Source organism: Rhinolophus ferrumequinum, chromosome 4, assembly GCF_004115265.2.
Source record: "Rhinolophus ferrumequinum isolate MPI-CBG mRhiFer1 chromosome 4, mRhiFer1_v1.p, whole genome shotgun sequence".
In the NCBI taxonomy this organism is placed as follows: Eukaryota; Metazoa; Chordata; class Mammalia; order Chiroptera; family Rhinolophidae; genus Rhinolophus; species Rhinolophus ferrumequinum.
In genome coordinates this window covers 69364433-69436521 of record NC_046287.1, presented here as the reverse complement: position 1 = coordinate 69436521, position 72089 = coordinate 69364433, and the positions used below count along the sequence as shown (strand labels likewise).

At 40.6% G+C, this 72089-nt stretch overlaps 1 protein-coding gene across 10 annotated transcripts; it reads right to left on the bottom strand.

Moving 5' to 3' along the window:
• Nucleotides 1–16382: 16382 nt before the first annotated feature.
• Nucleotides 16383–68845, bottom strand: TRMT9B (tRNA methyltransferase 9B (putative)). 10 transcript variants are annotated; one of them, XM_033104250.1, is made up of 6 exons: nt 68725–68845; nt 67657–67805; nt 38052–38263; nt 32022–32208; nt 31170–31324; nt 16383–23606 (listed from the first exon to the last, which is right to left on the bottom strand). In XM_033104250.1, exons 4-6 carry the CDS (start codon nt 32054–32056, stop codon nt 22579–22581), a joined length of 1218 nt encoding a protein of 405 aa, XP_032960141.1. In that variant the 5' UTR covers nt 32057–32208; nt 38052–38263; nt 67657–67805; nt 68725–68845; the 3' UTR covers nt 16383–22578. The 10 variants fall into 10 exon arrangements, with proteins under 10 accessions (XP_032960141.1, XP_032960139.1, XP_032960149.1 ...); XM_033104248.1 differs by lacking the exon at nt 68725–68845 and adding an exon at nt 68518–68659; XM_033104258.1 differs by lacking the exon at nt 68725–68845 and adding an exon at nt 27043–27216 and having other exon boundaries at nt 67657–68461.
• Nucleotides 68846–72089: the final 3244 nt, after the last annotated feature.

Sequence of the window (72089 nt, the reverse complement as noted above, 5' to 3'; positions counted from 1 at the left end):
TTTTTTATTTAGATCACTTCCCATTCTTCACTTTATAACCAACACTCTGAAGAGTATCTTTGCACATAATAATTTCAGGTCCATTCTAGACTACTTGTGTATTATTTGTTTCATGTCCTTTATCCATTTTATATCTTTGAGAGTCCTAGTGTTTTTCTTACTAATTTATATAATAAGGATATAAAACCTTTAAGATAAAAAAAAATTAGGGACAGATAGGGATAAAGTGACCAGCTAAAATGTACTCTGTTCTTCCTAGCTTCACTTTACAGTGAACGAATTTACTACATTACATGGAAAATTCCAGAAATAAGCAATTCATATGTTTTAAATTGTGCACTGTTCTGAATAGCCGATGAAATCTCGAATCATCCTACTTTATCCTGCCCAGGACATGACATCCCTTTGCCCGGCGTCTCCATGCTCCCAGCTGTTAATCACTTAGTAGCCATCTCATTTATCAGATCGGCTGTCTTGATATCACAGTGCTTGTATTTTACTTAATAAAGGCCCCAAATTGCAAGAGTAGTGATGCTGGCAACTCAGATATGTCAAAGAGAAGCCATAGAGTGCTTCCTTTCAGGTGAGAAGTTGAGTACAATATAATAAGATATTTTGAGAGAGAGAGAGAAAGAGATCACATTCACCTAACTTTTATTACAGTGGATTGTTATAGTAGTTGTTCTATTATTAGTTATTGTTAATCTCTCACTGTGCCTAATTTATAAATTAAATTTTATTGTAGATATGTACGTATAGGAAAACACATAGTATGTACAGGGTTCTGTACTGTTTCAGGCATCCACTGGGGGTCTTGGAACACATCCCTGTGGATACAGGGGACTACTGTGTAAGGCTTACAGAAGAATGGACAAAGGAAAACTGGACCTCTCTTCTTCAGCTTTCTTTATCTTCTCTATGATTTTATGCTAGTTTTCCCCACCCATGGCTACTGCTCACCCCTAAACTAATCCAGTCAATAGGCAGGCCAGGCTAATTACTCATGCATTACTTACAGGGCATGCTGGTTGTGTAGAACTGGTTTAGGCAGCTGTAAAAACCTACCAGCTCCCTTGTGACTCTGAATTGCCTTTTCTTTACTAAGATGTGTTCTTCCCCTGCAATGTTCCCCAAAGCCCCAAGTGAAAGCGTGCCATGATTCATGCAGTTTTCAAATGTGAGAAATGTCCCTATGATAGAAAGGCAGGACCAACTTGTTCAAGTTTATAAGGGGGTCTATTTTCAGGAGACAACATGTAGCCAAAACACATGTCCAAGTTCAAAAAGAAGACAGAACAACAATCATGAAGACGTGATAGTCGGGACAAACAGACAGGGAAGCTGGGAAGCATAAGATGAAGCCTTTCATGTGCCTAATTCGTAAGATGCATGTGATGAGCTCCTGGAGAACTGCTAAATGTGTCATACAAATTTGGCTTAAAATATTTTGGAACCAACCCAAAAGGGGACAACATAATAAGTTCTGTGATTAGGAAGGGGTGGTTACGTAAGTAATGTTGTTCTTGGAAGAGGGATGAGAGAAAAACTACCCTCCCACTACCCGTATCACCAACACCCCCACCCTGATTGCCTCTGGGAACATCATACAGAAGATGTGGAGCAGAATGAACCCCATTTTCTGGCATCCTTACAAAAAAGCATCAACAGTCTACAAGGGCTGTAATAAACAATAGTCCATGTCCTCCATAATTTCATGATTTAATAAGAGGGGATAGTTTATGATTTAATGAATAGAGGAGATTGAGTGTATGGCTTTGGATGAGCAGGGAGATTTTTCACGTTTTAAATTGAATATTTGCAATCCGTATAAGGTGCATTGTTCTGCATAGAGACCTGCAGCCACTCCAGTATGTCCCTTATGAAAAAGCATGAAGTGGTTAAGAGACAGATGACCCAGGAGAGAGATTAAAAATACCTTTGTTGGGGTTATAATAAATCATACTTATGGCAAAAGTGTGAAACCCATTAGACAAAATGGTTGCTCTTCAGTGAAGCATGGAAGAAGGAACATTAACTCAAAGGAAACAGATCCCAGGCGGAGAAGAAGTGAAAGGCTCCACCCACGGTGAGAATAGACCACTCTCAGGACTAAGGAGAGCATCTCCGGAAGAAAGCACCGGAAACTTGTCTGGGAGATGCTTCCCTCACTACAGAGGACACATTTCTTCAGTATGAACAATAGCAACATCTTGCTAAGGTAAAGAGGGGAGGAAAACAAGGCAAGAATTAATTCTACAGAAACTTTCCCAAGTGAGTGGCATAATATTTCCTCCATGTCAAAGTGCTTTTCCCAATAGATCCTCCCAGCCATTCTCTCTCTCTCTCTCTCTCTCTCTCTCTCTCTCTCTCTCTCTCTCTCTCTCTCTCTTTTTGCCCTAGAGGCCTGGTTCAGGTGAATACTGGTATCGGTGAAAATGTTAGTGTGTTCTAGAAGTGTCTCTATAATACTCTGAAGCAGAAGCGACAGCGAGCTTCTGGATGTCAATGTAAGTTAGGTATTGCAACCAGGGTAATGGAAATGTCTTCTTACAAATAACCCCAGTTCCATGCTCACCCCCTTCTCCCAACAACCTCTGGGCAGAACAAGTGGCAACTACTAATATCAGCACTCCCAACTGGCCCTCATGGGGCAAGATGGCTTCTTATCCTCGCCCCAGCTGCTCTTCTTAAGTCAGTTCCCTCAGTGCCTGGCTATTCCCCCTGGAAGATCGGTGAGGTACCATTTTCCCCGGAAGGGATAAGGCAGCACTCCTTTCAAATACAAAGGACCATGCCTTCTTCCCTCTTCTCTTCCCAGCTTCCCAGGGTATTGCAATTCTACCCTAGCCAGATTCTCACGGGAAATTTCACCCATCCCCATGTCTACCCATGAATTACTATTACGAATTACTATTATTCACATTGGGTACACAAACTTAATACCCCTCATTTTGGTGCCATCTCACTACTGGCTCACCTTGTCATTCTCAGTCATATCACTTTATTTTTTTATGGATATTATAGGACCTAAAATTATTTGAAATTATCTCATACATTAATTTATTCACAAATTTATTTTCCATTCGTCAACCTCTAGAATATAAGAGCAAGGAATATGAGAGCAAGCATTTTGCTTGTGTTTTTAACTACAGTATTTTCAATTCTTAGAACAAAGTGTGGCATATAACAGGTTATATGTATTATATATAAAATGTATATATATATATATATATATATATATATATATATATATATATATATAATTATTGCTGAAAATAGAGAAAGAGTATAGTCAATTGTAAATCAGGGGAAATAGGACAGTCTACTGAGTGCTGCAATAGGGGAACTTAGAGTAGCCAGAGGTCATTAGGGGGCTGGAGAGATGAATAAAGAGAAGTATTAGGGTGTAGAAAGGGGTCTTGAACATTGATTCCTTCTAGCACATTCTTCATTTCAGTTATTGTATTCTTCACTTCTGACTGGTTCTTTCTTATGGTCCCTATGTCCTTTTTTTATGCTTGCTGTCTCTTTGTTGAAGTTTTCACTGAGTTCCTTGAGCATCCTTATAACCATTGTCTTGAATTCTGTCTCTGGTAGGTTGCTTGCCTCCATTTTATTTAGTACTTTTTCTGGACTTTTCCCCTGTTCTTTCATTTGGGATATATTTCTTTGTTTCCTTATTTTTTCTGCCTCCCTGTGTCTGTTTCTATGTATTAGGCAGATCTGCTATGTCTCCCAGTCTTGGTCAGTGACTTTATGAAGTAAGTGCCCTGTGGGGCCCTGGCACATTCTCCCTGGTCACCTGCTCTGGGTGCTCCAGGAGTATTCCTCGTGTGGGTTGTGTGTGTGCCCCCCTCTTATAGTTGAGCCTTGATTGCTATTGGCACATCAGTAAGTGGGATTGACCCTCAGGCTGATTGGCTGTGGGGTTTAGCCACGTTCACAGCTTACAGGCTGCTGTGCAGGGGTCTTACCCCACTGAGTGGGATTTGCCCCAATGAGCTCTGGTGTCTGTTGAGATCACCCTTTGGAAATGCTGCTTGTGGGACTAATTGGGTGATGCTTTGCTGTGGTCTGAAGCCAACCTCCATGTATGTTGATTATGGGGCCTCTTGGGAGGGGCTCTGGTGCAGGCCCAGGTTAACCACCGCCTGTGACCAGCCAGGCACTACCTGGTAGGAGCTACAAAGCAATCTATGGTTGTTTGCTGCCTGTGCTAAACCTGGAGGTGCATAAGAGAAGACACACTGTGAACTGAAGACATCCGCCACCAGTACTGGGCCTGGTATAGCTCCACAAAAAGCCAGGACACCCCGAGGCCTTTTACCACCTGCCGGGTCCTGTAAGGCTCAGCCACTGATAAAGCTTTGTGCCCTATGCAAGTTGGGTGAGGCAATGTCTCAGGGAGTCACTAAAGTGGGAAGAATTGTGTTCACCATGTTAATGTAGATTCTGGTTTAGTGCCAGTGCTGAGCCTGGAGCTACTCAGCAAAAGTCTCAGAGCACACTGAGGCCAGTTGCCACCCACCTGGGGCCCATGGACTCTGATAGTTTTCCAAGAAATAATGCAATACAGGTGGGGCTGTCTGCTTGCTGAGAAAGTGCTTCCAACGTTTGGTGAGTTTGGTAGGCAGAATCCCAGGGAGTCAGCAGGGTGGAGTGAGCAGAGCTCACCAGGCCAATCAGATTTAGATTTGGCTCTGTGGGGGGCAGGCTCAACACAGGAAAGATGGCGCCTGCCTGCTGGCTGCACAGGAGAAGGCCCCCCCACAGGGAAAATGGGGACTGTCTTTTAACCCTTGCTGTAAAGCCACACACCTCAGTCTGTCGCCTATATGCCTCTGATGCCCCCAAGTCACCATCCCTCCGTTGGAGCCCTGCAAGTGAGTGAGTCTGTGTGCGGGCCCCTTAAGAGGATGTCTGGGTTTCCCACAGCCTTCCATCTCACCCAGATGGTTGGAATCCCCACTGTTTTTCACAGCCAGATGTGGGTGCTCCTCTTCCTGGCACCAGAACTTCGGGCTGAGGAGTCTGGCGTGGGGCTGGGGTCCTATACTCCTCGGGAGGGAGGAAACTCTGCAGCCGAGGTATCCCTCCTGATTCTCATCCACCACAGACAGGTATGGGGCCTGTTCCACATCTCTGCCCCTACTACCAGCCTCGATGTGGCTTCTTATTTCTATGCTTTGTTATAAAACTTCTGTTCAGGCAGACTTCAGATGGTTCTCCAGGTTGACTGGTGTATAAGTTGGTTGTAATTTTACCACATTCATGGAAGGAAGCAGGCACGGTGTTTATCTACTCTTCCATCTTGGATCTCTCGGAATTAACTTTTAAGAAACTAGTACTTATTGAGTCTGGGTGTAGTATCAGAGAATATGTGCAATTATTTTTAAAAACTATAAAATACTCCTCCCACACACAGAGGCTGAATTTTCTTTATAAACTGCAATCAAAACAAGGTAATATAACAGATTGAATGTAGAAGCAGAGCAGTTATGAGAATCAAGCTATTTTCTGTTAAGCCAGACATTAAAGAGATTTGTAAAATGTAAATGATATCTCTCTTGTCACTAAACTTCTTTGGTTTTGGAAAATAATTATTTGTCATAATTCATGTTAACATGTAATACATTATTATTACTTTTAAATAAATAAATATTTTTAAAGTTTCTCAGTATTAACTTCTAATGTGGTAAATATTGGTAACCGACATTTTATGCAAGCTATTTAGAATCCTCAGTTTTTAAGAGTGTGAGTGGGTTTTGAGACCAAAATATTTGGAGAACCTCTATTTAGATTAGGCTTAAGAGAATCCAGTAGTGGCTCCAAAAAAAATGAAGCATTTTCTTTTCATTTTTTTTCTTTACATGAGGCCCAGTCCACATCTATGTAGTGATTTAGAAAATTAAACTGAAGGAAGGAGGCCACTATTTACAGATACGGCTTCTTTGTGCCGTAAGACATCTACTCTCACATTTTCCTCAGAACTATCCTGTGAGGTAACAGTTATTCAATCCCATTTTGACAGAAGAAGAAAGATGCTAGGAAGAGTTATGTACCTTGCCCAACATTACACAGCCTATAAGTGGGTGGCAGAACCACACGTCTGCCTAGCACTTCCCATCAGACCAGAATACAACTGATAATTATCAGAAATGTTTAGGTCCAAAATAATTTCACCTAAACTATAAGCACGATTGAGGTAAAATATGGCTGTGATATATTTGAATTATCCCAGTGACTGCCTTGGTATGTCACAGCACCACTTCCCTGGGCTGGTGAAGACAATGCCGTCACAGAATAGTTACCAAATTTCCTGCAAAACTTTATAAACCAGCTGGGCCTCTCTTTAAACTTCTTGGAATCATTCTTCCTAAGGAAAAAGGGTTCCCCCCCCTTCTGTTTTTGTTCTGGCATTCTTTTGTGAGTATGGAACTGATTACTAAATAGGGTCAAACAGCTTGAGTTGGGCTTCCTGTGTGAATGTGAACAGGGTTGATTTCCAGCCTTTCGTTTGATATGTTATCTGTGGCGGCAGTGCCCGACGTTGAAGTTTCAGATGGCTTCCTTCAATTTCCTGTATTGTTAGAATGGTGGACGTGTGTGCACATGTGTGCATGGAGAGAGAAAGGAGGAGGCTTCTATGTGGATTTCCTTGGACTTTTGTGAAAGGTTTTCAGTTAGACATTAAGAGGGCCACATGTTTTCATGGAAAGAGTACTAGTTAGCACAAATGTGGGCTTACTGTTTGTCTGCCACTAATTATCTGTGTAGTTTCCAGCAAATTATTTAGTTCTCAGGCCCAATTCTGCATACTTACAAGGCTCCTTCCAGCTCTGAAATTGTGTAACTCTGAGTTACTCAAAGGCTCGCTTTCCAACTCCCCATAGTGTTGTTCTGAAACATTTGTTTTTCCTCTTTCTGACTCTACTTTGTCCTCCTCCATTTCCCTTTATTTTTGTTACATTATAGCCTCTTATATTTAAGTTCTTCTAGAAATGGTTGTCCTCCACCAGCTCTTATTATTCAGTTCCCATTGTCTCTCAAATAATATCGCAAATAGTCAACTTTATCTTAGAAGGAAGATCCAGAATGTGTTCACTCCCTATTCTGTTAAAGGGGTGTCTAGCAACCGGAGGTTGGATTTTGTCAGGATCCACCCTCAGACCCATGATGTAGCCCAGAGAGGCTGGGCTAGCAGCCACTTCTCCAGTTCTAATATATTTTCATTAAATTCAGTTAGATTTTAAGTATACAGGACAGTGGCAAACTTAATTCATCTGCTTTCATGTCCGAGTATGAACATTTAAAATGGGACCAGGACGTTAAACTTCTCTTGTTTTCCACAAGTTTTGGCTGTGCCACAGTTGGCTGGCTTCCCTAGATCCTTCAAGAGTGGGTTTAGCGCCACCTAGTGATGCGATAGGCTGATGTTTTGCTGCCTTGTTCCTGCAAAGCTTGAGGAAGAAAACCGGTTGATTGTGAAATATAGTCAAATGAGGATTTAACCAAAATGCTAGAAACATTTGCAACAGATCACTTAGTATATTGAAAGTTCAGCTTTGTTATTAATCATGCAAATGTGTGTAAGTTACAGAATCCCTGGGACCATAAAAGTGAAGATTTATGGGTGTGTTCGCTTTAGATGAGTCATGTTCAGTTTTTAACTTCCAGGTGAGTGTTTTGAGGATCCATGGGTTAGGTGTTGGTAATTTATGCTCCTGTGGAAAATACTGACAACTCGTTTAATATTTCTCAGCCTCAATTTCTCTTTATGTCATCTGTAAAAGATAATTTGTAAGAACTCTCCAAACCCTTTACAAAATTTCCACCAACACTACAATTCTATGATTAACTCTAGTGATAGTACATACTTCGAAACCATGATTATTTCCAACCTCTAGGAATTTAATGTTACAAGAGAAGTAGAAATAGTATCAATAGTTGTCATTTATTGGGTACTGCTACCTCGCTGGTATTGTTTTAGGAACTTAACACACATTACTTTTTTAAAGCTTATTGGGGTGACAATAGTTAGTAAAGTTACGTAGATTTCAGGTGTTCAAGTCTGTAATACCTCATCTATAAATCACATTGTGTGTTCACCCCCCAGAGTCAGTTCTCCTTCCATCACCACATATTCGATCCCCTTTACCCTCTTCCACCACCCCTCTCCCCCCTTAACACACATTTTTTTAAAATTTAATCTTTTAAAAATTTTGGGTGACAGAACTCTGCAACATAAATATTATTATGTTCATTTTACAGACAAGGACTATAAGACTACCAACATCCTGCTCTCCATGTTTACAAACTAATAAAGAAGATAAAAGAGAAACAAATGAGAAAAATGCTATTGTCATTATAATTCATCATAACACACAGTGTAGTCCACAGTGTAATTTCACGTGTTCCAGCAACACCAAATACAAAGTATTGATTTTTTTCGTGTGTAAATTTTCAAAAACACCCTAGTGGTATCCCCCTGTTTAGGTGGGACAGCACCTTTATTTTGATGAAGGTTGAAAAATGCTCTCTAGCTGTCACCTGGCAACCCTGGTCTGCACTCCCACAGACCAAACAGAAACCCAGTAGCTGCTGCCCCCTGGAGGTGGGGTTTCACTCTCCGGGTTGCACATCCCTCCCAGCACCCAGTTCTTCCCTTACCCACTTAGGAGGTATTGGGGTTGTTACCAATGGTTTTTAGTAATGATCAACCCCACACTGACCAGTTATAGTTTCCTATAGGATACAAATTAATCATACATTAGTTTAAGGTATACATTGTATGATTAAGAAACCTGTTAAGAATTCTTAGGCTGCTAGACATTTTTGGGAAATCCCAGATCCTGACCCTCGGAATCTTAGCATTTTAGTAATAACATCTCTCTTATGCACCAGGTACTTTACATATACTAATTTACTAATCCTCCCAACAACCTTAGAAAGGTAAGTGCACGTAACATGTATGATTTGTAGAAGATTACTCTTCTAATTGAGCTGTCTGGATTGGAAACTGGCTCTTCTACCCTATTCAGTTCAGTTGTCCTGAGCCCCTCCAGGGAGGAGGGCATGAGTAGGAATCCAGGAGGGCTTGATCACAGGGTTGGTTCTTTCCTGACTGATGGGAAACGTCTTCTTTGGCCCTTTCCTCTTCTTAACCACTCCCCGGCCCTTCCTTCCTTTCACTCTCATTTCTCTCTCTTGCCTCCAGCTCAGGTTTTCAGTCATTTAGTTCTGTTGTTTTGGTGCTGTATGTTAGAGTGTGTGTGTGTGTGGGGGGGGGGGTAGGGGGAGAGAGGGAGGGGGATGGGGCCATGTTGAACCCTGCAGGAGGAAGGCAGTATGAAAAGAGGCTTCTTCTTGGTTTGGCCTTAGGGTGGGATTGGTACAAGACAATTGGATTTTTCTTCCTGCGAATATTTATTGCTCCTTTGTAATACTAGGCTACAAAGATATCTCTTTCTTCATTTAGATTGCCTTCCAATCTGCTCTCTTTTGTTATCCTTCCTTTAGTTTAGGCAAAGCCTCCAAAAGTATGTGCAGGGTGTGTGTGTGTGTGTGTGTGTGTGTGTGTGTGTACCCAGGAAGGCAGTAGCATACAGTAGTGAGGACATATCTGCCACACAAATAAATAATTGCAATATTGCAAAAAAAATATTTTATATAAAAAAAAAATATTGCAGTGATGGGTGGATTGCCTATCTAACAGGCAACCAGAAAGACTTATTGATTCAACAAAGCTAAGTTTCTTGTATCTACAATGATGCAATGAGGGAGAACATCAGCTTGATAATTTTAGTGGAGTCTCAAAAAAGGAAACTAGGGCAGGATATTTATATGGTTTCAGGGCCGGAGCTGGGTGGTTTTAAAGTGTGGAACGAGGATCAGGCAGAGATTTGCCCTCATAGCTTCCTATGGATTGGTGGGGACAGTGAAGTAAGTGGCTGAGGCCACTCATGATATATAAGCTGTGAGTCTTGATTAGTAAGCTGTTTAGCTGGTTCACAATCTTTTTCTTTTCTTCTAGGCACATGTATTTCCTGAAGCAAGCAGCGAGGTTATCTTTGTTTGGTCCTAATATTATTAAATACAGGCACAGAGAATTATGTTGGTTTCAGTTCTTTGCATACGACAAAAGTGGTAGCATAAATGGGGGGAGGAATTAATTGCTTCAAGGAGAGGGCTAGGAGGGAAGAAGGTGAGGTTGGAAAAGGCCTCACAGAAGAGGAGATACTTGATTAAAATGTGAATGTGAGTTCTCCAGAGATGCAAACTGGGAAAGAACCCTAATGTTTTTTTTCTTTTTACGACTAAAAAAAAAAAAAAAAGAGAGAAGAGAGAAAAAAGTCATAGCTTCATCACTCTCCAGTTATTCTTGTTGTCTTTTTTTTTTTCCTCCTTCTTTCACCTTCCCCCACGCCCTCACTCCAGTACGAGCTGTTGTTTCTCAGTCTAGTTGTGTAGGACACAGCTCCCTGGCTCATGCTGGTGTTAGCCCAGCGGCAGCAGCTCACAGCAGAACCAGCGACCTCGGCATTAGGAACACGGTGCTCCAACCACCTGAGCCACCGGGCCGGCCCATTCTTGTTGTCTTGTTTGTCCTTTTAACAGGATATCTGTGCCAAACATTTGGACCGGATATTACATTTGATACTGTGCTAGCAGCCCTCCTTGACAGCTATTTCCTTTCCTGATGCTTTGAAACTCAAACATAGCTTATATCTTATTTGATTCACCCAAGATTGTTAACATTAACCTGATTTTACAGGTGAAGAAATTGTACAGATGAGAAAATTGGTGCTCAGGAAGGGCCAAGCAATTTGGTTAAGCTAGTCAGTCTTAGCAGCAGCAAGAGACAGAACCTAGAAACGAGGGAGATAACACTCTAAGAGAGGAAGTAATACCAGACTTATTGTGGTGATCACATCATAAGGAATATAAATGTTTAGTCACCATGTTGTATACCTGAAAATAATATAATATTGATATCAATTATACTTTAATAATTGAAACAAAAACAAAGGAAGCCGTTTGCTTTCTCGAACTCCTCCTGGTCCAAGCTCACCATGCTCTTTCTACTTTTTCACTTGGGCTCTGAGGACTTTCTCCTCCGGCAGATACCCAGGGGAAGTCACCCTCAGCTGTTGTGAAAGGGGTCCCTTCAAAGCCTAAAACCCAAGGCAGCCAGTTCTTGGTTTTCCTATTCTAACAGTCCTATCTAGGTGACAGGCAAAGTGTCTCTCTCTCTCTCTCTCTCTCTCTCTCTCTCTCTCTCTCTCTCTCTCTCACCTCGCACTGGATTCCCCAGGGTGGGCAAGCAGAAAGCAGGAGAGGTCAGGTAGAGGTTATTAAAGGCTACAGAGATCCACCCTCCCCCCATCCTTCCCCCTGGCTCACCATCCTCTAGCCCAGTCAACTCAAAGCCGACCATGTAAGTTTCCATGTGAGTGAACACTGAACACTGGACATCGCCAACTCAAAAACCAATTATAACCCATCAGACATTTATTGAGTGATTGCCTTTGCCAAGCACTGTTCTTGGTGTGAGAGTGGTGGACAAACAAACCTAAATGATAAAATCTCCTTTTGGAGCCCTACATCTTGAGGGTGGGGGGAAATCAATAACATATACAAGTAATGTAATGTTCAAAGATGATGAGGCTATGGAGAAAAATGAAACATGGAAGGGGAATAGGGAGTGTGTGTGTGTGTGTGTGTGTGTGTGTAGGAGTGTGGCATGCGATTTTAAATGGTCGATTGGGGAAAACCACTTTGAGAACATATCTGAGAAAAGGCTGAAAGGAAGTGAAGGGAACATTGCTTATACTTCAGGGAAAAGTATTCCCAGTAGAGGGAACGGCAAGTGCAAAGCAGAGCTGAAGGAGCTAGAGCAGCCAAGTAAGACATGAGATTAGAAGGTAATGAGGCCAGTGCTGTAGGCCCTGGAAGGCCACTGTCCATTTTCTTCTCAGGACTCTTAGGTGAGCACAGCCCTGCTCTTCATTGTCCTGAGACTACTGTTTGACTCTCTTCCTGTGGATAGACCCTTGCGATGGCCAAGGACACATATATATCACAGGAATGGATGTGGAAATTAGGGGGTTGGGTGGGGAGGTGGACACCTAGCTGGGTGGTGGGGGTGTACTTAACGAAGAACACCCTGGGGTCCACCCACTGAGTCAGTTCCCCCCAATTCAGTTTAGTTTTCGTTTCCTACAGTTATCTTTGCCAAATTGCCCATGTAATATTTTGAAGTTGTTTCAGCCCTCCACATTTCAACAGTTGATAGCACTAAGTATTTTAATGTAGCACTGGCAGCTAATGATCACACTTTCAGTCCTTTATCACCTCCGAACTTATGTAATATTTCCAAAAGATCTGCATTCATTTTCCTATAGTCTTATCTCCTTTTATTCTAGTTCATTTTCGTGAACATTAAACTACTTCTAAGTCCGAAATAGAATGCTTTAGAAGGTATCACAACCTGCTTTAATGGCCTCTTGTTGTCTCTGCACAACCAGGTTAGTCTGAATTGCTACCTGGTTACCAACTTGTTAGTTACCGGCTGTTTGAAGGACCAATGAGTATCGACTCAGCATCAAGGGGCTCTGTAAAGACATTTAAACGGAACTAGGGCAATGCTCGGCATCACAGCTCAGCAGTGGCTTTTCTTTTCCAGAAGAGGGCGACCTAGTCCCACGTAACGGCGGAGACCTCCCAGGCACAGCTCCCCCGCGGGGCTCGCCGTGTTTGTAATGGGCTTCACAACCTCCCAGGCGGCCAGTGGGAACATAGGAGCCATTTTTTTTTTTTTCCTTTTCCTCTCCCTGGCTCTCTGATCAGATTCTAGTTCACGCTATCTTAGCTCTACATGTATCTTATTTTCATTTCTAAACCTACTGTCCCCACCCCTCACTGTGCCTGCTCTACCAGGAGACTCCGTCCTCCTCCCCTCCCACACCTTCCTTCCGCTCCAGAGTAATCTGTCTGAAACATCTGCTCAGAAATCTTCAAAGGCTCTCTAGCATTTTCAGTGAAAGTCTAAATCCCTGAGCGTGACATTCAAAGCCCTTGAGAATCAAACTGCAACGTGCATCTCCAGTTTTCTCTGCCTTTTACTTCCTCTCCCCCAAGTCGCCTTCCCATGGAGTGGGTAGCACAAGGAGCTTTACACAGACAAGTCTAAGTGCCACGCTGAGCTCCTTCGCTTTCCAGCAGTGTGACTTTGGCAAGTAGCCTGACCTCCTTAGGCCCCAGTTCCCACATCTGCAAGTGGCGTTCAATAATAGGTTGGTGCAAAAATAATTGCGGTTTAGAAGGTTAAAAATAAATGCAAACATCTCAGTTACATTTGCACCAACCTAATACCTTCCCCTAGGGTAGTAGGACAAATAAATGAAACTGTAAATGTGAAAGTTCTTGGCATGTAATGCACACATGATAAATGGTACCATCGTTATCCTCGTCTTCATCAATTTACTCTTAGCTCTTTCCTCTTTGCCAGTGTCCAAATTCCCTGCCCTCCTCACGTGTCAACGTTCCATCCTTTAAGGTCCAGCCTTACGTCACATTCTTTATGATAACCCTCCTCTCCCCCTGGGGCCCCACGGTCTCTGTAACTTCTTCTGAGCGCCCCTCACGCCCCTCAAGCCCTGAGCCAGGCAACAGTAAACTGTTTTCCTGCGCACTCCTGACTGGGCCAGCACTGTGCTAAGCACTGCAGCTCTGCAGGGCGAGGGGCAGAACCCTACCCATATCTGCCCTCCTAACAGGTATGCTCTGGCAGAGCAGGGATACGCTGAGGACCAGGGGCTGTATCTTATTCCCAGAAAATTCCCACAGTGCCTAGAAAGCCCTTTACCCAGAGGAATTGTTCAAAAGCTGTTCAACACAAAATACAAAGAAATATGGAGTTCTAAAATTGCCATCTTTAAAATGACGGGGAAACAAGCCCCTTCTGCTCTCATGTTTTCGGTACCTTTCTTGGGGTAGTTGCTCTACACATTTTGGATGAATTACCAACATATTAAGGTAGTGGGGGAAAAAAGACAAGTTCTCCCGAGATCACCACCCCTGGAGGGCTGCGTTTCTTCAGGATGGCTGTGCATTACGCACTAGGGCAAAAGAGCTCCACCTGTGGGGGGATGTACACGTCACTTCAACTCGAATATTGAAGTTCCCCCTTAATAAAATGGAGGCGCGTGGGATTAGATTAGGACAATCTAGCAATCTTCTTGTTTCATGGAACTTGGGGGTCCAACTGCATATTTCTTCATGAGCATCTCTCATTGCCTCTGAGGAGGATGACTCGGGCAGCACACCACTTTCTGTGCCTCCTATGTGGGGAGTGATCTCCCACATGGCACAGGAGCAAGGCCTGAGGAAGTGACCCCATTGTGCCATTCAAAGGTGGCAGCTCCACTCACATCGTGCCAAGTCTGAAGCCTGGGCACAGGAATGTTTGCCAAGGTTCCCAAACGTGGGGCCAGTACTCAGACTCAGGGTACTTGTTGGGCTATCCTGATTTGGCTTCGTTTGCCTGGGGCAGTGTGGGGGAGGGGCAGCTCGCTGCACCATCTGGCTCCCTGCCGGACTTCCTCTCAATAGAGCATTTCCAGTGATAAGTTCTCTGGGGACCCTGGCCTCTCAAAGGCTTGGGTGGCGTTAACTTCATGGTGGTCCTTAGTTCTCTGGAGCAGGAGAGCTCTGAACACAGAGGCCTGGCTGCCGTGATTTTTCAGGGGTAGCATGTGGGAAGGTATGGATTTCTCTTTGTATCTCAAACTATCACACCCTTCTTTTTATAAATTAGCCAAATACTGTGGCTTCTTTCTTCTCAAGAGAAAGAAAAAGCTAGTAACGGGTGGTTAAATATTGACCACTGGTTGTTTTCATTTTGACCTTTAATCAGATAACTCCAAGGACCAAGCACGCATCATCAGTTTCATCAGTACTCTCAGAAAAATCTCACGAAAAAAACGAACACTTATTCTTCATAGAGGATGATAGGGGCCTTAGACCTATGGGCTCTAAGAGGAGAGGTTATCTTGGTGGGAGACTCAAAGTGCAGGAAATCAGTGGCGCTGAGCCACCGCCCTTCATAGCCAGCTGCTCCCAGGAACTGAATTCCATCAGCCAGAGCTGGACTCTTCCTCCCCAAAATGCTGAGGGCAGGCTGGAAATCAGTGGTGGGTGGGAGGGCTCCTGTATCTCCCCTTACAGTACCCCCTTTAAAATGGCAAGTGCAAGTTTGTTCCTGGAGCTCAGAGCAGGGGGTGACAGCGAGAAAGATACTAGGTGGCAAAAGGACTGGAGTTGGAAATGTTTTAGTCAACTCTCCTTTTTCTTCTTTTTATATTGGAGAGAATAAGGAGGACAAAATCATGGAAGATGTAGGGACGGTTGTAACTGCTAATACTGTGAGTGGTGCTATGAAGGACCCTAAATGCAAAGAGCTACAGGATGGTGAAGAAAAATGGCATCATGGGGCAGTAGGACCGCGGTGATCTTTCTGACGATGGGTCCTGAGCTGGGGCTGCAGGGACAAAATCTGGATGGATGCAAAGGGCAGCAACTTCCGAAAGGAATACAATGTGGTTGGTGGGGAAAATGCAGGTCTTCTCCTTGGCTTGGGCAAGTCCCTCCTCCTCGGAGTTAGAGACAACTGAGATCTCTGGCTGCTCAGGCATCTGGCAGTTTTCCACCTGGTGAGGCTGCTCAGGGATGGGTGCCCCTTCGTGGGGACTGGGTGGGGAGTGACATGTACAGGAAAAAGCAGGCACTGGAGTTGATGGTTTCCTTCTGGTTTCCACCATCAAGAAAACCGTAAAAACTGCTAAAAAATATCTGTTAAGCAGATAGCTTTTAAGTAGAATCTATGCTGAGATATTTCAAAACTGGAAGACGAGCACAGAGATGGAAGACTAAAGAAAATAGCTAGTGATGTTTTTAAACTGAGACTTCTACCAACAAGTACACAGCACATGATTGAGGTTTCACTGACGCCTTCCAAAAGACTGGCACAGAGTGTATTTCATTTGCGATCAGTACTTTTCATTTTTGTTCTCCAAGCAGCCACCATGAGGGGCAAACTGGCACTCGATGACATGTAGCGTCTTCCATCCCAGGGAACAGGGTGAGAAGTGGTCAAGGTTGCATCCTGCCAGGGCACCATCTGCTGCTAGCACGCAGCCCCGCTGAGCTGTGTTAGAGCCATGGCAGAGCCAGGCACAACACCCCCTTGCTTCATACCCCAGCTCTGATAATGTGCTGACAACCTGCAGATGGAAAAGAAGACAACAGGCATGCTTGCATCCCAACAACATAAAAATGACGTTCTTTCAATATTAGTGCCATATTTTCACACACAGACACAATTTCAGATAGTCTACTGCATCTTTATTCATTTTAAAAGATTTTTTTAGTCAATAATGTCCTTTTGTTAACTCATTAAGAGACCATCTATTGTTTAACGGTTAGCTTGATTTTCTTTAGACAAAGATAACAGAATTCCAACACTAATTTGCCCAGTTCTGTTGAAGTATAAGGAGAGGCTTAATTGATAGAGGATAATGACAAAGCTGTCACACTCGGAGTGGAGAGGAAAGGCAAAACTTTGTTCACCTAGTAACATTTTTGAAAAGTACACTTATACGTAACTTACATAAATTATCTAATACATTTCATAAGCATACAAATTACACTATTTTTAATACTACTTATTACAAAAAGATCCTAACATCATTGATAAATACAAATAACATTATCTTCAAATTATTACAACATTCAAGATATTTTATATCAATTTGTGCTTTTAAAACTATTGCTAGCTTCTTCTGGATATAGCTAAAGTAACTGTGCACTGTACAAGAAAAAAAAAGGTTTTGTACTTTTGATACAAATACACATGTCAACACCAGAAGAGGCACAACAACATTTAATGATTATCTTTCAATTTCCCTGAAACAAACAAAACAAAATCTATTCAATGAAATGCATGTCTATGGTAATTGCTAATCTAATGTTTTGACAAGTGCATAAAAGGGCTGGTCAGTAGTGACAGCCAACACTAGACATCTAGGAATATATAGATATATTTACATCATACATATTTAAGAGAACATCTGAAGATAATGGGACAGTTTTCACTTACATATTCAAAGTGTCTCAGAAATTCCACTGAGATGCTCATTAGTGAGCCTGAAGTAGTAGCAGGGTTCTGTGTAAATAGAGTAGAAAAGCAGTCCTTTCCTAATGCAGTCCCTCTCCATACGTAAATAGAAAACCTCATGGAAGTGGTATGATTAGCTCACTAGAGAAACGCCTGTCAGTCAACCAAATTCCCTGCTGGGCGAGCATAAATATTAACATAACTTTTTCAGGGAGCTCAACATTCAACACTGGCTGCAGACAAACTGCAGTGACCCACTGTCTTTTCTATATGGAGGTAACATCTAGAGAAAAATAAATCTTCCATGTAGAGAAAATATATTGCTTCACGTGAATTAATACTTGATTGGGTTGGGGGAAATTTTTTTTTTCCCAGCTCTAGTTGAAAAAGAGACATAATACATATTTCTTTAACAAATGAAGGATCCAATTTGACAATAGACTTTGATAAGTGGTCCATCCACTGGTCATGTAGATTATATTATAGTTCGAATCCCACCCACATGAAGTTATTACTTGTGTACAATCAATCAGAAGACCCAAATTTAGAGGGGAAGAGTCTGTGTTATAACTGAAGTGATGCATATTCCTACTACCGCGTCACATACTGGGACTCATGGGGAACCAAAAAATAGGGCAATTCACAGTTAGTATTTTCTCTTTGATTAGCTTTCTTAGGTTTCTATGTTTGTGTTCTCCATGCCATGCCTCGTGCTTTCTATTTGCCTTGTAATTTCAATCCTTGGTTGGTGAGAGTTCTTTTTAAAATATTCTCACTCCAATTTTGTAGATAATTGAGGTCGCAAATATGAAAACTATAATATCAAACCAGTAATCATAATTTTGAGTTAAGATTGGGATGAGAGGAGTTGAACATTCTGATTTGGGGTCTGCTAATGCTTCTGTAATTTCCTTCCACTCCCACGGTTTTCCTCTCTGTTGGATGGGTATATGATAACACTTAACTTACACACCCTTTGATTTAAAAGAACAAAGCCCGTTTCCTGCATTTTTTCTTTGGCGAAGGATGGCAATTATAGCCTTTGAAATCTAAGTTTGTATCTCAGGGATGTGATAATTCCTTGTCATTATGTGATTTCTAATGAAAGCATTGTTTAAAACTGCAGGTTGCAGAACAGAAAAAATGGGGTGCAAGTGCAGGAGTTGAGGCTGAAAGTAATTTAGTGTCAGTTTATGAATGCCCTCTTAAGGAGTGTGCATTTTATTCTATCAGATGCATTATTTAATGAAATGTGTTGCACAGAATGCTTGTGCTAGAGGATGTTAATATGTCTCAAGTAAGCGCAGTTAAATTAAGTCCACTTTACTTGGGTAAGCCTTCTATATGTTAATATGCATTGTGATTCCCTAAGAGGGAGTTTTGTATATCACTTTCCTCAAACTAAACAATATAACTTGGTAGTAGGGATACAACAAATAGGAAAACTGTTCCAGCTTGTGCTCAGGTTAGTTAATTCTAATATTCTGTGTACACTCAACACACCTGATATTCACTGCCTTATAATCTACGTATCTGGGAACTAGCAGGGTTCAGTAAACTAATGGAATGAATGAAATATCTGAATAGCCTTCAATTTTCTCACCTATAAAATGGGAAAACAGTTCTACCATTTTTGAAGGATTGAAGAGTTGGAGAAAAGTAATCACAGAACATTTTGTGACCAAGACTATTTTTTTAATTAAAATCAAATAGACACAGACTTACAAATGAAAAATTAAATATAAAAGATGGGGAAAATACGTAAGGGATTGCTATCCAATTATTGTCTAGTTGTGTAGTCTTTGCTTAACCTTGCTAAAGCTCATTTGTAAAGGGGATAATCGCACTTACCTCAAAAGGCTCTTAGAGTCTGCCTAGTACTATGACTGGGGGTACATGTTGTGGTGGTTGAGCATAGGCTGGGAGCCACACTGCCTGGGTTGAATCTTGGCCCTGCCTCTCACTAGATATGTGATACTACGTGTGTGACTGCGACATTAAACAATTTAATGGCTTTCTGCCTTAGTTTTCCTCATCTGCAAAATGGGCACAATAATTATGCTTATCTCAGAGGGCTGTGGTGAGAATTACAGATAAAACAAATGTCAGATATGAAGTAAAGTTAGCTGTTCTTATCATTATATTTCAAATTTTCTACACAATAGAAACGCTCTGGCTTACCATAATTAGTTCTTCCTAGACTGTAGCTGCTTGGCTAATGATTACACCCACCTCCCCTTCCTCCCAAAGTAGGTGTCACAGCTCATTTTTAAACTCCCCAACCAAGTTCAAAACTACTGGGCATAGACCCTCTGTCCTCCTCCAAACAATTTATTTATTTTTTTCTTTTTTAAGGATCCAGCAGGCTTGTTCTTTTTGTGGTCATTCATATAGAAAAGTACATTAATGTTCCTAGCTGACTTATAGTTGGATTATTTTTCTCTCTGGATTACCTCCAACTTTTACCAATTCAATTGGTGCACAGTTAATATACAGAGGAATTTTTTATCTAGAATTTGGAAGGATATAGAAAGGGAAACTAGAAACAAGAATTACATACCATCTTGCATAGAGATGAGTGATGAGAAAGGAAGACCAAACCAGTATGATACGCCAAGATATTTGTTAGATGATTTGTTAGTTACTATGACATGCTGGTGACATTTCACCACTATAGAGACAATTCAAAAAAATAATAATTTAAATAGGTCACTTATATGGTTCCCACAATAACATTATTTTGAGAGCATCCTTTGTCCATGCTCATACACTTTCCCCCAAATCATATGACTCAAGTAGGCCAGTGAGGCACCAATAAACCAGCAAAGGTTTTTAAGGACCTTCTAATAATCACCCAAACGCTTCCTTCTACTTCAGGTCATGGGACTCTTCAGTGATGCCAGCAAGTAAAGGGGAAGGAAGAGTAAAGACCTTGTTTGACCCAGTATTAATAATGGAGTCTAAGTTTTCAGATCACTTCATGTTGATCAGCAAAATCTATAACTGAGCAAGTTAAGGAAGACTGAACACTCACAAATAACCTGAGTATGTTTAAACTCACTGTGATTTGTATTTCCTTTTGAGGACAGTTTTATAGATGAGCAAGATTTTTAAATGATCGAGATATTTAAGACATCAAGATATTAGGCTCTTCAATATCTGTGTGTGTGTGTGTGTGTGTGTGTGTGTATAGGAGATATATAATATATATGGATATATCTATCCAAAGGCAGATGAAGAGTGAACAACTGCTATCCTTAATGGTTTTACATTTACTGCTCTGTGTAAATTATGTGAAAATATTTCTCTCTCAAGAACTGTCCTAGAGAAGAATCATTTTATACAAAGTGTGTGTGTGTGTGTGTAGGAGGTTGCTCATACAGGTTAGCTCAAAGCTTTTCTGGCGCAGTCTAATAAACTGAGTTCTTTGTAAGTGGTAGTCTACCACCAGAAAGAGATGACTTCCAGCAGAATTCTAGCAGCAAGTTTGGGATGAAAGACACGTGACAACAGGCTTCAAAGAGAGGGAAAATCCACTCATAATAAAAAGGCCACTCAGCCTTAATTGTAAGAACTTCTCTGACTCTGAGAATCTTTTCTTTCCACCAAGAAAACCACTTATACTCAAGGTTTAATTTAAGAAATGGAAGATACTAAATTAATTTTTAATTTCTATTCCACTTCTATGCCTGTTTTCATTGTCTCTCTACTGCACACTGCGCTGAACAATATAAATCATATTCCTCATTTCCACCAATCTCCTCATCAACCAAAAAGGTGATAATACAGTCTTATTTTACAGCCAAAAGAGTTATGAACATCAATAATTGTCAGCTAAACATTAAAAATAACCTTTTAAGTTTCTTTGAAAGGAGCATCATTTAAGGTAGAGCATAATCACTGAAGGAAAAAAGAAAACAAAAACCAGTGAAGTCTTTCACTATTTCAGTTAATTTTAGTGGAAAATAAAACTGGAATTGGATTTTCATCCAGGATTACAATGGTCCATAAAGTAAAGGGCTTTTGTTAAATGTCGAATCTCTTCTCACTAAGCAAGTATCTGAGGCCGAATTCTGGGTCAACTCATTTCTGCTTCTCTTAGAGCTCCAGTACTGTCCTAATTATATCTGTTTCATGATCCATGACATGGATTTAAACAGTCCCATGGTTAAATCTAATGCAGTGACCATATAACGCCCAATTGACTTATTGTCTGTAAAGAGGCAGAAATTCAACCCTTGATTTACAGGACTTGAGTCTGCCTAAATCTCTAATATAACTAACAAAATGTGGTCACTTTCAATAGGATAAATGCCCGGATATTATTTTTAAAAATTCAACAACTGCAATAAACATAGGAGTATATAAATTTTTTCGAATTAGTGTTTTGGATTTCTCTGCATAGATCCCTAAGAGAGGAGGGTATAAATGTCTAACTATTACATTGTTTTGTACACCTGAAACTAATAAAAAAAAATTCCACAACTGATGTTCCACCAACGCCAAATATCTTACATCTTAACAATCTATATTGAGAGTGGAAACAGAGCTTCAACCAGGTTCTCATTTCCTAAATATCCCTTCAGTCCATGAGAAAAGCATCATTCTAAATAAAAACTCCCCATTAGTCAATCTTGGTCTTATCCTAACTGGATATTCCTCCCTCTAATAAGGTTGGAAAAATGCCACTTGGGTATTTGAAACAACTTCTAATACCCTCATAGTCCACTCTCTACATGCTAACAGTCCCTTTAAAAAACCTTCTGAGTGACATTGATAACATTTATTTACTTATTTACTTATCTTGAAGCAAGTTTGCTAATCGTTTTAGAAAAGTCCTTGTAACACTTCTTGTCTCTCTATCTGCTCTCACCTTTCTAAAGACTTTAAGTAGAAGCAAGGCCTTGGCAACAAAATAATTTATCACATGGTTCAATTTACATCTGTGCAATGGAACAGGTTTACCTGTTTCTTATCTGGCACACAAATCTAAGTTATAACCTGAGAAACAGAAATTACTCCCTAACTACATAAAAATGCTATTTATAGAAGACATACTTAAAAACAGAATAATTTAAAATCAGTGTATAATAATGAAAAACAATATACATGTGTTCTTATAATAATTTCATCTTTCAGGGGGAAAAAATCCAAACTGTATTGCTTCTTCAGATCTCTTTTATCAACATTTCACCACAAATACCCTTTGACAAAGGCTTTAAATGTCAGGTTCTGTGCTTACCCAAAGATTAAAAAGAGGATCTGTTGAGAGTCTCCACAGACCGAAGCATAACTACATTAAAAAATAACAACACTTGGATGCAAATTCAGGTAACCATACCAAACCCAGTGCAAAGAACGTAGTTCATCTATGGAGGAATTGTCTAAAATGATCCAATCAATCAGTTTTCCTTTTTCTCTGCAATGATGCACCAGTTGCCATGATCATTCCCGGAGCTCAGAATATGGAGCTCTGACACATTCTCCTTCAGCAGGCCACAGAGCTCACCTTCTCGAAACACGTGGTAGTAGCGCATAAAGGCTCTAGAATCCAAAATGTCTGGCTGTTGTTCTTCAACAGGAATTGTATCATCTGGAATGGAATCCATGGAATCGACTGCAGAAACCTTTCTCAGTATTTTACTAGCAGAAGCCTTCCCCTTTTCTAAGTTCCCTCTATCCACACAACTCTCATTAGTATTGGTGCTATCCAGAAAATTCCCATCGCCATGTCTTCTAATTTCCCCTTGATGGTCTCCATTTAGATGTTTCCTTGTGGCTCGTGCTTTTAGCCACTCCAAATGTTTTTGAGGAGTTTCCACAAACACTTCCTCATCTAAATGTTGCTCTCTTGTGGAAAAGGGCTCTTGGTGATCTAAGTCTAAACTAGAATGTCTGGCAGGCTGGATTGATATAGTGCTATTGGCCCAGCCTTCAGTGTTTTTCAGGGGTCTCACTCTTTCAATTTGCTTCCTCAGAGTTGATTCATCCAAAGATCGGGAGAAAAACCAGGAACGGAAAGATTTTCCTAATGTATTATAGAATCCATTCTCTTCCTCACTTTCCTTACGAATACTTGCACAGCAGGCACCGGCCATAACAGGTTCATAGCCCACGCTGTGGGACTGTGTGGAATCACATCGCCCCTTAAAACAAACAGAACAGCTACACACAGAGCAAGGGGGATGGTAGGGATGGCTTCTTTCTGGATGTCCACACGGCATCTTTCTCCCAGGTTGGCTGGATTCTGAGAGGAGCCGGGAACATAAGGCCCTGTTCCATGGAACAAGCACATCTTGTTTCTCAAAGTGCCGGTTCTTTTGTTCCATAGCCCAAACATAAATCATCAGCTGGCCTCCAGGAACTAAGACTCTGGCCATTTCTTTTATTGCTCTGATTCTTCTTTGTTTTGTGGAAAAATGATGTATAACTGAAAAAGTAGAAACTAGATCTCAATGTGTATGCATATACATAACTCTACACATTTATATGCTAATATTTTCCATTTACAAGTGATGCAATTTGACATGTAGTAAAACCTCCTTATTTCCTACAGGGCAGGACTTATGGTAGAAAAAGCACAGGTCTGGCTTTAGGAGAGACATAATTTTCAGCTTTGACTCCTGTAATTATTAGACAACTGATCTGGGAAATTATTGAACATATATGGATTTTAAGTTTCTTCATCTATAATAAGATGTCTAGAATAAATAACGTGTAAAATCTCTTCCAGTTCCAAAATCCTATGAATTTTATTAACCAGAGGATGACCAGTGTGAATTAATAAAATTCGCGAGGGAGTACTGTTAGGTAAGTGTTCCCTCACAGAATTCTATGAAATAAAACATTGCTTGGATGAATGATTGGTATTTCTAAAGCACTGAAAGATTAATACCATGACTCAGTGTTAATAAAATTAATAAAGCAAACAGAAGTGGAGAAAAAGGTCCTTTTTTCTGTTTAGCTAATGCAAAGATAAGCCAGCCAAGTTCAAGTTCACATGATTGCCTATCATTTTTAATAATGTTAATATAATGTACAATGGTTGTGTATTTTTTTTAAAAGTCACTTTATGGATCATCATTTTTACTTTTAGTTCCCGCAAAGTTAAAGTGAGAGTCAAGCAGGACTGCCTTTATCTAATCTTGAGTGTGTTATTAGGCATCTTTTTATCAAACAATATAAAGTGTTTGTTCGTTAGCTCCTAAGAGAGTTTAATCACAGTACTATGTTAAGAGAAAACAGCAAATTATTTTTCTACACATGGGCCTACCACATGTCTCAGGAAATTAGTTCCAAAGAAAGTCTGGACACGGCTGGTCATGAGTCGTAAGGGAGAGAGAGTGAATCTGCTCCTGTACCCTCACCATAATCCAGTTATTGGTAGCAGTTTTAGGCAAATAAATTCCTGTAGTTTACCTGGCACAGAGAGATAGTAACTATCTAAAATGAGATTATTATATAGATAAAGCTGTCACACTGTATATTGTCATCAGTCAGGGTTTCATTCCTATCAGCAGCACACGAACTGTGGTTATCTCGTGCTGCACCACGTGGCAGTGTAAGAAGCTAGAGGTATGAGGTAAACGTGAGTCTGAAGAATAGGACACCAGTGTATGTTGTCCTAGATCTATCAGTAACTAGCCTTGTGATCTTTGGCCAATCACTTTATTTCACTAGGTCTTCGGCTGTTCTCCTCAGTCCTAGCCCCAAAGAAAGAGCCCTTTATGTGGTGGTTAACTTGAAAGCATACATTTTGTTTCTAATTACAAAGCCTTCAGAATCCATGGGTTTAGCATAAAGCAGGGCTTCTCAACCTCAGCACTACTGACATTTTGGGCCAGATAATTGTTTGTTGTTGGAGGCCCACCTGCTAGAGGACAGTAGCACATATACATACACGCAGTTGTGACCACAAAAAAAAGTCCCCAGACATTGCTAATTATCCCCTGAGGGTTGGGGCAACATCCAGGTTCAGAACCACTGGCATAAAAATGAATAATTGATTGACATTATTTTAATATACTATTGCCAAATTTTTATAAAAGTTTTGTCGGACTATGCTAAAAGTAAGTAGAAAGAGTGTTTTGTTTTGTAATCTGTGAATAAAACGGAAGGAATGTATAATTAGATATGATGCTTACCTTTCACATTATTCTTAAGAAACATGCAAAGGCAAAAATATATTCCTTCATGTTAAGATAAGCAAGAAGTGCCAACATAACAGAATTCTAAATAGGAAAGTAAATGTATATAGACATAGGAGAGACAGTCTATTGAAATTTCTCCTAATGTAGTTCTAAATGTGAAACCTAAATGGCAAATGACCACATCACATTGTAGTAACAGTTCATAAAAACACATGCTAGATTTCCACCTAAGGAAACATTTTAAATCAGAAGATGGTAACCAGGTATACTCCATTTCCTCTGTGGACAAGGTATGAGACTTACACTGAAAGCGGAGAAGGACTTCACCATGTACACATGGAACATTTCCCTGAAGTAGAAAGCTGGTCAATATACCATGACCACAAAAGTGGCTCAACAGCCTAGCCCGGATGGAGGTAGCCGTGCAAACCCAAAACTAATGTAAACAAGAGCAAAGAATCTGTTTCTGACTTCTGATTGCTAGTTCTTTAGGTGGAATGAGCAAACCCAAAACTTGCTTCCCATGAAAGATTCAAAGCATCGTGTAGTGCTGCTTGGTTCAACAAGAATCCCTCCTCTTATTGCAGACAGCCAAAATGGACTTCATAGTTTCAACTGCAAAGAAGTAGGGGCTTCACAGAGCAGGTTTCCATGGCAACCATCTCCTGCCAGTCCTAACTAGTTCCAAGGTTATGGCATCCAGGACTGCATCCTCTCACTATGCAAAGATACAGTCCCCATCTAACGTTGAATAAATCAATTTCTCATCTATTTCAGGAGAGAGCAAACAGTTTTATTCTGTGTTTTTATCCAGTGAGTCAAGTTTATATAGGTTCACCTTCTTTTGACTAAAGCTTGCTATATTCAAATAGATTAATTTTTAAAAGTATATTGGAGCAAATCATTTGCAAAGCAAATGATTTGTTGTTGTTGTTTTTCTGCTTTGTGAAAATATTTGCCACAAGATTCCCATAAATAGCGAGGTTCCCTAGCATATTTAAATATAACTAACATACTAGGTTTCAGGAATATGTGTATTGAGTAAAATGAATCTTACCTCTGTGAATTTAAGGCATGGATTTTTGCTGTTTCTTTTCATTTTTGGCATGTGTATTTTATGGGCACTCTTGTTAGGAGGATATGAGGAACATATTCCCTAGATTTATGAACAATTTCTGGCAGCTGGAGAGCAAAGTGGCATTATAAAAACAATATAATCTGGGACCAAGTGGGGCTATCTTCCCCAGTGACTTGCATGCCCGTGAGTGGCAGACTGGATGACACTTTCAGGTGACATTAGCCCTACAATATTCTGCTAATAAAGAACACACATTTGTGACCTAAAAACATAATATGACTTCTAAAGGGCTACTTCACGTTGGAAGAGCTGGCTACATTTCAATATAACAAAATACTAGTTTCAATTAGTAAAATTCCTCTAATACTTTCTTACTCGTAAGTAAAATAAATTAGAATGAGTCATCAAAAAGAACACACTAACAGTTTGAAAGTTTAACTAGTTAAAAAAGTATGTACCACCATAAGTACACTTGAGATTATTCAAATAATTTAATCTACTGACATAGTTTTAAAAATTAGACAAAGTGAATTACATAGAGCTTTCCACAAAGAAGGGACGTTGGGTCAGGAGAGTGGTCTTAACCACGTAACGTTATTCTCATGGAGAAGAGTGAACGTGTGACTGGGCCGCCTTACCTCCTATAGAGATGATGGCATCGAAGCCCTGATCCCTAAAGGGGAGATTAAGGTTGTCACATACCATGACTTCACCTCCTCTACTCCGGGCAATCTCTACCAACGGCCCACAGTAGTCACAGCCCAGGGTGTGAACCTGGCTGTTCACTTTAAGGTACTTTCCAGTCCCACAACCTGTAAGAGAAAAACTGTTATATGCTATCCTTAATGGAGAAGGGAACACTGTCAGTTAGTCTGTTGTAACAAGGAATGGAAATAACTTTATATTAATTAACCAGGGCAGAATTCAACATGGTGTGAAGATATACACAAAAGCCAAAGAAAAGCCTTCACAGAGCTCTCATATTTTTTTTTTTAATTACAGTCTATTGGAGTGACAACGGTTAGTAAAGTTACATAGACGGCAGGTGTACAATTCTGTAATAAATCATCTCTATATCATATTGTGTGTTCACCACCCTGAGTCAGTTCTCCTTCCATCACCATGTATTGGACCCCTTTTCCCTCTTCTACTACTTCCCACCCCTAACCCTCTGGTAACCACTAAACTGTTGTCTGTGTCTGTAAGTTTTTGTTTCTTTATTTGTTTGTCTTGTTCCTTTGCTGCTTTCAGTTTTATATCCCTCATGTCAGTGAAATCATATGGATCTTGACTTTTTCTGTCTGACTTATTTCACTTAGCATAATAATCTCAAAATCCATCCATGTTGTTGCAAATGGCACTATTTCATCTTTTCTTATGGCTGAAATAGAAGAGGGAAAGGAAATGGGAAAAAGAAATGATATTTATTGAATATTTACTGAGGTAATGTCCATAGGGCTTAGCACGCTCGCACAGCCAAGAACTGTTAGCGGGTCCGTGGCAAGGAATGATAGGTCCCTAGCATCTAGGAACAGTGTCTAGTCTCTTTACAAAAGTGACCTTCACATACGTGTGTGTTATGTACACACAGATCTATATGTTATGGCAGATCTATATGTTATTTCATTATGGACAAATCTATACATTATGGCATTTATTCTCATGTATGGTCTCTAGACAGTCTTACTACCTACTGGCTATATAAAACAAACTACTGCCAACAACTTTTAAATGGATATCAATAAAATAATTTATACAATAAAACAGGCTTTTCAAACATTTTAAATTTTAATTTGAATAAAAAAAAGACTTCAACATCTTTTTATCCAACCTACTATCAGTGCTGGGTTTTAAATGATCTCGCCTGACTCAGTATACAACTCTAAGAAAAAGCGATTTTTTTTCGTAACTTGATCATTTTTGACATTCACTTTCCAGTGGCAGAGATCCAAGTAATTCAACATTTACACAGCCCAAAGATTTAGATCAATCAGCTCTCACTGATACTACAGTAAAGAAGATAACAACATGGGTGAATAACCACGAGAAAAAGCCACCTATGATCTAGGACCCAGTACTATATTCTAACCAGACATACCATCTAACTCCTTTCCAGAAATAAAGATATCAATGGAGCTGATATTTGGATCTTTTGGAATTACCTATTTCTCTGCCTGATATTTTTCTAAAATATCTACTGCTCTTCAAAGATGATTAGTTTGCTGCTTCTGAAATACATCACAACACTGTTTAATAACCCCGCTTTAATAGGTGCTATTCAAAATTATATGAGACACTAAAAGCATAATTAAGGCTCAGCTGAGCCAGCTGAGACATGCCAGTGGAGAGCATGTGAATAAAAGATAAGATTTCAAACATTATTTCAATGTAAATGATTGGGGTCTTAGAAATGTTTTAGATCTCACGGCCACTGTTCCTAAGAATGTATGTTTATGAGAAATGTATGCTTATTGGAAAAAATATTCAGTATTTATGGGGAAAACATAATTCACAAAGTATTTTAAAATTGAAATCCTGAATATTACAAAGATGATGGTCATATTTTAAGAAAAATAATCTTGTAAATCCTTTACTGCTTTTATTTGCTTTGGGGATACATTTAGAGAAATGAAAGAGAAAATTACTTCAAAAATAATATAAACAGGTTTACAGACGATTAGGGCTAGAAAGAAATATTCAGAGAATATCTGATAATAATGAGGAAACTGATGTCTTTTCAAATCTCAACATCTCCTGAAACATTTCCAGTGTCTCTGGCACCCGTGATTTATCCCATGTTCATTTCTAACGGTATCCATTTTTAAGGATAGTGGTAGAAATCCCCAATATGATGCAATTATCCATTTTCTGAGATGCTAGAGAGAGGAAATTTTTATCCCAATGGGGAAATCAAGAATGTTGCCAAGCACAGTCACCCCACTACCATCAATGTGCAAGAAATAAATCAGAACATTTTTGATACTGCAGCAAGCTCCAGTACACAACAATCACGCTCCTTTACAAAATCGCATTAAATAACCTCCCGTAGTGCTAAAGAGAGAGAACAGAACGTGTCTGCATGCTTCCATTCCCCCCTATTTTGTATTCTGCACCATACACGTTGTGCATTTCTGTACTTTCTGTTGTCACTGTTTAAAATTCAGCACCGTTTAAAATTCAGCACCGTGCCCAAGTGCTGTCTAGGGTTCCTAAGCACAGGAAAGCTGCGATGGCCTTAGGGACAAAATGTGTGTGTTCAATACACTTTGTTCAGGCATCAGTTACAGTTGTTGCCTGTGAGTTCAGAGTTAACGAATTAATAATATATACAAATAAGGTGTGTTTAAACAGAAACATACATGAGACAAAGTTAGGTATTGACCAATTGAAAAAAATGTGATCAGAGGCTCACAGGAACCTAATCCTATATTTCCCCAAGGGGCAATAACTCAGTAGTCACTAATTCAGTGTCCATGGCAACTTTACAGACCATAAGTACTGTGAATGACAATCCACTGTATTATATTTTATGATTTCTGACTGTTTTGGGTATCATACATAGAAAGGCCTTTTGCCCCCAAGAATATTTTTAAAATCTTTTTATTATTCTTTTCTTATTTTTTATTTTCTTATTTTAAAGTAATTTAGCTGTCATCTGGTCCTCTAATGATTTCATTTTCTTATACTAAAATTGTTGCTTCATTTGGAATTTTTGATGTAAGATATGAGAAAGCATACACACACACACACACACACACACACACACACACACACACAGTTGTCTTTAAGCCATGTATTGAATAATTCCTTTTCCTATAAACTGATCCCGGGACTTTGCTTAGATTATGGGTGATAAGAGTTCCAAACTCACAGATTTATTTTTTAAAAATTGATGTGATAGAGCCATTTTCAAAGACTTTCCATTTCTACATAATATGCACCCCTCCCCCAAATTCCACACTGCTCGCATCATTTTTAACATGCCAAAAGCCCTGGGCATACGTCTGTTTCTCTTACCAGTATTTAGAATGAATGTCAAATTAGACAGAGTTTGTAACTACAGACTTATGACTCTTATGGGTGCAATCTGCATGCAGTTGCTAGAAGCAGTTTTAGGTGGGCAGGCCTCAGGTGGGAATCCTAGCACGTCTTAGACCTTTCTTAGATGTACTGGGCTATGGTTTACTACTTCTTGATTCAGAAATATACTGAGCCAAAGTCCTCCAGGAAAATCAGTAATTACGAAGGCATGATCTAACTAAAGATATGCTCTAATAATGAAATACCTACACAATAGTTAAGGGAAAGGATCCATGCGATTAATATGAGGTTATAGGACCTCTTCTATAAGTTCTGGCTCTTCTACAGAAAGCATGGGAGCCACTCAAGGGGAGCTACCAGAATACCGTATGTACAAATGTGATTATTTCTAAATTTAAAATGGTCAATTTCACAAGCACTCATTTCAATCCTGACTTATTCAACATCAGGTCCATTTTGTTGGAGGGTATACGCAAACGCTCTGAAAAGATCTTTTAAATTTTTAAGAAATAAATCTGGTTTCTGTCTAAATATAGATTTGTGGAAGTTTTCTACTTTCTGACTTTGGTCGGAATGAATTTCTTCTATACAGTGAATAGACTAGATACTGGCATGCCAAGGACACGATTTCTGACTTCCAGTTAGAACACAAACGTAAAATGAATCTGAAAAGGAAAGGCACGACGGAATGTATTTCAGACTATATGTCACAGCCCCAGGTTACCTATATCAGCGATGAGACTGCCTGGTTTCTGCTCCTGGAGGAACTGGCGGACGCGAGGCCAAGCTTTGCTCTGCAGGTCAGTGAAGTAAGGGGCGGTGCTCTCATACACATCATGCACGTGCTGCTTCTCCAGCTGCGCAGCTTCATGATCCATCCTGGGAAAACAGGGCCACCCCAAGAAATGCAGGTCAGACATGGCTGAAGGAAGATGCAGGTATCCTAAAATCGGGAACCTACAACTGCCAAAGGTCATGCTGATCTTACACTTTCTTGTCAGCTGCAAAGAACAAAACCTTCTTCATGATTGTCAAAAGACAATCATATTTTTTACATGCAAATCTCCAGAAAATAATGGTTTGGGAATGAGCTAGTCATTGTTAGTTCTTGTGCAAGATCAATTCTTAATTTTGGAAGCATAAGCAAAAGTCTTATCAGTGGTTCACTTTGAATAAAATTTTTCTATCTGATGCTAAATAGATTTTAAAAATTTATAATATGCAGCTCACCACTCCAATCTAGTCATGAAGGCCTATTGATTCTCCCTTTTTAATGTCTCTGGATTCCAATCATTTCTCTACATCATTACTGATTCTATTTTAGAAAAACTGTTCATTCCTTGACTGAATTACTTCAACAGCCTGTAAACAGGTGTTTTTGTTCTGTTTCTGGTTTTTTTGTTTTTGGCCCTTCAACCCCTTTCCTTCCATTATGGTACAACTACTTTTCTTAAACCTAAGTCAAATGGTGTTGCTTCCTATTTAGACTTCTTCGAAGGCACTGTATAGCTTGTCTGACCAAGTTCGGGTATCTGAGGAAGGCAAACAAGTCTCTTTCTGATTGGCTTCAACTTGCCTCTTCAGCCGTGTCTCCCCACCCTTCCCCAGCATCAGATGAGTCTGTAATTCTCAAGGACTCCAGGTTTCTCAGGTGAGACACATTTGCTCTCATCCAGGGGCCTGCAGAGATGCTGTGCTTATCCTGGCTAACTTCTGTTCATTCTTGTCACAGGCATCACCTCTTCCAGAAAGCCTTCTCTGACCTTCCATGCAGAATAAGGACAATCAGAAAGGAGTGGGTGAGGGACAGCAGCCAGTCTCAGAGGCCTCTGCTGTTTGGGGCTTAATCTTTTCATTATTCTCTCGTGGCGTGTGAGTGAGGAATAGCCTATGGAAGTGGCCAGGGGCTCAGATTGTGACTTTTTACCAATCAGGATGACAACATGTTCAATCATACAGAACATGTTCAATCAGACCTCACAAATGAGATTTGTACTCTGTTAAGAATTTGCCAGATTTGTTTGCTGGGACTGTAGGCAGGTCCATGGTAATTAAGGATAACCTACTGGTAATTTAAGAGTAAATCCTGTAAAGGTCTTCCTTATAGAACGAATGATGGAATTAGAATACATTAGAATACATTGGTCCTACTGGTGCATATCAGCTAGTTCAGTCCTGCTCCTGCTGCTCCTATTGTGCTCCATGCATGCCTCTTGAGACGATGGAAATATCCCGTTTCTCCTCTCACCCACCAATGTTATCACCAAGTGATAACAGTAGTCTTTCCCGCCTCATGTCGGCAGTTTTGCTTTGCGAGGTTTTAAGTTACTCACGGTCAATCACAGTCCAAAAATGTTAAGTGGAAAATTCCAGAAATAAACAATGCACCATTCTGAGTATCGTGATGAAATCTGTTTCCATCCCTCTCCATCCTGGGATATGAATCATCCCTTTGTCCAGTGTATCCACCTCACTTCTCATCACACAGGTACTGTATCACCTCACCTCATCTCAAGAAGAAGGATGAGTATAGTACAATGAGATTTGGAGAGAGAGGGACAGACCGCATTCACATAACTTTTATTACAGTATATTGTTATAATTGTTCTAGTTCATTATTGTTTATTATTGTTGTTAATCTCTTACTGTGCCCAATTTATAAATTAAACTTTATCATATGTATATGAAAAAATGTAGTATATATAGGGTTCAGTATTGTCTGTAGTTTCAAGCATCCACTAGGGAACCCGGGGGAACTAATGTATTCTAATTCCATCATTCGTTCTATAAGGAAGACCTTTACAGGATTTACTCTTAAAACAAATTACCAGTAGGTTATCCTTAATTACCATGGACCTGCCTACAGTCCCAGCAAAAAAATCTGGCAAATTCTTAACAGAGTACAAATCTCATTTGTGAGGTCTGACAAAACTTCCACCCAAATTGAAACAGTTTATATTGCACCCTCAACTAGAATTTACAAAGTAAACATATGGCTGGCTATAACTGCCTACACACAGGAAAAACCCAAACAGTACTTTTCTTTTTAATACAAAATCTCAGAAAATTTAAGTCTGTTTAAATTTTTTCCCTTCAAGGAATCAATCAGGCAATACAGTTTTGAGAACCCTAGAATAAATAAATTTTACTTTATTGCACTTGGAAATGTTAAATGGCAATCAACAGAAACTCAATCCCCTTCAATCTGGCTCCAACTACAGGCTCAGAATTTTTAGAATCTGAACAGCACCCCTTTGGAGGCCTTTCTCTAAGTGCTCCCCAAATTCCCTCACGTCTACAATAAACAAGTAACTTCAAAGAGCTATTTTAAAGTGTGTGAACAATACAAATCCATTTTGTTTTTTATTGTATTTGACCATAAAATTAATTTATAGAGTTGGAGCTATCTAGTATGACATTTTTGACACTGGATTGAAATTCCCTGCAATATTTTCCATATGAATTTTATATATATAAGCAAATTCCTTGTGAATTCAGTAATACAATTAAGCTAGTAAACTAGTACTAAAATAAGGGTGCAGGGTTCAAAGAGAAACTAGGGAGATAGGGTTTGGGTTAGCCAGGCTTCCTAATCTGTGGCAGTCAAATTCTGGGTCCTTGTAGCTGATACCTTGTTGGTGAGTCATGAGAAAGGGAAAATAATTTGAAAGATAAGGAGAAGTCATACAAAGTAATGCACTGAAAATTTGAAGAACTTATTTGGAGTTTAAATATAATAGAAAATGATTTTAAGTTGGTAGGTGAGTTGGTGGGGGCAACATGATTGGATTTATAATTTTAAAAGATCATTCTAGGTATATCTAACGCTAAGTAGACTAGAGTACCTATTGTCTTTATTTGGCCAACCACCTTTACTATCCCCCTTCTGATAATCTTGCCCTCCCTGGATGGGCATGTGACCCAGGCCTGGCCATTCGTGGTATCCCATATCCATGGGCACAATCATCATTTCAATGGTGGACAGGTGATATATGGTGAGCCGATCAGATTCCTTCCTCAAGATATCTCACTGTAGAACTAAAGAAATGTTGGCCTTGCCTCTGGCATCACAGAGTTGGAAAGATGTATAGGTCAGGCAACCAATAGCCATCTTTCCTCCACATGGAAAATACTTGTCTTTAGGTAGAAGAACATGAAGTCAGGCAAAGCAAACAGAGATGAGAGAGAAATGGGGAGGGAAAAAGAACCATGGCAGCAAAGAGTCCAGCTCCAGTCCCTAAGTCTGGTTCTTACAGTCCTGTCAGCCACTCCTTATCCTTCCCAACTCAGAATCAATAAATTCCACCTTTCACTTAAGCTTCTGAGCTTACCACCATAAGAGTCCTCTCATTCAGCAGTATTTCTTACAATCAAGTGTTTTGTTTTGTGTCTAGCCTTTGTGCCTTGGAAAATGGAAGAGAAAGTGGTAGGAAACTAACAGGACAAGTCAGGGGGTGGAGAGAGGAACAGAGAGAAACACATCAGTAATTCCTGCTTATAGCAACAGGGTTGGCATTAAGAATTCACAGATGCTTGGTGTTCCTGTTCTGGGTATATGATTAGGATAACACTTCTCCAACCAACTTGATTCAGGCACAGCCATGTGACTTTCTTTGGCCATTAAAAGTAATCAGAAAAGATGTGGGTTACTTCTGGGCAGAAGCTTTATGAGCCAGTGTGTGGCTCACCAAATTCCTCTGAAATCACGAAAGCATCAGCCTAGGTCCTGAGTGACTGCTCTTGATGGACAGACAGCATGGATATTTTAAACCAAAGAAACGGAATAAAAAGCTCATCATAGGAAATGTTGCATACCTACATAATGAAAAAGTAAAAGCTATCAAACATATGAGAATCTGATAATTTATTACTATGTGGGTTTGTCCTATTTTATTCTTTATAAATATTAACATTTTCCTCTTTCTTACAATCAAGTGTTTTGTTATAGCTATAAAAAAATTGGGCAGAAACTGAATACAGTTCTGTATCCCACATTTTGTGGGAATATTGTGAGCCAATGATCTTTTGCCTGTCTTTTGCCTCCAATCTTCTTAAATAAATGTAAACTTCTTAATTCCTAAATTCCACAGGACTTGAAATGTTTCATGTTCTACAAAGTATTATAGTGGTTTATGTATGAAGAAACATTTCAGATACTTCTTTGTTTAGCTCATAGCATCTAGCACTAGGCTTATATGTAATCGGTCTACTCATGTTTTTAATGAATAAATGAAAAATGAAACCCCAGCCAATTGAAAGGTAGTTTTTAATTTTATTTTGTAATAGTTTTATTTAGGTATAATTGACATATAACACACCGTATATAGTAAAAGTATGCAATTTGATACGTTTTGATAAATGTATGTACCTGGGAAACAAAGAAGACAATTAAGACAGTGAACACATCCATCACCCACAAAGTTTCCTTGCCGTTCCGTAAGCCATCCCTCCCCCCTTTCAACCTTTCTTAATGCCGCATTTCTGGACAAAGAAACAGGGCTAGGTGAGTGCACACTGAGACCTATATCCAACAGCCACCATTTCAAATGCAACTTTGATATTTGATGTGAATACAATACAATGAAAGCATTTTTTAATGATCATTGTAAAGCTACACACATACCACACACATGTATAAATAGCAAAAAATATTCAGAGGAGCTGAAAAGGCTCCCGGAGAAAAGATTTTCCCAGTGGCTCATCCAGGAGATGAGACACTGCACTTGATCTCCAGAGATCGAGGAAACTCTGAAAGGCCCCGTTTTTGTCCCCTGTAGGGCTCCTTGTCCCCAGGGAAGAGTCACCATAGCTGCATGTTCTCAGAACAGTGCCTGTAGTAACCACGCCACCGAGGAAATCCGCGCAGAGGCTGAGGTAGTGGGTGCTAAGCTCATGGCCCTATCACAGAACAGGCTTCTCTTTTGTTTGTGATGGGAATTTCTATTACAGCAAATCCTGAGTTTCTGCACATGATTATCTCTATATTCAGGCCGCTCCATTCTTCATAGATAGCTATAGAAAAAGAATCTCTCCCAGGACTTCTGTATACTGCATATTTATCATCTCTATCACTCTTAGGGCACTTCCCCTGATACCATCTTAAACTCTCAACTCTGCATATGAGTATGTTCCCAACTAGATTAGAAACTCCTGGAGGGGAGGAACTGAAGTTTGACCTTATGCGAGTTCTGGCAATTAAGTTCGTGAACTTGTTGCGACAATGCTGTGAACCTTTTTCTGATATCAGAGGGATTATTCATTATGAATTTGTACCAACTGGAGAAACAATTAACCAAGTTTACCATTTAGAAGTGCTGAAAAGGATGCGTGAAAAAGTCAGACGACCTGAACTTTTCGCCAACATTCATGGCTCTTGCATCACGACAATGCACCAGATCACACGGCACTGTCTGTGAGGGAGTTTTTAGCCAGTAAACGAATAACTATATTGGAACACCCTCCCTACTCACCTGATCTAGCCCCCAATGACTTCTTTCTTTACCTGAAGATAAAGGAAATATTGAAAGGACGACATTTTGATGACATCCAGGGCATCAAAGGTAACACTATAACAGCTCTGATGGCAAGTCCAGAAAAAGAGTTCCAAAATTGCATTGAAGGGTGGACTAGGCGCTGACATTGGTGCATAGCTTCCCAAGGGGAGTACTTGGAAGGTGACCGTAGTGATATTCAGCAATGAGGTATGCAGCACTTTTTCTAGGATGAGTTCACAAACTGAATTGCCAGACCTTCGTGTACATATATCACACTGCTTCGGATAGTGCTGAACACAGAGCAGTCGCTCAATAATTAACTGTAGACCCAGTGAATCAATGAGCTGTTTCCTTAGCTCTGTCTGCAGAACAACAGTACTTTACTCCAGACAAAATAGTCCTCAAGTCTTCAGTCATAAATCTCAACTATCCCTCTGGGGGCCGATAGGCACTCAGAGGAAAGTAGGGCTTCCCCAGTTGTGCTCTGTATTTCATGATTTCCTGCCCCAGCAGAGCCATGTATTAGAGACACACCCGAGGCATGCAAGAGTCACATTTTTATAACTAAAAACAAATATAAATATTGTAAATTGCTCTCCTATTATAAATGCCATAGGAGACACAGTATTTAAAAAGAGAGCATAAAACTCTGCTTTAAATTTTAAAGCCTTACTTTATAATTCTAGAGTAAAAATACTAGTTAGTCAGGACAGTTCAAAACTTAATTATAAAATACATAGGGTTTTTTTTTTTTAGCTTTTAATATGTGATTCTTCAAACTTAACATCTACATATTACTTTCAAGTACAAATTATCCTGCAAACTTTTTTATGATAAAAACTATCCTTTTATAATGCTTTTAAGTCCTAAGAAAGCATTTTGCCCTCTAGAAAATATGAACTACTGTATATTCTTATAATTTTAACTTACACTGTACAGCTATTTTCAGCATCTTTTTTTCACCTAGTGCAAAAATAAACTCCAACTTACTTTATATCATATTGTCATAAATTTAAAATGATACAAATTGGGACTAATTAAGTTTATTGAACATGGACAGTGCCTAAAACCTCGTATTATTTAAACTGCAGTAATAGTTGAAAGCTACTAACCTGAGTCATCTTGTGATTACAGGAAAATTACTTCTTGTCTTTGTGAATCATGGCGGTTTCCACCCTCAGTTGTCACCCTCAGAGAGTAACAGTTGTCACTCATGCCTTTCTCAGTTCATAATGTATCTGAATAGCAGTAAGAGGGAAATCAAATAGTGAGGTCCTTCACAGGATGAACCACTTTGTAGGAGTCTTTGAAGGGAATACAGGCCCTATTAGGGAAAAAACACAAACACTAAATGTCATTTTACATAATTATAAATACTGAACCAGCTACAGCCCAGGTTGACTTCTCGACCTATGCACAAATTACCCAGAGAAGAAGGGATTAGAAAGAACAGTTATTCTGTGGAGTACGCCTGAACTATAAGAGCAGTTTCTGAACTAATTCCTAAGCTTTCTCTAAAATACACAGTACTTTCTCCCAAAATTAAATTGAATGATTTCATCGTTCCTGAAAAAATTACAAGCATTGACAAAGTCAACTCTGAAATCAATAGCTTAATTAAATGTGCTATTTAAGACAGTATCACTAAATTGTACTAAAGCATTTCAGTACAATTTAACTGCTCAATATTTGTTCATATTATCAGCTACTTCCATGTCACTCTGACAAGTACTGCTAGTTATTCTTCACTGTTCACATTTATTTTTTTGGTTTTCATAATAGAGCAGGTCTGTCATGCAAACCCATCAAAAGGCTCTGAGTTACTAACACAATGGACTTTGTATGCCAAAAAGTACTTTGTAACGCAGAGGTCTAGGGGGTAAAAAATGGTCTGAAGAGATGCCTGGTGTGGTGTGGAAAGCCCATCCTGTCATAGCTCGGGCCTGATTCCTCACCTGTAACTGAGGCAGAAGGACCTTACTTTGATCACAGTGTTCCACCATCTCCCCTAGTCTTCATATCCTTGGTGTGTACACCTCACTGCCATCAACTGTACCTCTCATTACACCCAGTCATTCTCAGGATGTTGGGGAGGGGGTGCATGAAGCTTCCCCCACCTTGTCCCTGCTCCCCATCCACTCCAATCTGGGTCTCTATTTAAGAATCACTGATCTGGGTGTGCTTTGGAAAGCTTCTCTCTGACTTTTTGGACTATACATAGCCAGTCATCTCTCAGTCATATGCAGGTACATGATCTGCACAACAAAGGGTGACTTTTAAGGAAGAATATTTAAGAAGGGTCTTGAAGGAGCTATTAGTCAAAGGAGCTCACTGCTCGTCATGCACTTTTAGAGCCCGCCTTAATCATGAAGATATGTTTGTTTGCTGAGCTCCCCATGTTTGTCTGAAATCTAAAGGCTCTCCATTTGCAATCCCCCTTCCATGGCCTGACCTATGCGTTCTACTTGGCTGTCTATGCACCTTTCCTTCAGGTATTAGTGCATCAATGAATCTGATCCCCTGAGAGGCTGATATCCAAGCTGGAGCTCAGAAGACAGTAGGGGTAAGTCAGGGAAAGCGGGAGTGGGTGATTCTAGGCATAGCAAACAGCATGTGCAAAAAAGAAGAAACGAGTCTGATTACAATCTCTTTGATGAAGTAAACTGACAACAACAACAATAATAGCAAGACATACCGTGTTTCCCCAAAAATAAGACCTAGCCAGACAATCAATTCTAATGCATCTTTTGGAACAAAAATTAATATAAGACCCGGTCTTATTTTAGTATAATATAAGACCAGGTATAATATAATATAATATAACATAATATAATATAATATAATACCAGGTCTTATATTAATTTCTGCTCCAAAAGATGCATTAGAGCTCATTGTCCGGCTAGGTCTTTTTTTTTTTTTAATTTATTGGGGTGACAATTGTTAGTAAAATTACATAGATTTCAGGTGTACAATTCTGTATCACATCATCTATAAATTACATTGTGTTCACCACCCAGAGTCAGTTCTCCTTCCATCACCATACATTTGATCCCCCTTACCCTCATCTCCCACCCCTCACCCCCCTTACCCTCTGGTAACCACTAAACTATTGTCTGTGTCTATGAGTTTTGTTTTTTTCTTAGACGTTTATCATTTATATCCCTCACACTGTGGACCCCTCTCCCCCCATCCACTATCTCTCTGACATCGCACAGAGCCATCACATTTCCACTGTCTCCACTCCCAATGCTGTACTCCGCCTCTTGTAAGTGTATACATACATATATTTACATATACATACATATATATATATATAATATTATAGTTGGCATTCATTATTGTTCAGCTTCAGGTGTACAGTGCAGTGATCAGGCATCTACATCTTCCCTGAGGTGGTCTCCCAAATGGGACACGTGTCTATCGGATACCCTACAAAATCTTTACACGGCTAGGTCTTATTTTGAGGGAAACATGGTACACACACATTATTTACTACCACCCAGGCCATTATATGCGTTTAACATATATTAACTCATTAAGTCTACTGAATTACTATATGAAATAGGAACTACTATATCTCCCATTTCACAGATAAGAAAACTAAGGCACAGAGAACATAAGTGACTTTCCAAGGTTACATAGCTAGTAAGTGGCAGAGTCAGGATTTAAACCCAGAAAGTTAGAGTCCAGAATTCACACTCTTAACTATACTGTTGGAGGGGAGGGAAGGCGGAAGGGAAGACAATGGTGCTCTAAAAGTCTTGGAAGAGCAGGTAGGAGTTAAGACCACACAGGGTCTACATTCTAAGAAGTTTGGGTTTTATCCGGAACACAATGGGGAACGACTGAATTATTTTAACCACAGAAATGACAAAATGTGATCTGGGCGTAGACTAGTATTGCCTGGCCAGTTTCACAATGAAGATAGAGAAAGCACGGTATGAGGGACAAATACAGGAGATATTAAGGAGAAAGGATCAGATTCATAGGAATGAATGACTAATGAAGAGTTGCAACAAAGAGCACATGAAGGGGAAGCAGTGACAGTAATACGGCTGATGTAGTCAGATGTACCACCACCATTCCAAAATAAACTGGTAGAATGAAAGACAACAAAAGGAAACTTTGGCAATGATCATATGTAAACTACGGTAAACCGTTCCTTTGGAATGCATGTGACTATATCAAAGGTTACTCAAGATTTACACATCTGCAGGAAACAGGATATAAGAAGGACAGTGTTGGTAACTGACTTTGAAATAGTGATTAGTCACCCATATTTTCTATAATGACATGGGCGGTTTGTATACGCCTATGTTCCTTAGGTTTTGTAACTGATTGGAGCATTTTCCAGACAGGGACAACGTATATTATGATCACTGAGTCTTTCCTTGGTATTGTAATTTGCACAGTGCTCAATAGATGTCTACTGCATAAATATGTGAAGAAAGGAATAGAAGAATTTTTTAAATGGCACTTTAGATGGTGCTACGGTTCACCATCAGAGGGGATACGTCAGAAGGAGGGTTCAGGTTTGAATATATTGTTTCTATGGTATCTGAAGGACAATAAAGTAAGACGGATAGGAAGCCAGGAGAGCAAGCTGGACCAGAGATCATTTAAAAATCATCATTATCCTAGGACTTGGCATTTAGGGCCACAGGAGCAGATTAAATCAAAAGGGACTGTGCAGAGTAAGAAAAAGAATGAGGTTAAAACGTCAAGGATGTCTAATATTTAACCCTCATACATTAGTATTAGAGGAGAGGTTAGCCATGTGCTGCTATTAGAGCCCGACCATAATTAAATTTAACTCAAGCAATACGGACTGAGCACCTACCAGGCAATAGTTGCTTTGGTAGCTATGAAAAGAACAAAAGCTCCAGAGCTACAGGCTAATACAGAGTAATGCACAATAATAGCTGAATGACAAGAATAGGTAGCAAGCATCTGATTTATCGGTAGAAAAGTAGAGAGAGCAAGCAATATTCGCTTTTATAGTTTGGAGTGACACTTTGACTCTGAGTATACTCCCTCTAAATAGTGAGGTGAGTGAAAAGAGGTTGCTGTTCCTCTAATGAACATTCCAAATGCTATACAGAACTCCTTAATCACCCACCAGAGAGATCACAGGAGAAACGGTAGGAAAAGGAACACCTGGCATTTCTGAAATCCTATGAGTAGAAAACTCAGGGCTTCAAAACAAAACATGTAGTGCTGGGAGAATATGACCCTCTCTGGAGTCCCAGCAGGGACCAACAGGTGACCACAGAGTAAGTATATGTGGAAAGAAATATGAGGGGAAAAAATGAGGGTGTTTATCTTAAGGAAAAGGGATCAAATATTCTCCCCCAATACTTTAGTTTTTCTTGAAAAATTCCAAAGATTACATGTCTAAATTGACTTCATTTAAGAGTAAAGTATTATCTCTAATATCTAAATAAAAGAAATGAAAGTGATTCCATCTGGGTGGGGGCTGTGTGTGCACACATGCATGGCAGGGACGGGGGCTTACAGGAGGACACAACAGTAAAAAATGAGAGCTAGTATCACAAGGTTGATGATGTATCTGTTCTCAAAGGTGCGTCCTCCACAGGCAAGGCCTTGGGCCTATTCATTGTAACTCAATTACGATTCATTTTGATTTTGTAGATTAGAGAAGCCTAGAAAAGGACAAGGAAATCAAATATGAGGTCTAAGAAAAATGAAAATATAACACCCAGCTTTCCCCAGGCATTTACTGTTGGTGTCAATGTGACCAAACCAGCTGGCCGTCTGTGTTAAGATAAAGGTAATAGGATCCTCGCACAGCCGCTGGAGGAGACTGTGCTGGGATTACGAAAGGCAGCATCAGAGGAGAAGCAACACAGCACATTCCCTGTCCTCCTTCCTCTTAGGAAAGGCAGTGTCAGCAGGTTGGGCGGTGAAGAATCCCAGTCATTTCACTGTCAAGTGACTGTTCAAGAAGGAGCTTTGAGAGGAAGACCGTGGTAGTCAACTATAAAACTATCAATCCTGGCATGATTTTCTAAGAATGGAGTTAAGGGGAGAAATGTAAGGATGAATCATGTATTAGTGTGTTTCATAAAATGTTGTTTATAATACAATTGACCCATAAGAGTCACTCGTGGGGTTATTACTGAAAAAAGAATGTTGACCGTATGTTTGAGGTTCAAAAAGAGAGTCAATGTGCACACAAAGGAGAGTAAAATCTGGAGTGCCAGATAGCTTATCCTGCAGGTTCCACCTCTGTCTCACTCACTCCTCTTACATGTCTCCTCATCTCTTTCCCCACTGCCTCAGCCTGAGGTTAGGACCTCACCGAGTAGTCCAGGAGTTCCCACTCTTGTGGATTTCTCAGATCCAAAAAATCTCAGAGGGACATTTGGAGAACCAGAGGGATCAGCTGATTTTTCACTTGAAGGCTAGGAGACACACACACACACACACACAAGCACACACACACACACACACACACACACACACACTATTATTTATTGTCACCATTATTGCATAGATGAATGGACAATTTACCCCCACAAAAGTTGGGAGGTCATAATATTGAACTAAAGAAGTCCTTTAAAATTGAATAAAATTTAGCTTTATGAAAAACTGACGAAACTTTTAATTTTCTCATTCCACTACAAATTGATGAAAACATTGTCACAAACCAACACTGGAATAAAGAACTGAGTTTGGGAGACCAGATTAATACAATGGTTTCCCACCCCACCAGTCCCCCTGCCTTAACAGCTCTGTGCCCTGAAATGTATCCTCTATAGCATCGGCATGGTGATGTCTCGCCGCCCCCTTCAGACTAAAGAGAAAGTCCAAATACCTTAGCATGTCATATAAAACCCTCCATGAGCTGACCCCAGCCACCCTCCAGCACTGTCCCTTATGATGTCCCACCCCTCCACCCCACACCCTACCAGTGCTACTCAAAGTAGCCAGCTAGCCAACTGCTTCTTATAAGGAGATAAGGACTTTGCACCAGAATGTAAATCAATGATTGCTTCATTCATCGAGAAACTCTTGCTGTGAGAAAGGAAAACGGAGTCACCTTGTAACTTAGCTGATTTACCTGCAGGCACACGCTCCTTACCTCATGTGCTACTGCTTTAGCTTCGTGACTTGAGAGTTTCTGAATTCATTAGACATTTGACATCTTCATGCTTTTGCTCACCTATTCCCTCGGCCTGGATTCTCCTCCAGACCACTTGACAGACACAATTATCTTTGAAGGTTCAGCTTGGGTCATGTTCTCTGTGAACCCTTTTCTGTCCCCCAGCTAGGAATTACCACCTGTGCTCCCTCATGCCTCCCTGGGTTTTATAGTTACATGTCAGTGCTACGGTGGCCATTGTCTGGTGTATTCTGGCTGTCTCACATCCAGCTGTACTTTTTACTACGGATGACCCCATAGTGTGAAGTAAGGGTGAAATGCAGGGCCTTGCCTCACCACAGACACTGAAGCAGGGAGATTCCCTGCCTTCTGGCCCCTGGTTGGATGCTGTATTAGTTTGCTCAGGCTACCATGACAAGGAAGCACAGGATGGGGGTTTAAACAACAAAAACCTATTTTCTCACAGTGCTGGAGGCCAGAAGTCCACGATCAAAGGGTCAGCAGGATTGGTTCCTTCTCAGGGTCATAAGAGAAGGATCTGTTCCAAGATCTGTTGAAAGTAAAATTATTCGGAAGAAGCCTTTTGCAGATGTAATTAAGCTAAGCATCTCGAGATGAGATCACCCTGGATTATCCAGGTGGGACCTAAATCCAATAACAAGGATTCTTATAAGAGACCAAAGAAGCGGAAGACCAAGAGAAGGCCATTGAAGACAGGGGCAGAGATTGGAGCTAGGCCACCACAAGCCAGGGACCACAGGAGCCTGGAGGTGCCAAGGAAGGATCCTCCGACAGAGCCTCTAATGGGAGCGTGGCCCTGCTCACACCTTGATTTAGGACATCCGGCCTCCAGGACTGTGAGAAAATAAGTATCTGTTGTTTTAAGGCACCACAGTTATGGCAATTTGTTCCAGCAGCTCTAGGAACTAGGACAGACGTCCTGGTCCTGTGACATAGATTCAGTCCATAAGGAACTGTCATCCTGGACTCTGAATCCAAAGCAAGTCAATCAAAAGCAAGGGAACTGATGGTGTCCAGCCGTGACTGCAGCCCCTGACAATGGCAGCCGTGTCCTGGCCAGGCCATTCCTGCTAAAAGGGGGCCGAGAACAGGACTGAGAATGTATGGATACAGCACCTACTCCCTTGCCTGATAAGGACAATTACTTTCTTGTAGGCCCTACAATTTCCCCACCAGAGGGGGTTTCTTGAAAAGGGGGCAGAGTTCTGCCTATTCCACACCACACATTCCCTCCACCTCTAACTGTCCCCAGATCTGTACCTACTCACTTCTCTGCACAGCCCGGCGAGACAATTACAAAGTCAAAGCCGGAAGGCTTAACCACCAGAAGAATTACGGACAGTAGAATTTAGAAGACAAGAGATCTGAGATAAACATCCACATGTATAGATTCTGAGGGAGCTTGCCAAAGACAGAAAAATGTAATTTTAGATTGTACCAGGTTTATCAATATGGGTGCACTTACCAGAGGGTCTGGATTCACTGTCCTAACCTGAGCAAATGGAGGGGGTTCTAGGGGCTTGTCCATCTGATACGTCAAATTCTGGGCTCAGTGGTGGCCTACCAGAATCAAGATGCCATACATTGTTTGGCCAAAGATCAGCTAAGCTATGGCAAGATGGACTGCTTCTTGCCATGTAGTGGCTATTGGATTTCACACCCGAAGGAGAACCATGACAGCAATGCCTAATGTGGCAGCAGGACTCTTCTTCATCGGTGGCAGGGGGTTCTGCTCAGACTGACTATACATCAGGGTCTTGGCATTCTGGAGCTGCCATGGGACGCACTTACTTTCTGAATCTGGTTTGCTGGCTTTCTATGCCGTCCATGTCCTTTCAAAAAATTCCTCGTCAGCCCACAGATCACCAGAGTCAGTTTCTGTTGCTCAGGAACCATGGATCACAGAACTGAAAAAGCCTTCTTGCAAGCTTGTTTATCTCCCCAACTTGACCTTCAGTTCTTTAAGAACAATGACCACACCTGACTCATCACTTTATCCACAATGCCACTCACTCTATCTGGCAAATATTGTGCTGGTAGGTAAGTGTCAAGTTGGAGAAAAAGCTGAATCCTATGCTCTTTTGACAGCTCAACAGCTTCTGTGCTGTAACCCTCTCCCCTCTCTTTTCAATCATCAGTTTCCCCCATGCTATTGATCTTTCTCATTAGTAAAAAGATTTTTTTTAAAAAAAATCAACATCTCAACTTTAAAAAATTAAAATAAATAAAATGTTCCCAAGCATGACCATAGATCACTGTCCAGTTTAAGTCCTAATTTCCCTGCTTTCTTTTATGGCAAAGTTCTTCAAAAATGCTGTCTCTACTTGCTGGCTTTCCTCTGATACCACACCTTTCCCCCATCATAAAACATCTGTGGATCCCAGGACCACATGCCGCATCCAGCAAACAGAGTAGTGCAGGGAGTAACTTTGGGGAAAAAAAAAAAGCTTTACCCCCGTTGTCCTGTTTCACGGCCTCCTCTTTTATGCAAGAAAGAAGCAAATTCTTTTGCTCACTGTACAGGAACCTGAAGTCATTACTTTGACAGCAGAGCGGCAGCACTGCAGATTCCAACACTGCTTCGTTTTGCCCACAGCCTTCCCACCACTGGAAGCTTTGACTTACAAAACTGTCATGTCAAACAAGCAGGATTTGTAGGTCACTCAGTGCCCCTGGAAACCTATTTTATGGGACTCCTTCCTCTGCCCTTGAATGAAACTTGAGCATGTCAAATAAGCAGGATTTGTAGGTGACTCAATGCTACCGGAAACCTATTCTGTGCCGCTCCTTCTTCCTCTGCCCTTGAATGAAACTTGGGCAGACCCCCAGATTTTTCAGTAACTTTCAGATAACAAAATGTGCCCCCTTAAATCACCTTATTCACAAACACTCTTCCTTTCGAATCTAATATTCCCTGTCCAGTATAAAACCAAAGCTCCAAGTTTCATTCCAATTTGAAACTTCCCATCCTCAGGTTGGGCCTGTTGCCATGGTGAAGCGGAAGGTGGGAAGTTGGGGGATGGTAGTTTCTTCTCTTAGAGCTCCCCTCCCTTATTCACCCCTAGCTTGTTTGCGACACTTTCAGTGCTGCAGTGGTTGGAGGGGCAGCTGGCAAGGAGAGGTCAGGAAGCCAGAAAAGTCCTGTTTTCACTGTGAGCTGGTGTCAGTGATCTCTGGGCATGGTGGGAACTGAAGGCTGGCTGTTTCTCTATTCCATGGCCCCCCATGGAATACCTTTATCAGTTCTGTGCAGACCCTCATCCTGCAGATCTCTCACCTGTAGTTTCCTGACATGGCTAGTCCACGGTCTCACTGGCTGCTTATGACATTCTCTCCGCAGCTGGTCATCCTGCTCTACGCCTCCGGCATTATTTACCTGCAAACTCTTTGTGTCTCTAGATGAGATCCTATGCAGCATCGGCCAATGCCGTATCTGGTCCAAAGAAAGCACTTATCTCTGATCTATCCTCAGTGAGATGCACTTCCCACAATACCTCCTACTCTGCTGCCACAGGCTGCTTCTACCAACTTCTAGATTTCTCAGGCGCATGCCTGACCCCAGACTACTGTGTCTTCTAACCTGCAGGTGGCACAAATCAAGCTTTCTGTGTGGACTCTTGGAAGCCCTGCCACTTGATTTGAGTATGGGAGAAACACCTCCCTCTCTTCTCCCAAGATGCCGTGTATGCGCGTGTGTGTGTACGTGTACGTGTACACACATGCGCTTGCGTGTTAGCAGGGAAAAGGTTGGGGGCATCCACAGAACCCCCTAAAAACCTCTCTAAATACATCCTCTCCCCAGGGTCCAAGTCCTTCCACATGGGTGTTGGTCTAACAGTCACAAAACCAGATTTTAACAGATTTCAGCCTTTATTGCAAGTCCTGTTGGGTATTTTAGCAAGGAGTTTCAGAACATGAGAGCTACTGCCACCTAATGTTTTTGGGAGTGTGCCTGTTGTTAAGTTATGCTCCCTCCACTTCCTTCTCCACCCTTCTTTGTGTTGTGGGGGTGAGGGCCCTGCAAACATCTCCTCTTGAATACATTATGCTGTGTGAACTAAGCCCCACACAAAAGGACAAATATTGTATGATCCACTTATATGAGGTTCCTGGCATAGTCAAATTCATAGAAACAGAGAGTACAACGGTGATTGCCAGAGGATAGGGGGAAATAGGGAGCTAGGGTTTACCGTGTACGGAGTTGCAGCTTAAGAAGATGAAAAGAATTCTGGAGACAGGTTGCAAGCAATGTGAATGTACTGAATGCCACTGAACTATACACTGAAAAATGGTTAAAATGGGAACTTTTCTGTTATGTATATTTCAGTACAATTTAAAAAACATGATTTCCCCCTCTTCTGTAAGTCCTGTTGGGTATTCTGGCAAGTAGTTTCAGAACATGAGCAACTGCCACCTAACACCTTTGGGACTGCATGTTGTGAAGTTATGGTCCCTCCGTTCCCTTCTCCACGCTGCTGTGTGTTGTCGGGGTGAGGGCTATGCAAACAACATTTCCTCTTTGACAAGGGCTCTGCAAACAGGGCACACCGGAGAGAGCCTGGAAGCCTAGAGGAGGGAGAAGGGACCAGACTCTGGTTGCTGCCTGTTCCTGCCAGTTACCTGGCAACAGCCCTTCACTCTAGCAGCAGCCTTTGTTTCCAGTAACAGCTGGTTCAGTCCCAGGGTTTTTCACTCTCCCAGGTCCAGCCCTTTTGCACACCCCTACGAGATACCAGCACCGGCCAAACAGTCCCCAGTCCTCAGGGCCCCTCATCTGAGCTCTCAAGCTATCCACACCAGCAGACCAGCGTCGCCTTCTCAGAGGTCTGGGTTCCAACTCCATACTTTCCTCTGAGTTCCCGGGGTCTGCCTCCCAGATCTGGGGGCCCCTCCTCCAAGCCTCTAGGTTCTGATAAGCAACTCCTCTGCTTTTGTTCCCCCAGCACAGGGCTGCAACTGCTTTTGCTGTCCTACCTCATTTGATCCCTTTTTGCATTTTCAGTCCTCTAATATCTGTTTAGCCAACTCCTTATACATTCCATCTGCCAAGGTAACTAGGTGGTTTTCATTTTCTGACTAGATGCTGACTATTAGTACCATATTTTTGCACTACTTTGCAAAAACATGAAAACAAGAAAGAATTCCATTTCAATATCCTGCTATAGTTGTTTACTGCCTCTGTCTCCCAACTAGTTTGTAAACACCATGAAATCAGCTGTTTCTGGCTCACGTACACACAGCACTTTGAATACAGCCTGGCATATAGCAGGTCCCAATCATCTTCATCAGATAAATGAAGAGAAAATATGTAATTTAAACATAAGACACAAAACAATTTTGGTCATGTAAAATGCTTACAATATGTAAAAGTTATAACGACATGTAAACATACCTGGGAGGAAATAAGTAGCTGAATTTTGCAAAACTCTCTTTCTGAAATTATTAGCACTATCCATTCTCTGCTTCTCTTCCCTCATTTTCCTGTTTAATAATTTTTGTCAGTGGGGATTTCTCTATATTTTTCTTGTACATTAGGGCATGTTATCCACGAGATAGTCATTTAGGGTGATATTGTGATTTATAATAAGAAATATATATTTGGTGTTTGTCCACTGTTTTTGGCACATAGCTCCTAAAAACCTTGCAATTTCCTATATAAAAGCCATAAGGGCATCTTCTTTTATAATATTTAGTATTTTCCCCAGTTCTTGAAAAATAGCTCCAGAGCATAAAGGTGAAATAGGTGTCTATTTATTAATAAATAACAAGCCCCTTTCTGCTAAACCTGAGTTGATGTTCATGAGGTGACCCGTGGAAAGCCCCTTAGGATGGGGTTGGTTGCCAGGGGAACTAACCTTGTGATTAAAGAGTTGGACTGACAGGCCCATCCCCAGACCTCCAGAGAGGGGGAGGGGCTGGAGGTTAAGTTTAAAACCAATGGCCAATGATTTAATCAATCATGCCTCCGTAAAAACCCAAAGGACAGGGTTCAGAGAGCTTCCATGTTGATGGACAAGAACGCACCCACCTGGTAAGAAGATGGCAGGTACACCTCAAACTCCAAGCGGACAGAAGCTTGGGACCTGGGAGAGGTCCTGACCTTGCCCTAAGCATCTCTTACATCTGGCTGTTCCTGAGTTCTATCTTTTAAAAATAAACTAGTAATTAATCTCATAAGTAAAATGTTTTCCTGAGTTCCGTGAGCTGTTCTAGCAAATTAATCAAACCCAAGAAGGGGGAAACATATTGACTGGTCAGAAGGTCAGCAGGTTGGTCAGAGCACAGGTGATATAACCTGGATTTGCAATTGGTGACTGAAGGGGCGTGGGGGGGCAGTCTTGTGGGACTGACCCCTTAACCTGTGGGATCTGATGCTCCAGGCAGATGGTGTCAGAATTGAGTTTAAATCGTGGGACATCCAACTCGTGCTGCAGAATTGCCTTATGTGCTGCAAATGCCCACATACCTGGTGACCAGAAGTATCAGAAGTGAAGTAGTGAAGTGAACTGATAAAATACATTAAACTTCACAAATAAAACTTTAAAAGTAGAACTCAGAGCATTGTAGTGTGATCTGAAAATACTGTCCTGGGAGAAAAACACCGAGATCCACGTCTGTCCCTGGCAGTACGACTTTAGGCAAGTCACTTTATAGCTTCTGTAGGTACGTTACTTGCTCTTAAGTATAAAGAAAGTGTCGTTCTTCTTTGAAGACTCTGGTTTTCATATAGAAATGTGCTTTAACAACCCAAACGCACAACCTAACTTTCCAGCACTGACAGCCTAGACAAGCCTTGAACTGCTTTTTATCACAGTCCCCAACACATTCCTACTCTGACTGAGTGACTGGAAAAGTGTGAGGTGACTGACAGTAAGCAGCTGAATGAAAAGCTTTGGTGCCAATTCCTATTTCCACTTCCAAATGAAATTATAATTTTCCGTAGCTAATACTTTTTAAACTCGGCTGGTTAGTCTTAAGATCCTAATCTGGGGCACAGTATTAATATTGACAGCTGCACTAACTGTATAACACATTGGAATACATTGCAAAGCTCAAAATGACCAGGTCAGGGCAGCCAACTCTTCTCTTTCACTGACATCTAAAGGTGTAAGACAGCCCAAAAGGGTCAGTGGGAGATGCTAACAACGGAGCACAGGCAGACCAGGAAGGAGACCTGTACCAACGGCAGGGCCATGAGAGTGAACTGGAAGAATGGTACTATGTGAAGTGGAGTGCACTTGTCATAAACGTTCTCTCTTATGTGTGATGGAGAATACAGTACAATAGGAAAGTCAATCAAATGCTACTTTAGAAATAAAGAAAACAGGGGGCTTACAGATCTCAGAACCAAAAGTTCAAGGACAGTAAACGACTGCTCTGTTTAATAATAACAGATGTCTGCAAAAGTTAACAGAGTAAATTTGGTTTTTGTTTTTGTTTTTCTGGTTGTTTTCATACAATTTTGTTCACAGAAGTAAAATATAGTATGTACGTATACATGTACTTGTATATATATAATATATACATATTATATACATGTACTGTGGTCAGGTTAGTGATGTAAGACTATATATATATGTATGTGTATGTACATATATGTATGTAAGAAAATAAACTTTTCTTACCTGCAAGAAAACCAAGTAGTATTGTCATTATCACCAGGAAAGCATCAAAGGGATGTTCAGTATCAATGAGGGAGCCCAGGATCTCAAATACTTCAATCTCTCTGTCTCTCTCTCTCTCTCTCCACACACACACACACACACACACACACACACACACACACACATACATATACCGGGGGTGCCAAAAAAATATATATGCGACATGACTTGTATTCGTCTTTTGTTATCAGTATATATTACTACCATTTTAATACAGTTTTTTCCTTTCTTAAAATGTGTATAATTTTTTTGGCACCCTATATATAGTTATAGAGATAGAAATAGATGCAGATATACAGATATCTATATATATATATATATACAGATATAGATATGTATGTATACGTATATGTACATATATATTTGTGTGTGTGTTTATATACAAACAGCACAACAAAGAGGAAGGTGGACTTACAAGCCTATGGGAGCACAAAAGTAGGCAGTACTGTCTGAGAGCCCAGGAAGAGTCTGGATGGCATCAGCAGGGGATGGACTTTGGTTTCACAGAAGGATGTAAGTGGGAGCATGCCTTGGTGACCACTTCTAAGCACTGCGGCTCTGTTGCTTCTCTCTGAATGCTGGTCTGGCCAGGCCAGTGTGCTTGCTTAATAAGGGGCACACTGCAGATCCATCACACCTCAGCTCTTCTAGTAAGGAACCAACATTGTCAAATTGGAAAATCCCTACTGGGAGAGATGGCGATGCACTTCTGGGGCCCTGTGAGGACCGGGCTCACCTTGGGGCTGCTTGTTCTCACCGTCCTGAGGACTGGAGCCTCTCAGAGGGGGCAGCTGAACGTGGACTCGACATGGGCACCAGCTCGCAGCTCGAAACATCACTAACCTGACCACATTCCATAAAAATTCAAACCTCCGATTAGAGAGCATGGAGAGACTCTGGTAATTTACTAGAAGCTATGGTAGCTCTTTATGACAAATAACTCAGGAATTGCTAAAGGATCGATGTTTGCTTATAAAAGGAAATTTCTTCTTTTACCGCCATTCTAAAGAGAAAGCCCGTGTGGCTGTCTAGACTAAAGGAACAGAAGTCAGGAAGGTTTGCCCACCCTGCTCCCTTTCCTAACTTCATCCTCATCAAACAGGCTGCATCCCAGCAAAGCTACACGTTCCTGTAGACCTGTATATTCCCTTAGTATGTATGTCTTTTGTGATGTGGGTAGCATCTCATTTAAAATCCAAATTTGTAAAACAGCGTCTTATTTTAGATGCTGTATTACAAGGTCCTTCAGCCTGTGAAGTGACAATGGCAAAATCAAACTTGTAACAACGTTTCAAAACAAATTCAAAATTTGTTAATAGTTTAGTCCTAGCTACTACTTTCAGATTGACAATCACTATACGGCATAAAGACAATATTCTGAAGACATATTTAATGCTCTTCTGGCATTCTAAATGGATTAGTGATTGTAATTCTACCATGGGAGTGACAGTTTCCATACTTAATGAGAAAAATTGAAAACTCAGGAGGCTTTGCCTTCACTAATGTTAAACCAATGTTAAAGAACCATTTTAATTAAAAGGGACTCACTTAGGTATAGCGCATTAATGGAGAAAAGTTAAAAATAATCTAAACGGAAAGGGCCTGAGTTGGTCAAATGCTAACAGGAAAAAGTCATGTTAATATCAATTCTACCTCAGGAAATATCTCCAGGGTGAGCAAATCATCACTGTCATACTCCCTGACTTCCCTGTGGTCCGACGCGGTTCAGTCTGTGTGTGGAAGTGGTAGGGTGGTGCAGGAGTTAGCAATACGACTTTGAAGCCCTGAGGTCCTGGATCAAGTTCTAGCTCTGCCACTCTGGTCCCATTATGGGACACACCTATTCCTAAAATCTTGCATGATTTTTTTTTACTTGTGCTAGTATTTAATTTAACTGATCAAAGAGTCCAGGGCACTGAAAGTATGTTTCGATGATCATTTCAGAGAGAAAACAAATAAAAGAAATGATTCCCCCTGGACCCTTGAGTTACGCAGTGCTTGAACATGAAACCCACAGAACATTTCTGCTTCCTGGTACAATTTTCTGTGTGCTCTACCTAGAATTTTATCACCTCTACTTCCCATACCTCTGGAGTATTAACCTTGGGATTGGTACTGACGATGAATGCTACCTGATTGTAAAATTGCCTTCGGATTATAATCTCATAATGTGAAAATCGAAAGGGACACTAAAATGTAAACAATAATGAAAACATTGTAATCTCTAGTTTTTTGCTCCTCTGATCTGGGGACATGGGGCCTCCACCATGCACCTCCCCACTGTGCCCAGCTCCTGAATAAACAGGCTCAGCCAACCTGCAAGGGGATATGTCCCCTGCTCTCATACCCTGGAAGCCAGACTGCACTCCGAGCTCCCACCACACTTAACATTCGGAGGGTGGATGGTATTCACGTGTGTACTAGTCTAAGAAGTCCTGCACTAAATAAGTAGGTACTGAACTCAAAATTCAGACCAATTTTAATAAAAACCTGTCACGTAATTTAACATTAGAAATAGCTGAGGACGATCCTTTCAGTACCAAGGTATTAGTTATTTTAACCACTTTTATGGAAATCTAATATAGGCCACATTCTGTCTATATATAAATAACACATTTTTATTGATAACATAGGACCTAATTATGACAAACTATCATAGAGCAGCCATGCTCCCCAGGGCTTACAGAGTGGTCGCGTCTACACTAAGCGACACTAGGTTTGTCATAGTTCTTTACCGTTTCTCGGCCCGGCCCTGCTGTCAGGAGTCACTTCACACTCTGTCCCCTCTTCTACTTTCAAATTTGCTGCTTTTGGTGGGCTTTGGGCTTAAAAGAAATCAGACAACGAAATCTTTTGGAATCCTACCTAAAATATGAAGGAAAAAAGACTTTTGGGTCATCAGAGGGCTCAGCTTTGCAGAAACCAGTATGGCGCCGTCTGTACTGACCACTCTCAGGCCTTCTTGGTTCTGAGTTGTGATCTGGACGCTCGAAAAGGCTTGCTGCCCCCGATCTCCTGTGAAGTTGTTGGGCAATGGCCCTCTGTTTGTCAGCCTTTTGCCTTTTAACCACAGCTCCCCGGCACCATCTCCTCGCTGTGCGTTCACTTCAGGACTACTTCCGTTTCATTGACACTGAACTCTTAATAGCTCCATCTTGTAGTTCCCTCCATTGTTTGTAGCAACCCACACCTGCTATGAATACCAATGTGGAGGTGGGGTTTAAATGTTTACATTGTGCACAGAGCTTTCAATTCTAAGCACCACAATTATGAAAGCTGCACAGAAGTAGGAAATACACCAGCTGAAAGTATGGTCTAATTTGCAGGCAGCTTGAGCTGCATTTGATAAGAATATGCTTGACATTTTAATCTTTCTTGTGGCAGTAAATTGTACTTCTCCTAGCAGCAGGAGTCATTAAATCTGTGCTCAGAATAAACCAGACTGTTTTGGAAAGTTTAATTTTTTTCAGTTTTCATACTCCATTTTATGACTGTGTTTGTTTCTTCAGAGGTAAGCCTGTAAGGATCCACAGTCTACTATTTCTACTTTAAAACTATAAATGTCATCGTTTTAACCTTCACAGGGTTTCATCATAATTTATTTTTTAAAAAAAGTTAAATAAAAGAGCTCTGATTCTAAATTAAAAAATAAATAAGACAAAAGATTGAACCTGAAGCTCCCATGCAAGATGGAAATATTACTTGGGGATGGCTTGTTAAGATTAAGATGGTGAAGAATACAATACTTAATGGAGTCTAGGACGCCATCTTCATGAGCTGAGTGTTTGTGTCTCTCCCCCAAACTCCTGTGTTGAAGCCCCAGCCTCCAGTGTGGCTGTATTTGGACATAAGGCCTATAAGGAGAGCGTTAAGGTTAAATGAGGTCATAAAGGCGAGGCCTCGATCCAACAGGATCAACATCCAGAGAGCTCTCTCTCCACCTGCACACAGAGGGAAGGTCACGTGAGGATACGGCAAGAAGGGAGCCATCTGCAAGCTCGGAGAGGGCTCTCACCACAAATCAGATGGGCTGGCACCTCGATCACGGACTTCTAGCCTCCAGAACTGGAGGAAAATAAATTTCTATTGTTTCAGCCACCCAGCCTGCTGTGGCAGCCCTTGCTGATTAAGACACTATCTATTTTGTAACATGCACAATTATTTTACCAAGAAAGTCGATGATATGCTATCAACTGTAAGATGCACCCCACTTCCAATGATGTTGAAACATGAAATGTTAAAAAAAGGTGAATACAGTATTTCTGAAAAATAGTTTTTAGATAACCAAAATAATTAATATGACAATAATGACTTGAGTGTTTGAAAGTAGCTTTTCCGTACTAAAACCAATACTTTACTGCAACCATCAGATCTTTGTTTTATGGCCTCCTAAATTGTTAAAATATGAGAAGTTGCACAGCTCATGCATGAGAAAACTTAGAGTCAAAAATGGACAAATAGATACAAACCCAAAGCTTAACCATTTATTTGTTACTTTGGGAACTTCAATTTCCCCAGAAAATCTGAGACATTGACAAATATATTGACAAATAGCACCTAATCAGGCTAACTCTGCTCCGACTTCACTAAGAAAATGTAAATTTCCTCCGTTTCGCTTCTTCTATCCCCAAAGCTTGTACATCTGTTTTGTTTCAGAATTATCAGAGTCCTTTCAAAGGCTAGCATCTCTCCTCTATTCTCCTCTTTCCTAGGACTATCCTCTTTCTTCCCATCTTTCGTCTTTCTCCCAATTGCCTCTGCTCCTCAGCCAGCAAAGATATAGAGTTCCTTCTCCTTAAATAGGTACGGAAAACTACACACAAATACAAGACATTCCTAGACCCTGCTTCCGCTTTCAAGCTTTAGTCTCCTCTTTCTTCTTTCCTTTTCGAGAGGGGTCCATACGCCTTGCCTTCTTCCTCATCCTTCATTTTCCTCTCTGCAACCCACTGCAACCCCACTCTATCTCATGAGTCTCTCAGGTTTTCCTGCCACATGCTTCCATCACTAGATTTTATAGCAACATTACCCTTGAGAAAAACTATGACTGAATTCCACAGGACGGCCATTTTGCTGGCACCTCTAGGACTGACCATTAGCAACTGGACCAGAATGTATTCTTTCTGAAGTCACTGACCATCCAGTAAGCAAGAAGCCTCAAACAGCTGGTGTGCTGCTCAAGTGAAGAATTTGTGATGCTTAGAAATGCACGAAGGAGATGGCTGCAGGGTCCGAGGACTGACAGGGAATAAATAGCATCATGCTGAGATGGAAAGGCCAAGAAAAATACCAGCTGTGTGGAATGAGGTTTAAGCTCTGTCATAGTAGGTGAAAACTAACGTCATTGGTGTCACTTATAAATACTTGAGAGCCAATCAGCAAAGAAAAGAAAACTTTATAATTAGTTTCTTAAGACTGACGACTAGAATCCACGTGTACTAATTTGACAAGCCCAAAGACCCGCCATGTCACAACGCAGTCTGGTTTACATAAACAAATCCAGGAAAACAGGAGTTACTTAGTCACAGCTTTATCTAAAGTAGTTATTGCACAAAGTATTCAATAACTTATATAAATGCTTTAGATTACTATTTACCTGTAATAAAAATTTTCATGTCATAACACAGTTTTTCCTCCATTTTTAAATTATTCAATTAATCTCAACTTCCTTTTTGAATGGATGAATCATAATACACAGCATACTGGGAATAATTCAAAGCACCAAACCACGTAGTTAGAAGTTTATAACCTAACAATTGAGTTGACAGGGCATACCTTGCCTCTAGCACAGAGCCACAGTGTCAAGTTGACCTGCCTTTAGCTGGTCAAGTGGTAGGATTTCTAGTAGCTTCTACTTTTTAAAGATTCACTATCATTCTAAAGTGGTGTGCATCAATTTTATGCCAGAATATATCATCGTAATGAGAACAAAAAGCTTTTATGTGCACATACTGCCACTACATTTCCAAAGGCCCAAATTTTAACAAGAAGAATAGACAAATTATCAGACAAAAAAACTATAAATTACTTGGGCTGGGAAAAAAATCTTTTAAAATATCTGGCTCAACATTCTGCTTGCAGGTTTCTATACATACTGCATACATATGAGTGCACATATGTATCTATATAGCTTTTCCATGGTCATGTAGGAACTACAACATTCTTTGCTATAGCAAAACAAGAAGAACTAGGTCTGCATTTCTACCATCTCGATGCAAAGCCTCAAGAGCTTCCTGCATGGAGAATCCCATCAATGTCTGCAGCAGGAAAAATTGATGGTAGGAGCGTGGAGGGCCCTGATGGCGGATGGCCTCGCAGCTTCAGGTCTGCATTTTCTCTGGTCTCAGGCCGGTCTGTCAGTGGGTTCCTGGGCTCTGACCCAAGTCCTAAGCCAAGAGGGAACTGGGTGGCAAGGAACTATGTCCTTTGCTCAGAAGCCTGATTGGGTGCATCTTCCTCACCTGCTGAGAGCTGGGGGGAATTTCTGCACCTCAGGCGCAGTGTAGCAGATTAGATGTTCCAACTGAAACTAGAATGACAGTACTGCTCTCATTCATTAATGTCCTTGACCTGGAGCTCTGTTCCCTACCACCTGACATGGCATCACCTAGACTCCTGAAGTTAACATTTTCCGCATCTTCTATCTAGCACCAGATGAAGGGCCTGTTAGTTTAAACATATATATATTAGTGTGAAACACTAGTTACAATTGATGAACCAATATTGGTACATTATAAACAAATGCCCATAGTTTATATTAGGGTTTACTCTGTGTATATTACAGTTCTATGGGTTTTGCCAAATGCATGTCATGTATCACAATTATAGTATCCCGGAAGTTTCACTGCCCTAAAAATTCCCTGTGCTCTACTTACTCATTCTTCCCCTCCCCACCCAAAAAAAACCCCTGGCAACCACTGATCTTTTTACTGTCTCTATAGTTTTATCTTTCCAGAATGTCATATAATTGGAATCATACAGTATTTAACCTTTTCAGACTGGTTTCTTTCACTTAGCAATATGCATTAAGGTTCCTCCATGTCTTTTTGTGGCTTGATAGATATTTTCATCACTGAATAATATTCCATTGTATGGAGCTACCGTCGCTGCTCTATCCATTCACCTACTGAAGGACATCTTGGTTATTTCCAATGTTTTGTAATTATGAATAAAGCTGCTAAAACATCCATGTGCAGGTTTTCATATGGACCTGCCTATTAATTTTCAGTCCTCAACAATACAGGCGCAGTCTGATGAAAGCAGATCTACGGATACTGTTCTTTCTGGGAAACCATAAGATATTCACTTTGGGCCCATTTTTTCTCAAAGCTCCTTCATACCTGTTCGGTTCTCAGCTACCATTTCTGATTGGCAGATAACTTCTGCAGATGTATTTGCTGACACTTGGTCATTACTAATATAACCAAACATTTACCAAGTTCCTTCCATATTGCTGTTATAAATAAGTGAGTTTCCTCTGTTGACTCTACAGAGGGTTGACACCTGCCATAGAGACTTTAAGAGAGGGAGCAATGCCCATCCAGTAAATGTGGCAATTCCTTATTCGTTCCATACATGTCAACACTACTTTCCAGGACTATAGATCCCCAGTGGAAATAAAATTACTTAAAATTTCAGAGGAAGAGTTATATTTTGATGCTTCTATTCCTATGAAGAGATTACCTAAATTGAGGGAAGATGCACTACTGTTCTCAACATTGACATTCTGATATCTACTTCCACAGCCAAAGGAAGAATATTTTCCTCTGTATCCGGAATGTCCACATTCTGTTGTAGCCTGTCTCTTTTCATCTCAGTTTGCACATCAACAGATGGTTATTGGTTCCGTTGCCTATTTCTAGGAAGCTCATGGTCCCCTGTGTTACAAAAATGTTCTTGGTCACAGGGAGCATTCTGTTGTTCAGTCTTATACTGTCGATCTGCTGATTCTTTGTGTTGCTTCAGCCATGCACTTGACTTTGATTCTGACATTCTAAATGCTAGCCCTTTTCGCTTAGAAACATCTGTGGTTAATGCATCATGGTACTTGCTGACAGAAAAAGTAGCTTCCTTTCTTGTGTGGTGATGGAATTTGAGAGCCTGGGTGTGTTGTTCTTCAGCTGGCAATTTCTTTTGAGTATCTGCAACAGCTGTTTTTTCTGATGAATTCTGCAAAAGCATAGCTGGACTCGAGTATGCCAGAGTATTGTGCTGAGGAAGTAGGCACACAAACAGAAAAATCCTGTAGAGGGAAAAGAATGTTCTTTTTTCCCTCCATTTTTAATTTCTTCATTTGAAAATCAACATTGTGGGTATATATCCAAAAGAAGTGAAAGCAAGGGCTCATAGAGATATTTGCACACCCATGTTCATAGCAGCGTTATTCCTAATTGTCAAAGGTGGAGGAAGCAGCTCGTGTCCATCTATGAATGAATGGATAAACAAAACATGGTATATACTCGTACATACAGTGAAATAATATTCAGACTTAAAAAGAAAGGAAACTCTGACACATGCTACAACATGGACGAACCTTGAGGACATTATACTAAGGGAAGTAAGTCAGTCACAAAAGGACAAATACTGTTTGATTCCACTAATATAAGGTACCTAGAGTAGTCAACTGCGTAGAGACCAGAAGTAGAATGGTGGTTGCCAGGAACGCTGGGGGTGGGGTGGGGGGGAGAGGTAAAAGGGTAGTTATTACAATATTTAACAGGTACAGTTTCAGCTTTGCAAGGTGATAAAAGTTCCGGAGATGGATGGTGGTGATGGTTGCACAGCCATCCATGTACTTAATGCCACTGAACTGTACATTTAAAGTGGTTAAAATAGTAAGTTTTATGTTATGTATATCTTACCACAATTTTTAAAAACTCAATATTGCAGTTAATGCAATAATGCTACACAACTAGCACCTTAATCTTAGGTGACCCTAAGTCCTGGTTTGCTGGGGCAGTCCCCATTTGTGCTTCTTTACCCAGGCAATCATTAATAGGGTCCTTTTCACTCTCAAAAGTGTCCCAGATTGAACAATAAGTCACATAGTCACCCTAGATGCATTCCATAATTGCAAAAATCATTGCATTGCCATCTGCATTTGCAAAGGTCTTAACGTTCAGAATGTGCCGACATTTTCTCAAATCACTCTAATTATAAACTCAATGTCCTGTACAATGTTATAGGCTCAGATTCTTTTTTTTTTTTTAACTGAAAACAACATGACTTTATTTGCTCACAATTCTGTAGGTCAGAAATTTGGCACAACATGGCTGGGGTTTCTGCTCAGGGTATGACAAGGCTGAAACCAAGATATCGCCCAGACTGAGCTGTCATTTAGAAGGTCTGAGGGAAAATTTGCTTTCAAGCCTTTATTCTTGGAATTGAATTCAATTTCTTGTGCCCATAGAAATGAAGTTCCTCAGTAGGGTTGAGTTCCCCCTTTCCTTGCTGCCATCCTTAAATATTTTAAAGATTATTGATTACTTTCTGAACATCGAAAGCAATCTTCTTTTCTGATAAACTCATTATTTCTGTAAACACTAAAACCCTCTAACTTTCGACAAGCTCACAAGTAACTATTTCTTCGGACTAAAGGGAGCACATAAAAGACATAATCTTAGACAGTTGCCAGTTTTTGCCTCACTTGGCTGCCTTTTTGTCATTGCTTAAAATATCAGATGTACTTTGAAGTCAGAAATATGTTTATGTTTCAATTAACTCCACCTTTTACCTCACCATGGGAGAACACACCACTTTCTCTGAAAAAGCCACTGTTCTCCATACTCATGATGAAAGTCCCATGTTACCATAATCTTTTACAGCTACGTCCCCAGACCATCAGCCTCTCAAGGTCAGAGCCATATATCTTTAGCACTTAGTACCAATCCCAGTACAACAGAGGTTCTTAATATCCACTTCTTGAGTCAGTGAATGAACAAATCATTCAAGGATGTTCAAATACTAGTCTTGCTTGGTTCTCCTCAAATTTTGCTTTCAAAAATTATACCAAAAACTCATGCTCTCTCTACTCACCTCCTCACTTAAACTTGATACATCGATGATCTAACCAGGGAACAATTTCAGATATTCTTCTAGTTCATAATGCTAGCTATTCTTCTAGTTCATAATACACTTGGCAAATCAAAAGATCATTTTGGTTTTCAATCCATACAAGGAGTTGGGTCCTACAACTTAATATTCCTCGAAGCTCCATAGAGCTGCACACAAGAAGTCATCACTCTTACGATCCAGAAAGAAAAGCCAGGTTTTTCTCCTGAATGTTTACTTGAATATGAACGAAAGAGAAAAATTGGGCTGGGAAGGAGGGAGAAGCTGGAATTAGAGAGATCATTAGTGTATTATATAGCATAGAAAGATTGACACTACTTACTTTCCCTTACAATTAATCAAACAATACAATATTAGATTCAAGCAGTTTCCTCCTAAGAATACACTGTATAAGTGGGTTTCAGGAATCACAGCCTAGTGGGGGCTTGAGATAAAAAACAGTAGATTTATCTTGAAGCTGCATTTACAGAGCAAGAGGACTGTTTTTATTTTGACGTGTTTATTTTTGGTGGCTAAACTCTTAGTGTCACCACTGGACCCAGGAGAACATACTCATATTATAGTGTTTACACACTATTAATATGTTAATTAAATGTATTAAATGTAATTCTGCATTTAAATGCTTTCATTACCTACCAGAGAAGATATTTGAACGAATATTACCTTTAGAGATGTAAAAATCAATTTAAAAATATATATGTTTAAAATTTTAAAAATATATGTAAAGACTGACAAATTTACTTAGTAACTCCATTTGTTTCAGCTGCTCTTCTCTCATTTTCCAGTTCTAAATATCAGAGGCAAATATAAAATGATTTCATTCAATAATCAAGATTAATTCCTAGATGTGCTAATGTAATTTCTCAGTGCAAATAAATGAGAATTGATTACTTAGCAACAGTAGAGATCCAATCATGTCTACTTTAATAGTTTGCAATAAAGGAATCTGACCAGCGCCAGAGTATGAAATAAGTGATTAGAGTGAATTCAAGCACACTCCTAATTTAATCTCCAATTAATATGTCGTTTCTATCTCTGTAATCCTTTAAAAAAAAAGCACCATTAAAGATATAGAGTAAAAAAGATTAGGTAGAAACACAGATGCATAGATAATTCATCTAATGAAAGAACTAGCCTATCAGGGGTTATTATTTCTCTGATCAGACTCTGCTGAGTTCTTCCTTTGTATTGCAATTCATCAATCAGGTAGGCTATCTGGAAGTCTGGTGGGGAGGACGATTTTTAAAATCACTTTCCTGATATTTTACCTTATTAAACCGATTATTAAACCGATTATTAAACTGATTATTAAACCGATACAAAGGAATATTTTACAATCAAATAGAACAATATGCATAGGCAGGCACTTGGTAATTTTTAGTTATTTATTTGCTTGATGCTTTTTCCAGCAATTTCAACTATAATGACTATAATATCTATCTGTTTGAAATGGAAATTGGTTCGCAACAAGATCTTTTTTTGATTCTTACAATACATCATCTACCTGCTTTGAATGAAATATTCTAGCTAAGTCTCTAGTTAAGTGTTAGACATGATGGGGTATCACTCAGCATTCATTCCAGTCCCCTTCAATTATGCATTCCTCTATCTCTGAAACTGGAAAGCTATAAAATACATTTCCCAGACTCCCTTGCAGCTAGGATTCTGGGCACAGATTAGATTCTACCAATGAAGTGACATGAATGAGAAGCGAAGTGGAGGGTATCTATGGAAGATGTTTGCTAGCTTGTTTTTGTTACCGGTAGCAATGTTAAGTCACTAGCTTCCTTGAAGGAAGAGGCACTTTGCAGCCACTTCTCTAATCACTGGAACACAGCTCAAACAGTGTGCTCTTGATGTCAGCAGCTCCAGTGATGGCTCTGATTCCCAGCCGCCACACTGTGATAAGTGATGGCGGTAACACTGGAGGCTGGTTCAGCATCCTGTCTGGGATTCATCCCTTGAGCTCAGCCTGCATCCTCTCTTCTTTAGGTTGCAACCTTCCCTTCCAACCTTCTTGTGAGCACCTAATTCCCATATGAAGCCCCTTCCTGCTTAAAGTAACTGGATAGTTTCCGTTATCAACAACCTGACTGACACAAGAAAGAGACGAGAGAGGCGAGAGTATTCAATGCACAAAACAGCAGGTAATGCCGGGGGGGAGAACCTCGAAAGGGAAAAAGGTTGTGCCCATCTATGATATATGAACAGGAAGAAGATCACAGACCCTACTATCCAGAACTATCCAAACCACGGCCAACACTCTTTCGGGCCTGGGGTTGAGGCCAAAGCATAATTATAAAAGCTGAAAAGTAATCATGGGGACCCCTGGAGAGAAAGAGAAAAAAATTAAAGGAAAAATGACAAAGAGGGGAGAGAAAAAGGAAAAAGAAACGAAGTGAGAAGGAAACAAGGAATAACAAAGTGAATAAAACCACACATACTCATATGGTGAACAAGATCATATAACAAACTCCTCACTTGAGTTTGCCTGGATGTTCCCAAAGAGCAATCCACCAAGGGTGATCTCTGTTTCTCGTGACTCACTGCCCCGCAGGGCCTGTGTCATAGCTTCATAGAGCTGGGCTCAGGGGTTCTCAGCTACAGACTCGGCAAGTGAATCAGTCCCTATGGCTCTAGAATAGACACGCAGAGTCAAACTGGATAAATATACTTCTTTTGTGTATTTTCAGCTATCCTACAAATAGTATGTACATATACGTATATATATGTATACATATTTACATATATATATATATATATATATATATATATATGTGGATAGTAGCTGAAAATATGTATTTTAAATAAAAATCTGTCAGATTGAAAAAAGGAAATTAATCCAAATGGTTTTAAAGTCAGACAATTAATAATGCAAAGAGCTGACAAACTAGTCAATTATGGTAAATACTGGTTTAGGTTCGGATCAGCTAAAAAAGTGGCTATAAATATCCTTTTTATAATTCAATAGAGTAGTCTGAAAAAAAGCGCAAAGAAATTAAGAGTTTACTGAGACTACCATCCTTAACATAAAATAATAGAAAATGTGTGTCACAGTCCAGGCCGACTGTTTCAGCCTCATTCACACACTGCTTCCTTCTTCAAAATACTGTTCTCTCCACAGGACTTCCCATCAGCACACATGCTCAGCATATGTAGAGTTTGCAGGTGCTGTTCACTTGGCATTAAATTCTTTTCCTTCCCCAAGGACCTTCCGTCACCACCTCAAGCATTCCTGACCTCCCTCCCCACAGGTCAAATTCCCCGTTTCTCCCTGTGACAGTTTCCTGCCTAGTACATAGTACAGGTAGAATTATAGGTTTACCTATGTATTACTAGCAGACCTGAGTTCCATGAGGAGTCAGGTTTGTTTGTCTTGCTATTGCGTCCCGAAGGCTTCTTGGGTGCCTTGGCAATGCTGAACGATTGAAAAACTGAATGAATGTTATTTCTGCTTCATCTCCAAAGACCAAATACTCCATTTCTCAATAATGATAGATGCTCTCTACCTTTTCTGTCTATGGGAAAGCGAGGAATTACTAGTATTTTATGAGGGCCGACTTCTCACGTCATTAACAGAAACTAGTCAATTAAATGTTTAAATCTCATCATTATCTCCAAAGACACCAAAGGGAACTTCTTTAACCAAAGACCTTTCTAAGGTGGAGGAGATGTAAGTTTGAGCCTCTAACTCCCAAAGGACACTGACTACTAAGAGTCTAGTGTATACTATAAGAACATAATAAATATACCAGCACAGGGGACTGACCCATTTACAGTCAATTAGGCAGCAACCTCTCTGAAGCCCCCTTGAGATAGTAATACTTAAGACGAGAACTTTCTCCTTCTTACAAGACTGTTTACAATGTGCCAACATTGTACTCAGCATTTTACACCAATTATTCCATTTGCTCCTCACAACCACCTTAGGAAGTATCATTCTCCCATTTCATAGACTAGGAAATGGCTCAGTTGGAATTCACTCCAGGTGATGGAGTACAAATTCTAAATTCCTTTTCTCGTGTGATTAGAAGTTTCTCTGGGTGGGAAGTAGTATGCAAAGTGAACGATGTCAAGTCCTCTTGGAGATCTCTTAGCCAGAGGTCTATACTATGTTTTCTCTTATGACATCAAGAGAAGAGAATCACAAAAGGTGAAGGACATTCAACCGGTCATTTAGCACCTCTGTATTTTCAGCTCTGTCAGGGACCAAACTATGCTAGAATCAGGCTTGACATTTGGTTCCTTCAGTCTGTCCTTAAATAAATCTCCAGTGTCTTAATACTTTCATGCCACTCTTCTCAGAACGCTTCCTAATTTATGAGTAAAACACAAGACTGCACAAACAAGTGCTGACAGCCTCATCTCAACAATGCATTATACCAAAGGCTAAATTACGATGAGTGCTAAATTACTCAATTCCTCTTTAAAATACAATTTGGAATAGCAAATGCAGTAAACACAGATGCAATTTTTTTCTCAACATTAAGATCCTGTATATTGCAAAGCCTGTCCAGCCTTTTGTTCCTTCTTCAAAGCAGTGATAGAGCCCTCATAATGTGTTTCAGATTTGGAAACCAGCTCTCTAAAAGGTGCGTATAAATTCTTTACAAGAGAAATGCATACAAGTATTCACATATCCACCAATCAGAAATACTCTAAATATTAATACCTTTACAGTCCTCTTAATCCTCAGTAAAGTTTGGCTTTCGAAGATACACATAATCAGAGATTTAAAATTGATTGGGACAGTTCTCCTGCTCCTCCATTTTAAGGCAGAGTTAACCATGCAGACAGTATTTTCAATTTCACATCCTTCCGATAAGTGAAATTTTATTAAAACCTTTGAACTGCTTTGGTGCTTTAGCTATGTTACGACACACACACAAGAGGACAAATTCTTTCCAAAGAACATCACTTGAATCTTTCTAGAACTAGGATTTCTTTTGAATTAAGAGAAGAGTCTATAGAGAGTACTCTTCTCAAATCTGACCAAATGCATTCATAATGCAGCAGCTCTCTGGAGCAGTTTCCTTAGTGAGGAGATACTTTCCAACTTGCCAACATCTCCTTTAGAAGAAGTTATGTGCAATTAATGGGTATCTGGGTGTCATTTTCATTCTTCTCAAATAATCCTCCCCTATGAACTACTCTAAAGCCTCCCTCACTACGGCAGAATCCTTTACACTGCATTGTAAACCAGGTGTCAAGGACGGAAAAACCTACAGTCCTCCCTTCTTTAAACTTCAAAACAAATTAACCATTTATTGGCCAGCAACATCCAAGGATTCAATAGGCTCATGAGTCCCACGAATAATAGTACTTTTAAGCCACTGAAACAAGTGGTTAAACATCAATCAGTACCTGTAATATTGTCAATAGCCTTAACCTCAAAACGATAGATATATTCTGGCTCTTTGCCCACACAAAATGTTCCACGAACATTTAAATGCATGTGCACCGACTGATACATAAAGCTTCCTGCATTGATGTTTACAGCCTGACCCTCTTCTACATACAGCACGGTATACTTACAACATTTCTCTCAAAGAACCCAGGTAATATCAAAAACAAAAAACCAACCCCATACATATAGCAAACATTATACAAATCCTATCATCCCATATTGCTATTCCTTCTTAAATTGTACTTTTGTCATCCGCTTTGACTATTTCAGTAAATTCTTTCAGATCAACTAAACAAATATTCTGACAAACTTCTGAGTTCAAGTTATCTTAGTTCACGTCTCCTGCTAGTTAAAAATCCATTCCCAAACGATAGCTTCTAAAGGCAAAGATATGTGTGTACTCCATGAAAACACAAATTCATTTTCACCTTTAAGACACTAAACATGTCCCCAGCAGCTCAGAGTTCTGATTTATCCGATGTACACTGAAGCACATTCCGCAGTCCCCTACCGCATGGCCAGCTCGCCTGTTTTGATCACGTCTAAGTTTTCAAGGTAAACAGGTCACCCTCCGGGGCTGGAATGACAGAGAAAACACAGGAACTCACCCAGGCGGTCAGACCCCAGTCGCAGGCACGTGCGCGCGCGCAAAGCGACCTGTCGCGCCCTCTCCTCCCTGTCGGCGGAGGGCGGGCAGGCGCAGAGCCCGCAGAACTAGGCTGTATAGGAGGCTTCCCGCCACTCCCCTCTGCAGACCATTGTTAGAGCCGCTGTAGTCGCGCTTTCTGCACGGTATGGGGGCGGGAAGCTCCACCAAACTGAATAGTTGCAATGCTCTCCCGGATCCGCGGAGAAAAAACTGCTTTTGCATCAGAGCCGGGGGCTGTACCAGGTGTAACTTCCACCCCTTGACCTATTTTAGAGTGTGAGAATGAAAGCAATTGGAAAATATTGCCGGAGAGCGCGCGGGGGAGCGGGGAGCCGGGGACGCGCGTGCCCGAGTGGGAGCGCGCGTGCGCCCCGGAGCGTGTCCGGGCTTCCAAAGAGAAGTTACAGCCAGGCCCCCGGAGGCCTTTCTGGCCACGGCTCTGGAAGCTCCTCCTCCCGCTGCAGCCGGATCCCGGCTTCGCCCGCCCTTCTCAGGGCGCGCCCCGCGCGGGGAACGCCGCTCCTGGGGCTTGGGGGGCCTTCGGGTGGCCGCCGCGACAGCAGCCAGGCGACTGCCCGCGGCCCAGAGAACGCGGCTGTCTGCCCCCATTTCCATTCCCGCCTCCCCGACCCGCCCTCACCTCTCCGGGGGCGGCGCAAGAGCTCGGGCAGTCCAGGAACCGAGACCCGCAGCGCCTCCGGGTCAGGAGGGCGGACAGCCTCGGAGGGGCGGTGGGCGTGGAGCGGAGCCCGGGGAGTGTCGCCTCCCTGCTTAGTCTGTTGGAACGCCCCGCCCAAACGTGCTCGGGAAGTGAGGCTCTGCCGCGGGATAGGGGTCACCTACCTACCTCCTCCCCGCGCTCTCCTCGTCTGTCCCTCCTGGCCTGGCGGGTCCTACGTGGGAGAGGACGCCAAGGCGAGTATACCTGGCTCGCCCGGAGCGCAGCAACACAGTACCTGGGGTCAACAACGTGACGCTTTAGCGCGTCTTTTCTCATTTGATCCTTGCAACCAGCTACTTCCAGGGAAATGTCCCCATTAGGTAATGGGATAACCGAACATCAAAGGGGTTAAGTCCAAGGTGCCACTGCTTACCTTAGACTCTCCAGAGCTTTTCACTAAAACAAGATGCTTAATCTGTTAAAGAGTTTTGCAAAACTAGCCCCATCAAGGTACCCTCTATCATGAGGGATAGAATTTAGGTTAGAGTGTTCCAGGTAAAGTTGGAGACACAATCCCCCCTCCCGCCCCACTGTTTCTGTAGCAGAAGGGTTAACTGCTTTCTGACAGGTCCTTAGCATGATAATCTTCAACCTCTGTTATTAAACAACTCAATACTCATCGATGGCCTGTGTACTTTAAAAGGTGCTAGTGTCTAATATGGAAAAATTAGCACATTTTGTAACTGTTCTGCTGACCTTTGTGTGTGAGGTTGATGCTCCTGACTCCATGGGGATGGGAGGACTTCATGTTGAGTTGTTTGTTATGCGGACCCAACTTCAACTACCCTGTTTCCCTGGAAATAAGACCTAGCGGGATAATCAGCTCTAATGCGTCTTTTGGAGCAAAAATTAAGACCCAGCTTTATATTATATTAATATTAAATTGTATTATATTATATTTATTGTATTATATTATATTTATTATGTTAAACCCAGTATTATGTTATATTATATTATATTATATTATATTATATTATATTATATTATATTATATTTTATTATATTATACCTGGTCTTACATTATAGTAAAATAAGACCGGGTCTTCTATTAATTTTTGCTCTAGAAGACACATTAGAGCTGCTTGTAAGGCTAGGTCTTATTTTCCGGGAAACATGGTACATGCCTCACATAGACACTGATATACATATGTAAAGTGTGCTAAAAGGGGTGGGGATTAGCATATATAGTTTGTGATTCTGGAATAATTTTCTAGTGCCACAGTATATTGGTATAGGGCAGGGAAACTTTGCTTGGGTATCTTTACCTGTACTCAGGATAATTAAATTGACATTTCCTTTTTCTATAAATGTCTCCTTTTTGCATTTAAAAAGAAAAACAAATAATCATGAACCTAGTTTTATATGTTCTCCTGGAGCTGAATGCCAGCCCACAGAAGTAGCACTGCTCATTCATTTTTGTTTCCATTCAATGGAGCTACAACTGCCATATGTCCTTGGATGCAAGATACATACTGGATACTGCGATGTTCCTTGCCCTCTTCTAACAGTGCAGTAGGAGACAAGACACACGTAAATGACTATAGTATAGTGCCTGGTACATAGTAGATGACTAATAAATACTTGTCAAGTCAAGGGGAACTCAACAGAATGTAATAAATATGAAAGCTTGGTTTAAACTCTGCAGGAAAACATGAGGGAAATCAGTTATAGGGTAGATGATCAAGGAAGGCATCCTGGAGGTGGTGACAGGGGCCGGATTTTGATGTGGAGAATTGGATAATGAATGGAAGTGAGAAAGTATGTTTTCTATGCTTTCAGGATATGCAGAGGCAGAGGCTCTTCACCTTTTGTAGGTAGTAGACCCATGTGAGAATCTGATAGGAGCTTTGCAACTCTCCTATATAAAAAACAAATTTAAAAATACGTGCATACGTTTTCTGGGATTTCCCAGACTGGCTAAGGCGGATCTGTGGTATCCCTAGAAGGTTGTGAGCTTGAATGACCATTTCTTTGTTTGGAGGCAGGGAAAAAAGAAAAGAGATGATTTTCTTTAAGGCAATCGTAAGAGGCATTGCCATGGCCACTAACGGAATTTGGGGAAGGGCTGAGCGAATGGAAAGAAAAGTGTGTTGTAGAGAAAAATCTGTACACTTGGAAGCATAGAATTTTCTCCTCAAAGCTGGACTTTTTAACATTTATATTCTTTTTGTACATGAGAATTTCACTTTCATTTCTCAGCAAACAGAGGGAAGATAGATCAAGTATGACTGTCAAGCACTGGCAGTTGCTGATGTGAACGAAGTAGGTGTAAGGGGGGCGGGGAAGGTTACCGCTATTGTATTATTATCCCCTTATTTGTGATCTTTGACGATTTTCATGAAAAAATGTTTACATAATTTTTACTCTCAGGTAGATGTAACCAATCCTATGATATTTCTTAACTTAGCTTGTTAGAATGGACATTTTGTATTGAAACAGGAAACACTACAAGTATGTCAGCGATGCCACACATAAGATTATTGTTAATAAGTAGTGTCCATATAGAAACAGTAGATTTTTCTCTGGTAGTTAATTATGAAGTGTGTTAGCGATGGTCTCAGCAGAAATTAGACCACTGAACACTGAACAAGTGTTCTGTTTGTTTCTAAACGTACACTTGACTTCATTTTATATTGCTTAGTTAAGTGCCTTTATTATTATAATATAGTTCTATATTATATAATATAGTATGTATTATGTATTATTATGCAATAATATATTGTATAATCTATAATGCGGAAATATATCCTTTATGTTATATTATTATATATGATTGTTATGTCACTTAGTCAACTCAGTGCCTTTACTGGTTAACTCTCTGGCATACACGTCTTGCAGAGCAGATGGCAGGCCATGGTTCTCTGAGTACTTGCCCTGCTCCCTTCTGAGAAACACAGTGACAGTAGTCCCTTACCCATAGGGTGCCATGCTTTCCATCATGTGCCTAACTCAGCCAAGGATTTGTTCCCATCCAAAAGAGCTATCCAGTTTGTCCTGTGGCCGACAAGTCAGCAGCTGGAAGAATGCGGCCAGATATGCATGTACTGCATTGGATAGAGATGATGAGACCCAGGCAGACCTCTTCCCAAGTGTCTTAAGGCAAGGACTGGATTTGAACCCAGGCAGTGAGTGCTCCATAACCTGAGTTCTTACCCACTCTGTTAACTGCCGCAGCAGGAGTAAAGACAGAGTTAAACTGAGCCACATGCATAAACTGCGACGGAGTCATACTGTAGGCGTGATGGGTGCTCTGATGACTGAGAAGCTCATCCTACCATATTACCTGGGGCTGTTGTGTTTCCTTGTTGATCTTCCAGCATCTTCTGAGTTGCTTATGGCTGGGGAGACTATTCCTTGTTCTTCCTTACTTCCTTGTATAGTTTCATAATAAAGTAATATCAGTGTAGATAACTGGTTTCTCCTCCTTATAACCTGAATGAACACAACCATATGATAACATAATGATTACCTATAACACTGCCATGACAGGA

What these genes read in the sequence shown, in the direction of transcription:
- TRMT9B (XM_033104258.1), bottom strand. Translation starts at nt 32,056, where the DNA reads ATGCTGGGGAAGGGTGGGGAGACACGGCTGAAGAG. An exon ending in GGGGAGACACGGCTGAAGAG is followed by an intron (nt 31,325 to 32,021) that starts GCAAGTTGAAGC and finishes CTGTTTTCCCAG; the next exon opens with GATGGATCATGAAGCTGCGC. An exon ending in CAGTCTCATCGCTGATATAG is followed by an intron (nt 27,217 to 31,169) that starts GTAACCTGGGGC and finishes TTTCTCTTACAG; the next exon opens with GTTGTGGGACTGGAAAGTAC.